The sequence below is a fragment of the Strigops habroptila genome, chromosome 2 (assembly GCF_004027225.2).
Source record: "Strigops habroptila isolate Jane chromosome 2, bStrHab1.2.pri, whole genome shotgun sequence".
Lineage (NCBI taxonomy): Eukaryota > Metazoa > Chordata > Aves > Psittaciformes > Psittacidae > Strigops > Strigops habroptila.
Genome location: NC_044278.2, coordinates 112,834,496 through 112,906,584, shown reverse-complemented (window position 1 = coordinate 112,906,584; position 72,089 = coordinate 112,834,496). Strand labels below are relative to the sequence as shown.

Here is a 72,089-nt window from a genome sequence, read left to right as displayed (position 1 = left end):
GTAAGTAGTCTTCCTCAGATGAAGTAAGACGTCTTCCTCGCTATGTCCTTTTTACCTTTTAGGGTCCTGGATAAATCCCAACAATTGTGTTTGCGCCAGTATTCTTCTCTCTCTCCTTGACTGGTTCTTAGTATACAACTCTGTTTCTTAACACAATCAAAAGTTCTACTTGATAATCTTTAAAGTACTGTTCCTTCCAAACCACTACCTTATAGGGATATCGCTTGAATAGTCTCATAAATCTATGTCCATATCCTAGGTACTAGGTCTCCCTGACATAAAACACAAATCAACCAAATCAGTAAGGCTGGCTGCTATATATGTATGTATTAATTAAAACTTGATTAAACTTCTGTTAATCAAACGTTATGATTTCTAACAAAGTCATAATTAATTAAAGTTAGTTTCACCTGGGTATCATCCAACATAGCTGGAGGCACAAATCTTACCAAAGAGGTGTCCCTGTTCTGGGGAGGAGAGAGGAGCAAACTCATTGACTTGTCTGCAATGTGGGGTCATATTCTCATCCTCCCTGATGGAGGAGTTAAAATGCCCAATTTATACTTTTAGAGAAGTAGAGGTGAAACTGTAGTAAAATTACTGACTGCCACCACAGGTGGTGGTGGGGGTAGCCACTTTCTCACTGTGGTGCATTTTGATGTGCAAATGAAAGATAACGAGAGTCCTGATTAGGCACCAGCTAGGAGCTGCATCCGTGGGACCCAAGGGCAGAGCAGAACCGTGGCACATTAGCATCACTCCCTCTTCCACCTCGCTGATGCAGGCCATCTGGCCTTGATCACCCGTATCAGGATCTTGCAGCTCGTTACTCCCTTCAGCACATCTTTCGAGGCCTCAGGCCTCGTTCTCACACATGTGAAACAATTTTGTTTCACAAACTGCTACAGCTCAGGCCTCATTCCCACAATATGTATCATCCAAATCCTGTATTTTATGAAGTCATGAATCTTAGTTGAAGTTCTATCAGTATCTGCTTTCCCCACAATGTGTAATTATTAGCACTTTCCCTGGGACTTGAGTCACTTTTGTGTAGAATATGTGCTGTAAAGATGAGCACTAGAAAAAGTTTTAATTAGATTTAAAAATAGCAAAATACTAAAGGAGTAACTATCTGAATTTCAGAAGACTGTCCTGATAAAACAGCCTGGAGTGCATGATTTTGAAAGCAAATTATTTATAAGACAGTTTTATTCCTATTATCAGTTTTATTATCTACGTTAACTTCTGTGTGGCCAATTGCTGGTTCTTACATGAAAAAATTACAGTGAAGCAAATACTATACATAAATTATATGTGAAAATACCTGCTCAGTCTGTTTGCTTCTCATTGGGGTTTTTTGGCTTTTTTTTCTATTCTTTACATGAAAAGCTCCATTTATTTTAGGCGTAAGTTAGAGTTTTGTCATGGAAAATGATAACTGAAGTTTTCAGGAATTTTATTAAATAACACACAATGAGAAATTCTACCCTCAAACATTTTGAAAACAAAGGTTTGAAGCCTGTGGAGCAAATCTACAAAATGAATTGAAACTGTTACACATTTGCCACATAGGTTACAAAAATTATTTTAGATTTTACAGTATATTTTTATGCTTAAAATATTCAGATTTTGTGCCCTTTCACACGTGCAGATGCCTCAGTTTTCATTAACCCAAGATGTTAAGCTTCAAAGGATGCATAAAATCTCCACCAAAGTGACTTTTCTACATTGAAAATGTTACTTTCAAGGACAGCAGTCTGATGTCTTCAGAATTCTAACAAATATTATACATCCCCTTCAGAAATTCCAGCTCTGTGGTTCCCCATGATGCAATACAGTCTCCAGTCTTACAGGATGATGAAGATTCAGACCTTGAAACTGGTATACTGGAAACAAGTTATTGGCCCAGAAAAGAGTGTTAATCATCTTGCAGTCAAACGGATTAAAAGAAAAATGTAGGGAGAAATCATTTATCTGCAAGGACAAACAGAACACCATTTTCAAATGGCATTGTACACCATGAACTGCAAGGGTGAAACTGCTGAACATGCAATAACCAGAGATCTTCAGAAAGAAGGCGTGTTGTAAGAGGGTGGGCTTCTAGAGCACTCAGAACATGCTATTGGGTAGAAGTAGATTAAAATAAATGTGTACTTCAGAGTAATGACAAAGTTTGCTGAACATCTTATTTCAATAAGGAAACTGCTATTAAGCATGGAGACTTACCAAAAATTGCAGTGCTTATTAAACTTGCCAGCCCACACAAGCCTCCTTGTCTCATACAGTCATCTGATGTTTTAAATACCCCTTGGACTGCCTACTCTGTTGTTCTCCTGGGTCTCACAGCCTTGTTGGGAGGGAGTTTTTAAAGTTTGATTATCAGATGTATTAAAAAGCTGAACAGTCTTTTATTGCCTGATGGGAAGGATGACTGCCATCAACTTCAGACTTAAAATTCTTCCATCAGATGTTCAAATTACAGACTTCTTGTGTCCGTCACCATGGGGATAGAGCCTGTGTTACAAAAGAGTTCATGTAACAAGATTTCCTGTGAGACTGTTAAACCTCTGTCTGTAATTACAACTCTGTTAAATTAAATAGGTGAAATGGTAAGTTTTAACCAGGAGCAAAATTTTTGCCCCAGGAAGGAGCAATCAGTTAGGGGTAGTCAGCTTCATATTAGAGGAGCTTACTTAGCAAGAGACCTCATGTATCATGGATTTGTCTTTACATCCTTTTGATTAACTTATAAGAGACAAAACCAAAACAAATAAAAAATGCAAACAAATAAATGAAAAACAAACCAAAGCCAACCCAACAGAACCAGAACAGTTTGGCCAATGAACTATGTCATTTTCATATGTAGCATATGTGGAATTATAGTACTGTCTGCTCTGATCCTGGTGGCTGCTCTAAGCAGGAAGATTTTCAAGCCTGTCTCATGCTCCTCACTGGTGTCAGCGCAGCATCTCACAGGCCTGCAGGGATGTTAGGGGCCCCGAGTAAATCACTTAAAGGGCCTAAGAAGTAGCCAGCAATCCTCATTCCCTATGGGAGAAGTGCTGAAGAGCTGTGGCAAGCTAATTATCACTTGAAGTTGGGTAGCCCAGTAAACCCTGAAATAGGGTTCTATGGTTAGAGAAGTCTTTCATACAGTTAAGAATAAAAGCAATCAGTGTGTTCAAACAAAGCAAATAGGTCAAGAAATGGTTGGGAAGCAGTGGTTGGAGGTGTGTGTTTGGAGAACAGGCAAAAAGGAGAGGGGTGAGAAGTGGGCAAGCAACTTGTATTTATGTGATTAATTTCTTCATGCTTCCCACTGTGTGCCCTATCATCACTGAGCCTGTGCACTGCATTTCTTCATTCTCCCCCTCTACTCTCATTGGGATTCAAAGTTTTTGATCAGAACTGCCCCCTTTTATCCTGCAGATGAAACCTGTGATTTCCTCATGGGAACTAAAAGCCAGAACCAGAAACACATGTACCATCATCAGCAGGCATATCTCCCACTGACTCCCTAGTGTTGACAACCCTCCCATGTCCTTTTCCATGCTCCCTCCACACCATTTGATAATGCTGGCTTTTAACAGAATTAGACCACCTAATCTGCACAGATGGTGATGTACAGATGGGATGGTACAGCAAGCCCCAAGACTGATAAACTGTCCAGCACACATGGCTGTTCACTTTTCAGTGGTTCCCCTCTGCATAACTAAAACTCATACTTCCTATTCTCCTTCCCACCCTGTCCCTATGTTTGCCCTGGTCTGCTGCCTTTATTTTAGCTCCTGTGATCCTCTTCTCACCTCCCATTGCAATGCAATATTTTTGCATGATCTTTGGCATGTTCCCAGCCACTTAAATTAGTCCCTGTACTTATCTCATGCATTTTCCATCTTCTCCTACCATCTTTCATCACACCATTTTTAATTGGTGACTATCACTAGTTCCAGGACACATATGCACGCAAGATCCATGTGTTCAGTTTTTACTAGTTACCTGCTAAAGCCTGATCTGTGTTTCTCCCAGTCTTCACCACCTAATCTATGTCAGGCTGCAGAAACTTTGTGTTGGACTTCAGCCTTTCACTGGTTCTTCAATGATCTGCAGGCAACTCTGTCATGATCTAGCTGTTTATCAGCCACTCTCTCAAGCTTGCTATTGCTTTCACTGCACAGTAGTAATAAACAGCCTCTAGGATTTTGGTGCTTGCATGGCACCGTATTAGCCTTAAACTAAGCTAGCGGGAGACTCCCCGAAAGCAGATCAGTTTCCTTCTCCTCATTCAAACTTACAAGTCACTGTGGTCTCACTGAATTTAATTTGGGCTTCATTTGCTTCAGGTGCAATTTTCTGATGTTACCTATTTTAAAATAAGTGGTTTCATTTTTGAGCTGCAGCAACTGAAGCATATAGTAAATATGCATTGATAACACAAAAATTACCTCTTCTATTCTCCATTATTCACCTACCTACCTACCTACCTACCTGCCTGTGTTGCAGCGAATAACATATAGGCATCTTCATTATTTCAGTTCCTAAAAACATTTCTAATATTTTATCTTTCTGATCATCTATCTACATCCTCCTTTTGGGCTAGATCCTACTTAATATCAGCCAAAAGAACTGAAGTACCACAATACCCAGTGAAATTAGTAAAATTTTTAAAAAAATGAGTGGTGTTCAGTAGCACTTGAGAGTTTCCACCATAAACCATGGCCTGCTTGTCAAAACTGGTAGCCAGTCACTGCACAAGCACAGGAAAAAAGGCCAGTACCTGCCCTCTCAGGTACTAAACCTAAGGATGGGATTCATCTTCTCTAACTTTAGTTGTCTAAAAACTAAACCTCAGACTAACCTAGTAAAAGAGACACTAGCATCTTCATAGGACAGTTCATCCTATTCTAAAAGAGATGTCTAAGGAGAGATGAATCAACTGTGAGGTACCACAGGAGTCACTCTCTTTCCCATGGATAATAGATGACTAGATGACTAACCCGAATGAGGCATTCAAGACCAAGATGGGTAAAGTTAGATGAACAGTATCTCAAGAGCCTGGGCATCTGGAATTCTTATCCTTCACTGGCTATTATTTTCATAATGTTCCATCTGTGAAATCTAGTGTTTCCCATAATTCAGTATCAAGAGAGTACTCATGAAAACTCTCTGATAATCAGCTTTCTCCTGTTGGTTGAGGAACAGAGCAATACAAATTGGAGGAGCTCCTGATAAACAATGCTTCTAGCTACTTAGTTCACTCCTGAAGTGTCATATTAATAACATAGATTTTATTTTAAAATCATCATCCACTTGTTTGCTCTCTAAGCATTAGCTTTCTTTATAGCTATAGTACTCCAAAATGTAAGGGCAACCCTGCACTACAGAACAGTGACCATCAGCTTCGGTTGTTTCATGTACATGCATAGGCACAGTGACTCTTCTAGCCAGTAATAAAAGCACCTGCCACCCACTCAGGAAATAACATTTGACCAGCTTTAGATTCCCTAACAAGCAATGCAGGTTTTCTGATATTGACAGAGTTTGTTATTTCGTTTGTTTCAGAGTTTGTTTGTCAGCAAAGAAACAAAATGTTACTGCACAGTACATTCACCTAAATAATATTCGGTTCCATCTGGTTTAGTCCATTTTTTGAATATTCTGTAAAAGAACATTCTCTCCTCTGTTAAGCAAGAGGAGCAGAACTTTAACCTTAGGGCATTATAAAATATTATATAAAAGATAGATATGGACTTGTCAGGGTGAATTAAGAAGCTGCATTGAAGTTAGAAGGTTCAGCTGAGCTGATAGCCAACCCACACAGTAATGAGTCATTTTTCCCCGTCACCAATGAAAGCACATACGTGAGGCCTGTGGAAAGTGTGTCATAGACATCTAGCCAATGGGTGCAGCTCCACTTCTGGATAGAATAAAGTTACTCACTGCTCTTAGCTTCTCCTGGGACTCCAGTACCCAATGCCCACGATATCACATTGACATTTCACAAGCAGGAAGAAGTTACTTTTGTTCTGCTTGGCCAGCTCACTTATGCACAAATGTAACAGCCAGAGAAAGTAAAAAGATATGCAGGGTTGCTGCTTCCGATTGAAATGCCTCTGCTTAACACCATTACCAATTCAAGTGAGTTATTATTTAATATTTAGAGTAGAAAAATGAAACTTTGTTTAATGAGCATGCAGAGTGCAGCAGAACCTCAGGGATCTGGACATAAGCAAACACAATATGTGGTTGCCAGAATGCTTATCAACAAAAAGGACAAACCAGTGTCTTAGTCAACAAGAAAGGCTTGATTCAATTGCCCACACAGAGACATCTAACGTCATTTAGGATGTGACAGGGCACCTGGTGCAGCCACCCAAGGCTGGCACAGGACCTGTAAAAGGCCTGTAACCAGCAGCTAGTCAGACGACTTTATGGCATCTCAAATGCTACTAGCTGTTGATGTTTAGGGAGCTAAACTGATTCCTAGCGGTAAGTGGAGCCTTCTCCTATAAACCAATATATCAGTTTGCAGTGATTTATTTTCAGGCAGCTGGAAACAGAAACCAAACCCCAAATGACATGCCTCATCTGCCCCTATTAGGCCTGATCCTTCTGCCCCCACGTAGGAGTCTTGTCAAGCACAGTATTGACACATGTGCACAGAATTGGCCGTGGCATTGGCCATGCGCTACTGGCAAAGAAGTTGGAGGTCAAAGGTAATCCCAGCTGTCCCTAGACACCTGTGTGGAAATAACTGAATGATTTTAAGCATCAAAGTTCTTATTATAACCAGTGAATGAACTAATTGTAATAATAATAATAATCACTGAATGAACAGTACAGTGAATGTAGGCTACAGAAGAATTTAGTGATGTCTGCAGCAGGGTGAGCTTCACTGCTCTCTGAGCTTCTTGGATTGCCATGGGAGCTCAGACTCATAACTTATCTCTAGACGTGTACATTTAGATCTCTGCCTCTGGGCCTGCGTCCTACTTAATTTCTGTGTTGCACTTCCCCAAGTACAAATGAGGATAGTAATAGTTGCCCTTAATCAGTGGCACTGTAGGAAACATTCATTAGCACATCAGAAGTATTGCTGTAGTGGTACCATGAGCACAGCCCAATGAGCAGCTGAAGAACATAATTAATCTAAGCACCTTGCATTCAATAAGTTCACTGTTGAAGAGCGCTCATAGGATGAGATTCCTACAAATATCTGTAATATACCGGAGTCACTGGAACCCATTTCTTGGGATGGGATGGGACTGGGGATAGATCACACCCAGTCTTCTAATTCCAATTTCCCATTTCCTGAAATCACTAGGCCTTGGCCAGCTGACTTGTGGAAGTGTGCACAGTCACACCCCGCTATCCTAACCCACTACTATTACTTGTCATCAGCTGGATAACACTTCCCATGCAAACACAGCATGCAGCTGGAGAAAATTTTTCCAGGTTTTTGTAGGTGTGAAGTATAATTCGGGGTTTTTTCTTCATTCAGAACACTATTTAATAAGATTCTTTGCTGAAAGATTATCTACTTTTATCATAACATCATGGTCCAGTCCCTTAAATTAAAGGAGGAAATAGGACAAGAAAATTTGATATAATGGGAAGATTAAATACTTTCCTTCCTAATTGCACTTCCATCATCTTCTGCTGCAAGACATTTGTCGTTTCCTCATATTGTTAAAATGACATGACAATTTTCTTAGCCTGGTTCTCAGACAATCTACTTTTGATATTTTTTAGCTTTTTTCCTGCCTGGCTATGACAAGAAAGAGAAAGAGAGAAAAACCACCACAGGAAGACTCATACACCCTGAAAATTGTTTTTTCATTCAATGGAGACAAAACTTTCACATTCATGGTCATAGAATGATTTGGGTTAGAAGGAACCTTTAAAAGTCATCTAGTCCAACCCCCCTGCAATGAGCACGCTGGGACATTTTCAACTAGACCAGATTGCTCAAAGCCCTGTCCAGCCTGACCTTGGATGTTTCTAAGGATGGGGCATCTACCACTTCTCTGGGCAACCTGTGCCAGTGTCACACCATCCTCGTGAAAAATTTCTTTCTTATGTCTAGTCTGAATCTACCTTTTTTAGCTTAAGATTGTTGTTCCTTGTCCTATTGCAACAGGCCCTGCTAAAAAAATCTGTCCCCATCTATCTTATAAGCCCCTTTTAGGCACTGGAAGCTGCTCTAAGGTCTCCCCGGAGCCTTCTCTTCTCCATACTGAACAAGCCCAGCTCTCTCAGCATGAGGTGCTTCAGCCCTCGAAGCATCTCTGTGGCCTCTTCTGGACTCGCTCCAACAGCTCCATGTCCCTCTTGTGCTGAGATCTCCAGAGCTGGATGCAGGACTGCAGGTGGGGTGTCACCAGAACAGAGTAGAGGAGCAGAATCACCTGCCTTCCCTGCAAGGTTCATGTTACAAGGTCTGAGCGTCCAGACACACACGAAGATAGATCCATGTATTATCTAGTCAGACTGCAATCATATGGCTTCATATAGACTACATGGTATTTTTAGATTTAAGCTTGGAAGGAGACAGCTGACTTGCAGTAGTAATGTTGAAATTAGCAGAAATTTTAATTGGAAAAGGGTCCTCTTTGGAAGGAAGAAGAGAACACAGTCAAATGGAGAATGAACTGGTTTGAGAATAGGGAGATCTGGAATCTCTCCCTAACTCCTTTATAGTTATAAGCAGAGAGTTTTGTTGTCTGTGGTCAGCAGAAAACCCAGAGACCGTGGACATGACCCAACACTGCTTCTATCTGAAAGGAATAATGACCCAGTGCTTCAAGCATTAAAATAAGAATAAACTTCTTAGGAATAAGGTATAACCATGCTAACTAATATTTAATACTGTGTAATAGCTTCGGCATCCCGATTCTGGATCTGATCCTGAATCATGCTCTAGAAGTGCCTCGATACTGACTACGGAGGGAAAGCAGGGCGACTAACTCAGATATGAATGCCTGCAATGCAGACGCTTAGAGGTGGTCAGATGAATCCTGCCTAGGACCAGGAAGAATTTGCAATCTACGCACAGGGCAAGAAAACAACCAGGAGGGGGTATAAATATGTCATGTTCACACGGGGGGTTCCAGACAGACTTACTGAACTCAGTTAAGTGGTACTGAGGAAGACCATTAACAAAATCGTTCTTTGAAGACAAAAGGTTTTGAAGGGTGTTTGGTCACAGAGTTGACAGCATTAATCATGTTCTCACACTTACCAAAGAAACATATAAATTATGCCCTATATTTACATTACATTAGACCATACTTTGGCTGTATACACACTTTTAGACCAAATGGTAAACGTTCATCACCACTTTTTGGCTTTGTTGGCGTATCTTTTCTACATAGGCATATCAACAGAGCCATAAAGTCTGTGTTGTAGTCCAGCTATTCACTGGCATGCTCCCTTTTGAAAATGCTGTGATACTAATGAAATATAGCAAATCTAGCTGAAGAAAAAGGTTACAATGACATTTTTGTGCAAGCATTGATGATCTGCCTCTTCCAGGTTTCAGTGGGTTTTCATCTATTCTGACATTGTCTCTTTATAGTAAGTAATTGTTAATGAAGTCTGGGAGATTACTTGTAGTGTTGTGTCAGCTGACCATGTCCTGTGGCTCCGTTCCTGGCAAGACGAAATGAAATCCACAGACAGTTCTGTCCCACATACTCTGATCTCTCAAAGGACACAAATGAATCATAAGCTAATAACGCCTTGCTTTTGAACTGCCTATTGTTATAGCAATTGAATAGTAGATTTTGGATATCTTCCATCAGAACGAATATATACTGGCACCTATTTCTCTGAAACTTTTATTTCTGACAAAATAATCTCTGGTTTTAGCTACTCTTCTAGAACATGTAGTTTTACATGTAAAACTAATACATGTATTGTATGCAAGCATCCCAGACTTTAGGAAAAGTTGTTATTTTGATCATAAGAGGGCCAAACATGACTAAGCTCCTCTTTAGTCCTGGAGTTAATACCTGCACATATTAAAGCTATATCTATTTGTTTAGGAACATACACTACACTTTTTGGTGTATGCTATATCTCTGCTCTTCTTTCACTGGGCCTTATAGATGTCCTTACACTTTCTTGGAAGGAATATATACAAACAGCTTCTATTCCATAATCTGAAATTTCAGTTACATCTGGATCTGGTACCTTGCCATGTTAGAACAAATGAAAAAATGACTGCATACAGCACCAGGTGACTTTTCCAGAGCTATATATGATTTTTCTTATACAATCTCATCTCTTGGATGTGTCTTAGTGCTCAGGAAGTATTTTTGTATTGTAGAATGTCTATTCAATTTTTATTTAGCTTGGATTAGTCAGACTTGTTTTCACTCTTTTCCTTTGCAATGGAGTAGCTCATAGACCTCCATTTGTGTCATACCCCTCCAGAGTGTTATAAAAGAAGTCGCTTACCCAAAAACAAGTGGAGGGACAAAGAGAGCAAGATGTCCCAAAATAATAATGGAGGGAGGAGGAGAGCAAGAGTCAAGGACAGTATACACTTTTAAAACTTCAATCTTCTACTTTTCTTTACTTCTCCAAATAGTCAACTTTGGGAGAATGGTGTACATAGAGTCAACAAAAAGAATATACCAAATTTCATATGTAGAATATACACACATAGGTAGCTCATATAGCTTATAAAGCTTTATGTAACTTAATATTTATAGTCAACTGGGCAATGGCCACTAGCCTGAAAGTTACTTACATTTATTTCAATCTTACTGAAAATCTCATGAAAGTGTTGAATGAGCTTTTTTCTGACAGTCATTATTTTCTAATTACAGAAAGTAAAGGTAAGATGTTGTGTAAATCTCTGGTAATGTTCTTCATGCATTTTCTGCCTTCCCACAATACCTTGAAGCTGCAAAGAAGTGAATTCTGAATTACCTACAACAATTGGAGAACAGAGAAACAAGGCAGGAGTCCAGGGCAGATATTCTCCAGATGTTATCTTAACCAGCAAATACATGTACCTCAGCATTTTGCTTAAGGGCACCAGTCCACCCAGCAAATTATTTCTTACCGCTTTGATCTCCAAACTCTAATTTAAGAAGGACTTTGGGCTTGCTAAATGCGCTGCAGGTATCTCTCCCAGAGTTACCAACTGTTCCATCAACAAATACTGGAAATTAAGTGGCTCTGTCAGGATAAATTAATCATTCATTGCTGAAATCTGGCAATGTATTTTTTATTTGAGGCCTTCAACCTTTTGGTAGAACTCAATGACCTTGCAAGGCAGTGGGCAATGTGCCATACCACATACAAGGAAGTGACACAAGGCCTCATTCAACTGCTTCTGAACAAGTCACAGAAAAGAGATTCAGTAAGTAGCTATATTTTTACTGAGGAAAACTCTGGTCTATTACATATAATCTGGATGGCTGTAGAGTACGTGCTTATGCAAGAGATAAAAGGATTCACGCAACTGAATGGCTCCATAACCTCAGTATTAATTTGTAATCTGTTATTGCTTCTTAAAATACCTTACATATAGACATATTCGACATTCTTAACCTAAGTTCTTAACCTAGAGCACACAGAGCACACAGCTCACCTCAGATTGCTTCTCTCGGTGGGTTTTGCTGCAGATCCTCATTGTTTCTCCTAGTTTCTTCAGTTATTAATGGCACTTTGCATCAATTAAACTTTGCTAGAAGTCATGGTTCCATCTTTGGGTGTTCCCAACCCTTACATTTGGAACAGCTGTGAAGGAAGAAAGATCAGAGATTGCATAAAAAGCCTTTCCAGTTCCCCTCCATCCAATCCTGGATGCATTTGAATTGCAATTTGAATTGCAATTTGAACTGCAATAATGTCGTTCTCATAGCTACTGTTTTTGGAAAGTTCCCTCAAGGTGGTATCTGTGGTGTAGACCTGACTCCTTAAGACAGCATGACAGGCAATAAAATTCTCAGATATTCTCATTTGAGAAGGGGCACCTCATGATTTCCTGCTGAAAATAAACGCTATCTGGAAATTATAGAATTTCCCAGGCCAACCTGTATGTGTCTTCAGCTAAATGTTCTTATGGAGCTGTAGCTGGGTGTGCTGCTGCCTTTGTGAGTCTGTTTTACTGCTCCTATATTCTTTTCCTACTGTTTGTAGCAATTGTTCCTGTGAAGCTTGTGCTTCTCAGAATCGCTTTGAGGCTACTTCTGTATTTGCTCTCATTCTGCAGTTGCACTTTCTCCTTTGTAAAATCCCTGTTTTTCTCCCTTATTTCAGCTTTTGTTGAGGCCTATATATATACTTTTCCTTCAGGGTTGTACAGGAAAGTGATTATTACCCTTTGCTCTTCCAAAATCTTTCTGCCTGCAATCGGATATGAGACAGCAACTCTCTGACCTCTCCAAACATTTACATTTTAATTGATGTAAATATTATGGAGAAAGATTGACAGATAATCACCAATAAGTGATCTTAAAACAAACTGTGATTCATTCATCCTGACTAAGCACTGACATTACCCTTCTGCAACCTGTGCTGAGACAACAGGAAGCAGGTTTGGTGTCTGCAATTCCTGGGACTTTGCTTCCATGTCTTATCCCACAAGAAAATCTGTAAAAGCAAAGGAAGATGAGAAAAACTGCATTATGGACAAGGTTTTTAACAACCTCATTTAACTGTGAACTCAGCCCTGCAGTGACTGTTGGGTCAGACTGGATGATCTCCAGAGGTCTTCTGCAACCTAGAATATTCTGTTGAAATGGGGTTAGTTGGTGGCTGAGCTTTTAGGAAAGTGCATTAAGATCAGGTTGACACAGGTAACAGAAAAGGGCTGTAAGTAATATAATGGCTGTTTTAACCAGGCAAGATTTAATGTGACAACACTTAAATTGTTGTCAATTTAATTACCCAAATAGAACTTTAAAAGCTAACACAGTAACAAATAAATAGCATATTGTCACTCCACTTCTGTTCAGGACATCAGTAATCTAGAAGATATGTCAGAACTTTGAAATAAAGCAGCAAAAGAACTTTTTATTTCTTTTGATTTTGAGTACACAGTTACTATGAGTGGAAAAAAACCCAACCCCAAACATGGAGAAACACAAGTCCTATTTCAGTTCTTCCCGTTCTTGATAAATTTTTAGTCCATGCTCATCAATGCAATTTCTTAGTACCTTCCAAACTGAGGCAATTCTATCAGCTGAGGTGTGCAGAGTTAATTGCTTTAGAATGTGTTGTTCAGTGCTGCATGTTGGTGTCTGCTCTGTTGGAGAATATTTCGTCACAGAAATACCCCTTGCACTGGCAGCAGAAGGGGCAGCAGTGTTCCCAAAGGTCATTTGCTGTGAGGGGGGAACAGCACACAAAATAGTGTTCCCGAGCTCCCTTACATCCTGAATTATCCTACAATCCTGTGATTGCATAATGACTTTGACTGTCATCAAGCAAAAGTCTGCCTGTGGTAAGATTAACTTGACATGGGGTATTTATAGAGGACAAGTCACTACAGAAGGACAGCTTCTGTGTGTGAGCTCTCCAATTTAGCTGCGTTGGCTCATGCACTTGTACATTTGCACTGAAAAACGGTACTGTGTGGTGCTGTCCCTTTTTACAGTTTCAAACATGAGCAGCTGGGAAAGCCCATACTTAGTCATCTTTCTGGATATCTCTTTCCAGGAATTCTGCAGACTGGCCGTATGTTACCCTGCCAAAAATGGCACTGCTGTTGCCCACAGAGAGTAGAGAAACAGTGAGGGGAATGTTCTGAGAGCCAGATGCTGAACAAGATCTTGTTTAAGTAACCCAGGTATCTTCTAATCTGTGCTATCACCAAGTACATTTTTAGCCACTTGAAGTTATTTAACAAATTAAACACATACAGTTCGAGCAGGCTGTTGTGTTTTTTTCTTAACATATACATTTGTTTAAATTTCCCCAAGTAACTGAGCAATATCATGTATCTTTCACACATTAATGCATTCTCCAGTTGTAGTAACCAGTGAAGATGTAATGCATGCCTTTATTTAAGCATAACAAAATTATATGAGCGTTCAGATGAGCTATAATCTGTAAACATTGTTTTTACACGCGTAGGCCAACAATGCTTACACATAAAGAGCATACAACGCATACCACAGATCCCTTTTTTCTTAATGGGAACATTCATCTCCCTGACATGTGCTGGAAAAGATGGTCCATAAAGGCTAAAGAAATCTCTATCCTTGAAGGTTTTTCAAGATCCAACTGGAAAAAAACCCCTGAAAAAGTTAAATAACTTTGTCTGATATTTTAGCTGATATGTTTAGGCACGGGGTGGACTAGTGATCACCTGAGGTCCTTCCCCATCAGAATGATTTTGTGACTCTTTCGCTGCTGTCATTTTTTCTTGTAATCAACAAAGAACTTCAGTCTCTGTCAGACTCAGGAAGCTATGAGGTACAATTCCATGGGATAATCCAAGAGTTATATGACAGCAGAAATTCTGAAAGTTACTGAAATATACGTACCGTAGCAAAGCATCGTACTGAAAAAGAAAAATACAGAGATTGTTATGATTGCATTAGAGGTCTTTAAGGACTTGAAAACCAATACAGAATCACACCAAGTGGTGACTAGAGAGCATGACTATGGCAAGGGATAAAGAATGACATAAACGTATATAAAAATATAAAAAAAAAAAAAGGCAAAAAAACAAAACAGAAAGCTAAAAAAACCACCAAACTAGCTTCACTTAGTGGGTTATATAAAAGCAATAAGGAAAGACTCTTACAAATATGTTTGAAATACCAAAAAATGAAGGAGACCATAGGCTAGTAAAGACCTAATCTTATTTGCACAGGAAATAATGTTGTTGAGAAGGCTGAAGTATTCAGTAGCTTCTTGGGGTTTTTTTGGGGAAAAAAGCTTACTAATGATTCACGCAAACTTCAACAAGGAGAGAAGAATGTGAGCTAGAATGCAGAAAGGAATCATTAAATACTGAATTTGAGTGGGCAAGGCCTGATGGAGTTCGCAACAGATATTATACCGAGCCTGTCTTCTCTGAGCCAATTTTTCCTAAGAAGTGGAGTGAAGCAAACCCAGTACCTATGTTATATAAAGTGAAAGGACACACACATAAATAAAAGACCCACCATTTAGAAACAATTTTTGAAACATCTGGCAGTCTGAGCTGCACTTGTATAAGTTGATAATGCTTGACTTCGATGGAATCACAGAAGTAAAGAATCAGCTGAGCAGTATTACTCATAACTTGAGGTCTGATTAAAAACAACCTATGGGAAAAAACACTTTCAATTTAGCTCTTTTATAAGCCAGGCCAATTCCTTTTATATTTAGTTTGAAAGACAGTTTATGAAAAAGATGTTCACTTGTCAATTATGAAAACTGGTTAATATAATTTTCTATAGACCTGCAGGTTCAAAAAGAGGTAACAACGGCTACATTTTAGTTTAATGAGCTAATATGAAACATCTGTGCCTTAGTATACCTCAAGTTTAGAAAAGTTCTGCACCAGGTGCATTTTTTTCCCAAAGCTCACATCAATCTTTATTTTCAATTTTGTCGTTACTACATTGCTAATTTTCTCCTTTGGAGATTGTTCAAGAATATATAGAATCATAGAATAGTTAGGGTTGGAAAGGACCTTAAGATCATCTAGTTCCAACCCCCACATTTTATGCATCCTACTCGCAGCTGACTTTGCATGATTCAACATAGAACATTTCTGTTTCTTTAATGATCTCATAACTGATTAAATGCTGGGCCTGAAAGGCATCCTGCAACTTCCCTTATTAAAGTCCAGAGCACACAAGTCCTGGTTACCTTTTGGTGCTTAAGTATGCTAGTGATCTTAGTGAGTCCCCCAATCCATTGACACGTTGAGCTTCCTCAACAAATTCTTCCGTTAAATGAAAGATTTGACACAATTTAGCATGGAAAGGAGACCTAGAATAAAAAAGAGCTTGAATATGGACATTTTTATTTCAGTTTCACCTTAATTTCATTTCAGAATCAATCTTGCTGAGCGCAAAAGCCAAGTCCTAGAAAAATCAGAAGAGATTGTAAGGATATGCCATAGTTTTTGTTTATTCAAGTTATCTAGGACTGAAACATGAATACTCTAACGCTAAGCACTACAAACCAAAACCTGGTGGGCAGATCACCAGCTGGTATATGTTACAAGTCAATTAAACTGCAATAGTTTGCCAGCAGAGGATCTAGCATTCCTCCTGAGATAATAAAAATTAAGCAAGTGGAATCATCTCATAGCTCTGAGTGTCATTATGTGTTTACAGCAGCTTCTGCTGTTTTGAATGCTGAGTGCTAAATGCCTTTAAAACCTCTGCAACACTGTAGCTTTTTGTAATGCTGAAGAGTCTAGAAAAGCACACTAAGTACCAACACATAGTTCATCAGGTGTTATTTGTATGCTAGATGATAATTGCTGTTTTAGATTATGTTGGTGGATTAAATGCTAAAAGTAATCTCCTTTCATATTCCTTTGGCAAATGCCTTCCAACACTCTTTTTTGGAGAAAAATGCTAACTGTGATTAATTATAATGTAAGAAACAATGATTTTCAAATTGGCATTAAAATTAAAATATTAAAATATCTCTGAAGGTTCTATTTGGCTTATCGTTGTTCTTTATTTATGGTTTATTGCAGTTTCTGTAGTTTGAACATTTTTTTGTTTTCTGGGATATAGTAACAATAATGTTACCAAGACCTCGAAACACCTAGAAAGTCTAATTAAATCAACATTGAAAACAACTCCAGTGACTAAGTCTAGTAAATATTCAGTCAATTTCATTGATTTTAACTAATAATTTTATGCAAATATCATTAGGATATTTTAAAATATCCTAAGGGAGAACTAAGAAGAGATTTTTAACTAATTCACATAGTTCACATATACACATCTCTGTGCAGACATCCTAATTTAAAGAACTTAATTTCAAATTGAATCCTTCACAGTTTTGTCTGAACTCTGCTGTGTACTTTACCAAGCTTGGTGTATCCACATGCCATATACAAGATCAGCCAACTTCAGAAAACCATAGGATGGCCTAGAACAGTCAATGATATTTAAAGCAAGAGAAAGCAAAACTAGTAGGCATTTAGAGGTGTAATGAGATTACACTCAGACTCATTATGTGGTATAACAAGAAGCAGTGACACTCACTGTAATGAGCAGTGGTGACTGTGGTGCATGATCACACTCTTGATGACACTCTGAAGAAGAGAATGGGAAATACATGAACACACTGAACTAGTCGTGTCTCACTCATCATTAACACCTGTATGAGTCATTAGACCATGGTGAAGACATTACATGAACTTTTACTCACTATCTGCTGCTAACTGCATTGTTTAGCTGCTGTTCTGGCTATAAAACTCATTTCTACTAAAAGCTATGAAAAGAAAAATAGAAAAGAAAAACAACAGTGAGAAACATTCCTGGTTACAAGAATAAACTGCCAGTCAGACACCCTCTTCACTGCAGTACATATCTGACAGCTAAGTTAATTAGCAAGTCATCAAAGAAAATATTTTTTCACCTCCACATAGCTTGAATTCTAACTATAATTTAACTGGATGGACTTCAGTTATATTTGTGATAAACCCAGTATGTCATATGAGAGATGTTTCTCATCATCATTTCAAGGAGTAAATGTTACTGGGGCTCTAGCTTCCAAAAGCACATGGACCGTGGTGAAAATGCATATTGATTTGTGCCAGGTACATGCTGGCAAAACATTCCTGCTCTGGTCAATCATCCTGGACATACTGCATTATTTCTGGGCATTTGGCATTCTAAAGGATTTTTGCATTGTGGGAGAGGAATAGTGTGGACCAGACGGCATGTGGTATCTTGTGTGTTTAACACAAGTTTCATGGTTGACCTCAGTTACAGAGGATGGGATTTGATTTGATGACCTCAGTCCTGTGTTCCTGTACATACAAGAACCCATGCATATGTACTCAGCAATGTCTGGACAATGGCCATAATCTTTATTAAAACTTCTTATCTAAGGTACATCAGCAAAATCCCTAATAAACTCTGGAGAGACTTGAGAAGTACAAACAGGCCTCTGCATGAACATGCCTGAATGCAAGAGCATGTGCCATCAGTCTGCCAAAGATACGCTAAGGTTGAGACTGTGGCTGTGGTCTCGCCAGGATTTAACCCCAGCCAGCAACTAAGTACCACACAGCTGCTCGCTCTCCCCCTGCCCTCACTCCAGTGAGATAGGGAGGAGAATCAGAAAGAGGTGAAACCTGCAGGCTGAGATAAGAACAGTTTAATAATTGAAATAAAGTAAAACAATAATAATAATAATAAAAATAATAATAGGGAAACGAGGGAGAAGAATAAAACCAAAGAAAAAAGCACGTAAGTGATGCACAATACAATTGGTCACCACCTTCTGACCGAAGCCCAGCTAGACTCGAGCAGCGATCGGTCCCTTCCAGGTAACTCCACCCAGTTTATATACTGGGCATGACGTGCTGTGGTATGGAATACTCCTTTGGCTAGTTTGGGTCAGGTGTCCTGGCTCTGCTTCCTCCCGGCTTTCCGTGCCCCTCCTCACTGGCAGAGCATGAGAGACTGAAAAGTTCTTGATCAGGGTAAGCATTACTTAGCAACAACTAAAACATTGGTGTGTTATCACTGTTGATCTCATACTAAATCCAAAACATAGCACTGCACCAGCTACTAGGAAGAAAATTAACTCTACCCCAGCCAAAACCAGAACAGGTCTTTAAAATGGGAAAGAGCTGAACCATGCAGAGTTGTGTTGCTGTTTTCTTTAATAGAAAAAAATATGTGGAGAATGATATTTGTCACATGCTCTATTATGCGTGGGGGGGGGGGGGGAAGTGCTGTTTATACTGAAACAAGATAAGTCTGGTGTAATACTTTTCCAGAAAGAAACTGCAATAAGAAAGAAGTAAAAAAATGCCTCCTTGGTGGTGGCTGTTGTGCCCTCAGATTACAGAAGAGCTGCAGCTAGAGCACTGGGCCAAGCTAGCAAAGGTAGATGCATTTATTTCACACACAGCACATGTTTACTTCCCTGCTCAGCTCGGCCAAATGCTGCCTTAGTCACCTCTGCTACTTCATGCTTGCCTTATCTAACTTGAATTTAATCTTTGCAGTCACACAGTTTGCAATAATCTCTTAGCACTCTCTGAGCCGTACTCATCTTGCCTAACTTTAGAGCTAGTAGGATTAGGCTTCCTTTAAAGAGAGAAACTGATTTTTCAAGTGTGCATGTCAATCTAGGCAAAATGTTCTTCACCCTGTATTTCTGCCCTATCAGAGACTGGCTATTCTGGGCTTCATTTCTAGTACCTGCACAGCAGTTTGAAAGCAGTTAGATACAAATCATTGATTTTAGCAAGATCTGGTATGAAATCATTATCAAAAAGCCATCCTACTTCACAGTTCTTCCTCTTATCTGCTTCTTTGAAGGTCTGTGCTGTGGCCAGGATATCTCTTCTTGCACCCAGCCGGAGCAAGCAATCGGGGATCACGAGCAGACCATCAAGGATCTAATGTACCTCAACTATTGATGTCTGTGGTGAAAGCACTCTTGAGATATGGTTCACTTGTGTTGGGCAATACGGTCTAGTGTGAGGCGTCGCTGCCCATGGCTGTGGGTCTGGAACTAGATGATCTTAAGGTCCTTTCCAACCCAAACCATTCTGTGATTCTATGATTCTGTGTTAAATATCTGTTTCAGCAAAAAGAGGAATTTCACTAAAGAAGTGCCTACTTCAGTCATTTACAGTTAATGGGAATGTGAACATGTAGTTCAACAATAGCTGAAAATACCACTCTCAATCAGATGAATCAGCCCTAAGTTTCTCTGACACATTGTTTTCAATGCAGAAGACACCTGCTATGCTAAAGAATGAACTTATACAATTGTAGATAAATGGAATTTCACAGTTCTCTTAAGCGTTATCCTAGTTTCATTACATTTATCCATACTGCCCTCAAGAAAAGGGGCAATAAAAGCTATGAAAATACATAATAGAAAATTGTGACAATTTTTACTTTGGCCTTTCATAGTGAGATTGTGTATTGCATACCAGATTCCTTTAGAATTTTAATTTCTAACAGGAGAAACTATGTTTCACGTCTTAAACAACACTAAACACTGTCAGTGCTCAACAGACCCAATGTAATATTGATAGACTTTGCAAGACAATGGGACAGCAAAGAAATTGCAGTCTTGTTTGGAATAGTACTGGAGTGACTGTAATCAGCATAGAAATAATAGAGCAAACAAATCTGCTTCTTTCAGCCTTTTAGCATCAGCAGAATTACAATGAGCAAGACAACTTCTGCAAGTATTCATAAATACTCCATGTCATCTTGCAGATATTCTGAAAGAACAGCTACTCAAGGCATCAAAGAATTAGCATGAGCAAGAGTGAATTAAGAGAAATCTCTTCTGGCTTGGTCTCTGAGTACAGCCTGCCACCAGTTACCTGTGCTTAGGTTAAAGCAGAGGGAAAATAAAGAAGAATGCAATGAAACTGAAGAATCATTCTGCTCCTCAGCTTAACTATGAGTCTATAAACTTATCCGTCAGGGAAGAGATTACTCCTGCTGACCTCAGATTTTCTGGTCATCCAATCTGGATGCATGGGCATTCAGGCATGTTGACAGTGGTAGATTAATTTTGGGACATACAGACTCGTTAGTCTGTTGTAAATTTTCACTGAGATCACAAGGCCTCATCTTCACAGATAATAAAGCAGTCTTCCTAGCATTTCTCGCTCTATTACTAAAGAAATAATCCAAGCAAAATTGTCCTCTGGAAAATGTGTTGATACATCCATTTGAAGAGCAAAATGGAAAAAAAAACCACCCCCACTTTGTTTTAAACACGTTATTTCCTTTAGCAGCATAAATTATTTCATGAATTCATTGATAAAATTATTTGGTTGGTGGAGAAACTGAGTTCTGCGGTGCATAAAGATACACTACAATCTTTTCTTTAAATGAGTAACTTGGACTTTTTTTTTAATATAAAGATATTTTAAATGATGATACACTCCTCTGCCCTTTACAACTGTTCTTAATGCAGTCTACTAATGAAATAAAATCTACTCATACGCATACGCACACTTATAGACACAGAGACCACCTTTAATTCTGGAGGAAGTTTTCCTTTGAATATATCGGACACAAGATTTCATAAACCTTGGCAATTCTCCAGACAATAACTGCATCCTTTCTGCAAATGAGATCCACACACCTGACTCAAAGGGATGTCCGTCTTCCTCATGTAAATCGAAGTTTGAGCTAATTGGTATTTTATCCATTAGATTTACTTGTACATCATATTTCACACTTCTGAAGATTCTTCTGGCATGGACCTGCTCCCCACTGAACATCAGAAGTGTTTTTCTAACACAGTCTTCCATCCTTACAGACTATTTCACAACACTGTAAACTTCATGCCTTAATTATCTTTTCCAGCATCTGCTCTTCTAATATTACCAAAACCAGCTAACTTTGTTAGAGAGCCTGTCCCTTCCTCTTTGCTCTTAGATCCCTTCTTTTCTCAATAAACCCAGGCATCTTTTGTCACATAAACTTCCTTGATTGCAATATTTCATCCCTACTGGCAATTACAGGCAGGCATGAGGGGTAGGTGTGGGTGGTGATTTGGCAGCAGTATCATTTCCAATTAAAGGACCCTGAAATGGCTTTGTAGTCCTTCCTGCCTTCACAGGCACACACATTGCCATCAAGTGCAGCCCTAAATATAATGTCAACATCTCCAACAGTTTCCTCTCCTGTTCCTCCACCTTTATCCCTTCCTACACAGGCTGCCTTCTGCTGTAAACTGCAAATGGAACAAAATGAGAAAATTACAATGCAGAAGAGAGTACTAGTGATGTTAAAATATTTCCATTTTCAGTTGGAATTGACGTGCCACCCTGCACTCTGCATTTCCGTTCATTGTCCATTCACAGTTTAATGCACGTTCTGCTCCATATCAGACCCCACGTTTCGAACAGCATCACAGTCACTCTCTTTAACATCAGCATTGACAGGCACATGAATAATTAATTGCATATTTTGCAGGCCTGTCCATGGGAGGACATGAATGAGTTATGACTTTCTTTGATTTATACTCAAGAGCCTCCACAAACTCTGCTTTAGGGTGCAAACTTGACTTGTTCCTAGAACGTGGATCTCTGGTAGCAAACCTTAAGCCTCTTTCTGAGCTTGGTTTGCCTCTCCTAATCTAGAGTTCTCATTATCTCCACACAGAAATCTGTGTCCAACCTCCAGTTGAAAGCTTTTCTCAAAATATGAACTCAATTTTCTTTATTGAAATAAACCAGATTTCTGCTTCCTGTCTCCTCCGATCATAGTGAATGTGGAGAACAACTGCTCATTGTCTATTTTACAGTGTTACAAGCAGAATTCTGCCTTCACATTTTCTCTCATGTTTTCTTTTCTTGACTAACATATTCAATTTGTTTAGACCTTCTTCTCATGTCATGTTGTCTAATCCTTTGATTATTCTTGGACAGAGCTGTGAGAGCAATCAGAATTCGTCTACATTTTACTTAAAATAGGATGCTTAGACTGTACACAGTATTTCAGTAAGGCTTAGCTTAGCTAAGTGCTTAATAGACTGAAAAAAAATCCATCTTACCACTTCCTCTTCTGTTAATACAGAACACAACTTGCTTTTTGGAAAAAAACATTGCACTGTGTCTCAATTTCTCTCGTATGTTTGTTTGTTTCCGACCTACTAAACCCCTAAATCTTTTTTCTCTAGGTCTTCAGCTGAGTTACTATTTTTATACTTGTGTGTTTGATCTCCTCTTCCTAATGTTCGTTCTCCACAACCGCCTCTATTGAATTTAATCTTGGTGATTTTAAATTTTGCTCCATGCAGTCTGCTGGTATCTCCTCACCTACAGAAATTCTTGCAGGCAACTTTTAATGGTTAAGTTCTTTAATGACTTCAGAGTGAATTTCAGTAGTTCTGAACAAATTGAATCTAGCTTACCTAAATGGCTTTAATGCCTCCTTGCTCTATGTTGCTCTGCACCTCTACATTGTCATTAAAATTAAGTACCTGATGATAGTTGACATCACTTTTTTGCGTTGACTCAAATGAAACACTGTGTACCTCAGCCATTCCTGCAGTATCAGTCATGTGCACCTCTCCACTGTTCCTTTATTTTCACTGCTTCTGTGGTGAAAATACTGAATGAAGGTAGAAAGCAAATGCTCAGGTTGACCTTCCATTTTAAAATTAGATCTAGCTTTGTTATCACAATGAGACCTCAGCCATCTAAAACACATCTCCAACATGATTAAAATGTAATCATTTTACATTTTAAAATGTAAAAGGTCAGACAAGAAAATATCTAATAAATCACTTTCTAACTCTGCAGAATTGTTCCCCCCATGGTTTTGAGATGACAGAATACTTACTGGGCAAATGATCTTCCTTTTCTAATTAAGCTGCTGTGTTTCTGGTGGGCTAATGAAGAGAGACCCACATGCAGCTCTCCTGGATTGAAAGCAAAATTCTAATGAAACATCTTTTTCTTCTTTTTGCAGATTTTGAGTTTGTTGCTGGCTATCAGAGACATCTTTTGGAACCTGGAAAACCTAGGAGAAATGTGGAACAGCATGCAAATGTCACGTTATATGTTTGGGGGTTTATGCTTATTGCTGTCCTGGTTCTGCAATGCACTAACTGTGGGTGCATTTTTGTACTTGAAAAATTTTCATCAGAGGGAAAGTAGCCATGAGCTGGAATGACAAAGCCAAGAATTATTTCTGAGAGGCTTAAAGATAAATATATGAGAGCCTCATAGCATCACAAGATAATTCATGGTGAAAGGGATCTCAAGAAGTCTCTAGCCCAACCTTCTGTTCACAGCAGGGTCAGCTGCAAGATCAGACCTTAGTAGTCAGACCTTTATGCCATTGACTCTTGAAAACTTCCACAAAACCCCATGCTTGGACTCCACAACATCTCTGGACAACGTATTGCAGTGCAGTTTTTTGAAACACTTAAAGCTGTAGTGTGTAGTTTGAGGAAGTCTGCAAAACTATATTAAACAGTAGAGTTTATGGACCTGCTGTATGTTGCAATGCTGGGAACTCAAGAGAAAGTCTGAGGTGTTCTCTGAGCTAAAGATCTGTCATCCACAACTGTAGGATATTCTTACTGTCACTCTAATGGAATCTGTACACTATCTTCAAAAAGCTTAACAAGTCCAGTAACTCTGGTAATGATGTACCTAACTTTATGGTTGACTAAAAGCCTTCAGAGTCCATCCTCCTAACCATTTTGTTGAAAGGAAAAGAAGTTTTAGCAGAAATATTTTTCTTCTGATCCATCTACTGAGTCACTGGGACACAGAAATATGGCACCTCTTCATTTTTCTCTGATAGTCTTATTTTCAGCTCATCCATTGGAAGCACTTAATGGATTTGGTATAATGGCATTTGAAAAGGTAATAAAGGTCAAAACTCTGTATATCCTACCATTATGTTACCAAAATAAGTCTTGCTGCTTCTAGAGTAATCAGAAAGTAAAACATTAAAGTTTTAGCATGCAATAAGGCAGGTGAGACTTATTAGCATGGTCAAAAATGAAGCTAAAACATTTCTGGTGATGGTTCAAGCCCATTAGGGATACTATAGTATCATTCAATAATTAATAGCACTTTAACCAGCGTCTGTCTGCAGTAGGCTGTGAAACTGATGGAGGAATTAATGTACTTTCAGCCATCCATGAAAACATATAGATTTAATATGATAAAACTCCCTTGCCTTGTGATCAGACACAAACCTCACTTTCTCCTATCAGTTATGCCACTGAAGTCTCACAACACCTCTTCAGATTTGTATTCCACTGAAATACAATTTAATCTAAAATGAACCTTCCTTTGCCATTTGTGAGCATGCTGCATAAATATTAATGTGTGAAAGCATTCCGTTTATCATCGGTTGCACTCCACAACACACATCCCCTCTGGCAGCCCACTGCTGACCTCACTGACAGGGAAGAAGCAGGTCAGAAACCAGCTAAAGACAGAAACAGCACTTTGCTCACATTTACATCACTTCTCTGAGATCGGATGGTAACTCCTCTTTGCACACCTTCTGTCACTGAGCTGGCCATTGCTGTTGCGATGTATTTTTCAAAGCAAAACTAAAGTCCAAGTGGAAGACTGAAAGAGCAAATGCACGTAACAACATGTAACTAGATAGGCTTATTTCTTTTCTCTGTGTCAGTTTTAAACATAGTGCCACCACAGCATGTTCCAAATTGCTTCCTAAATTCTTCATTTGACATTCTGCTTTCAGTCACATCCTCTGTGTCAGCAAAACAAAGTCTGGCAGTATTTAATTTCTTATCGTTTGAGTTAATAATCATACTGAGTTAAAAAACAATTCTGAACCAAGTATACCTCTGCAAGTATACCTCCAGGCATTTTGTCCAGTTAATCAATTCCAGTCTATGCATGAATAGTTAACATTTACCATATATATAACTTTGTCCTCTGATATGATTTTGTCCTTTGAGCTAGGAGAATGCCAGAAGAAAAGCGTGATTAGTACTGCACCACAGATGAAAAAGTAGTTGGCGATTCTTTTGAACCCTTCTGAAACTGACACATTAAAATCCTAAACTAGATGCATAATTTTAACATTAAGTAAAAGAAGAGTCTAGTGCAGTGAATGATTTAATACCCATAAAACACACCTTACCTCAAAGACTTTAATAGACAAAGCATGGAATGAAGACCGTCACAAGAGCACTACACCACTTCAGGTACTTACAATCATGTTTCTCTCTTAAACACTCTTACAATAACCGAAGTGGTGATTAGAATTCATGTTGACTGTCACTGAAGAGAGATACATGGCTTTAAATGCATTTTACTGCCAAACAGCAGCTATACCCAGGTTGGTAGATAATTCAGTGGACCTGCTTGTGTTATTCAGGCAAGGCAATGGATCTAGAAAGGAAGTTCCAGTTTACACCATGATCTACTGTTCTGTCTCCCACCACTGAGAGACATGATCCAACTTGCATTGCCACCAAACGGCACCTTACCCTCAGCCACTGTTGGCTCACTGGTACTCCTGTTAGTTATTAAAGTGAAAGGGCCAGATTGCTGCCTCTGAATCATAGGTAACAGTGAAAAAACAAATCCAGCTAAGCACATGATGTGGTTCATGTGATGGTGGTTATCAGAAAATTACCTATTCTAATCAAGCAATCACCAAGTCTGACTAGCTTTTTAGTCCCATGAGTCCATTGTATTTCAGCTCCAGTTCCAGTCCTTATTTCCCTGGCATTCAAGTGTATACAACACCAGGTAGTTTAGACGGAAGCACCCTAAGGACAGGACCACTGTAACCTAAGGTTCCTATGGAAATGGGTCTGAAGATCATCAGGCCTTCTATTAACACATCTGTCCTTCTGTTAGCTCCTCCCAACAACTTTTAAACTTCTGTTAAATTCCATCAGGTTTAAGTCATGGTCTCAAGCTTTGAGGTTATTCTAAAGGTTTTGTGAAAATCAGGAGCTGGCTAGAAGAAAAAGAGACAGACTTCCACCCCTTTGGGAAAAAGGCAGCTGTAACTCCATGTCTTGTGCATGTTGTGTCTGCCACCTGACTGATCTCAAGTGATACCTCATGTCTGAGCTGATACTGTGACAGAGCTCAAGACAGCACAGTTCATACTATCTTTGGGACAACACTGGTGGTGAAGAAAGAAACTTGAGCCCTTCCTTTATAAAAAGAAGTTGTATTTAATTTGCTAACTTGTTTGATTCACTAAACCCAATTATACCTTGGTTCCAAATTTCAGCTCATGTTGAACTCGTGATTAACCCTGTGAAGTAGACCATCTGTTACGGCTGGTATTGGCAGAGAACTACAGGCTGTTTTCTATACAGCTTAGGCCACCCAGGACAGATTTGCATTGATTTAAACAAAAGACAATAAGCTGCACAGCAAAATTAAATATATTTTAAATTATTAACTAACTCAATTCTCTCTCAAGAAGTACAGAACAGTTTCCTTTGTCTCATTTTAATGTGACAAAGGAGACAAAGAAAGTAAGTTAGTTAGCCCCAGTGCGGTGGCAAATCCATGGGACAATCACCACTGGGACTTCAGAACCTCCAGATTGCCAGTGCAGCACTCCCTCCCCAGCCCATCTTGGCCTTCTGGCTGTGACAAAACTAGCAGCTGCTTGTGGAAACAAGCTGAAGGACAGAGGCAACAGCTATACGAATGCTACATGAACAAGGGATTGTGGCAGCTCCCTTTAATAGCATAAACCAATTATTTTCTGCTGGCTCTGTTTTGCATCTTCAAAATGACCATTATGGAATTAGCCTTTCACACCCGAAAAATGTAAGTTCAAATGTTAGTCTGGGTCATGAATGAAAATGAGCTTCTTCCATTCCAGCCTTGCACTTACTTACATGTTGGAAAAGCATGACACAAATTGGCAGAACAGTCCCAGCAGTAGAATAGCAGCAGTAGCTTGTATGAAAGTGTACACAGAAAGTGTGTGTGTATGTATATTAAACAAATATATATTAAACAAAGTACATATAGACATATATCTGCTTAGGCTAAAGAATAGGGAAGGTGGAATAGGTGAGCATGTTTAGAGATAGGCTGGCTTTGAGTTGTTGACACTGAATCTGAATCAGGAGATAGAGGTTTAGTTTTAACCCAGCTACAACCCCTTGGAGTAATCTTCATGAAGTGAGAGTCCCTTTTAATCATCTAACATTGAAGTATCTGCTGTAAGGTAGTCATCAAAGCCCCTCTTCAGTTTCAGCAGAAAGACATGCACAAGCTTATCTACTCCACTTACCTTCTACACCTATCCAGTGATGACAGTACAATAAATGTACACAGCCCTTTGGAAGCAGATACCTCTCTCTTAGGCTGAGATGTATCCAACCAAAATCCCTTCCTGCTACCCATCTTTCTTTGCCCGATCTAGTTAGACTGAAGTTTCAAAACCAGATGACTCTCAGCAAAAGGATCCTGTCATGTACCATGAAAATTCAATGTGACTGAAACACCAAAAAATTGTTGAGAATAGGATGATGGATCTCATTTTATGGGCAATTGCTGGCAGGAAAAAATGGTTGGAAAACTGTGGGCAAAATAACCCTTCCCTCACTAAGTCTTTGATGTTTACCTAAAACATATTAACAGTGCATGAGAAAGAATGAAAACTAGACCACAAAATATTACTAAGTTAATCTTCTGTTCCTACAAAAAAGACATACTCTTCTTGATTAAAGGTGGTAGATACAACTTTTCTGTACAGGCTCACGACAGCAGTGGACAGCCAAATGGGCTTTCGTTTGAACAGTGGTTAGGCTCAAATTGACTCAAAAATATAGAGAGCTATTTTTAAAATAAATCAAAATCGGATAGGAATGGAAGTGGTATGGAAGTCCAAACTCCAGCCTCTGCCATGGTGCACACTGTGAAAACAGTCACCTCACCCTGAGACAGTTAAAAGCAGGAACATGATTTAGAGACTCTGCATTTTAGCTCTTTGTCATGAAATTGTGCTTTGCCCTTGTAGAAATACATGCTCCTTTTAGCAATGTGTGCTGACATACAAACATAGAAGAGACAGGATTTCTTCTTCTGATCTACTATAACACCCTCAAATTCAAGAGATTTCACCAACAGGAACCTCTGTCCCGAAATGTCATTCAAGCTTATGAAAAGTTTTGACCTGTGACCAATTAAAGATAAGTCCCTTCAAAAAATCAAATCAACAAAATACAGAAAACAAAGCATGTGAATGTATCTGTAGGAAGCAGCCATTTGTCTTCAGAATGAAAATTAAATAAGAGGAAAATAAAGGCAAACAAGAGTGTACAGCCACCTGCAGCAAAGTGATGAATGGAATATTTGATTATTCCACCATCCAGGAAATTCCTGGTCTTATCCTGCATTACAAATATAGAAAACATAGATTGCTTTCAAAAAGAAACATAGAAGAATTACTTTTCCTAGAAACAGAATAAAATTTCCCCAAACTTAAATATATAAAGGTCTTAACAATCCAACTGTGAAGAATATAGCCATTTTTGAGGCAGAGTGCTTTCTGCAACGAGTTATTTCATATCAACCGTCACAAGCAATAGGCTTAAACATGCTTTTTATGTTCAAAGAGAATTCACTTAATTTGAAATAAGGTTATTAAAAAGCTGAATAAGAACATCCACAGATTATTTAATGCAGTTTAATCAATCATTTTAAAAAGCAAATAAGATTAACATTTATAACTTATCTTTTAGTAGATAACTCTAAATAATAATTCAGACCTATGTTACTGATATATGAATGAAGAGTGGGAATTCAGATGAGATGAAGACCCTGCTCTTTACAGGTTGCTGAGGCATAAGCCTACCATTCTGATTCCTACCTACTTGTTTTCCCATTGACAAATGCAAGTGCAGCCACAGAACACAGGCTGTTGTTCCAAAGCCAGCAACACTTACTGTATTTCACATTTTGTAGCAGGCTCACATTTCAGGCCAAATTCAGGCCATAGCTTTCTAATTTTTGTCTAAATCACTTGGCACACTTTTGGGAGGTATAAACCAAAATGAGTGATGATACATAACAATTGTGTGTGGCAGGGATAATATATGGTGTTCCATTTGTGTGGATGAACTGCAAACTTGGAAAACGCCAGGAACAAAGGCTAACTTCAAAAGTCAAATTCGTTCTCATGGACAGTTTAAGCTTTTGACAAACAGTTAAAGATAATAAATCCTGTAGTAATAACAGACAGCAGTACATTCCTCCTAAAAGCGCTTATACAGACTCTGGAAAGATGCCCAGAGTGCTTGAGGCATGAAAATAAATTATAATATCTGTAATTTTTCCATAATAAGGCAATAGGACTAGAGTAGTGCATAGACAATGGGCAGTGGGGATACCAACTTTCTGAAAAGGAAAACTGGAGCAGAGGTAGATAAAGGGAGACATGGTAACGCAAACACTCTGCTTAAAGGTAGATTATTATTCACCAGCAAAAAAATCCTCCTTTGCACTGATGAATACAGAAAATAGGCATTTCCTTGGATAAACTTCCTTTTAAATTTCTGGGGAAAGAAAAAGAAAAATCAAGTAACTTTTGCTTTCATGAAGAATGAGCCTATTCTGTCAAGTGTGCAACTACTACTTTCCTGTGGCAGAACTGCCATACTATTGGCAGGAGTTTATTAACTATTATGGTAACTATGTATATTAACTATTCAGAAGTGACAATTCTGAGAAATTCTTCTTTGGTTCAAGCCATGAAGGAGTGAGAACTCCATCTGCAGCTTGAAAAGGATCATGATGTGTTGTGGGTTAAGCCCAGCCGGTAGCTCAGAACCACGCAGCCGCTCACTCACTCCCCTTCTTTTTTTCCCCCCAGCTCCCAGAGGGATGGGGAGGAGAATCGGAAGAATGTAACTCCCATGGGTTGAGATAAGAACAGTCCAGTAACTGAGGTATAACACAAACCCACTACTGCTACCATCAAGAATAATAATGATAAGGGGAATAACAAGCGAAGAGGATACAATTGCTCACCACCCTCCAACTGATACCCAGCCCAACCTGAGCAGTGATCTGAGCCTTCTGGGTGACTCCCCTGAGTTTATATACTGGGCATGACGTGCTGTGGTATGGAATACCCCTTTGGCTAGTTTGGGTCAGGTGTCCTGGCTCTGCTTCCTCCCAGTTTCCCATGCCCCTCCTCAATGGCAGAGCATGAGGCTGAAAAAGCCTTGATGGGGCTAAACACCACTTAGCAACAACTAAAAACATCGGTGTGTTATCAGCATTGTTCTCAGACTAAAGTCGAAAACACAGCACTGCACCAGCTTCTAAGAAGGAGAAAAAAGACTGCTATAGCTGAACCCAGGACATGATGCCTTACATATTGCCTACATTAATCAAAAGCATCTGAGGTATGATAATTTTTTTTTAAGGAGTGTAAATAATACTGGTGCAAAAAACCACATACACACTTTTATGTTCTTTCCAACCAGGACTACTTCAGTACATCTAAAATTGACTAGGAATACATTTAAATTGAGCCACAATAAACTATTTCTAATTTGGAAAATGAAGTACATAAATAATTTGTAGTATTTTGATTACACCAGTGCACAATCATGTAGAGGTCTCTAAGAAGCCATGTGCTATAATAAACTATTTACTGCTAGAAAGGACAGAAACTTGCCCATTTTTATAAATTAACTCAACAAGGCAGGCTATTTCAAGATTTAATTCTTGGATAACCATGTGGCATACTTTTGTCTGTGTTGAACAGCCACAAAGAGGGAGAATACAGGTACACAGCAACTTCTTTTGCAGGTGTAGCTCCTGCATCGCTCTCAGAAGTGGGGGCAAAACCTGGAAGCAGGACAATGATCCCACTGTGGCCTGGCTGGCCTGAAACAACGCAAAGCAGGACACAAAACCCTTCAGAGCTTTGTCTGTAGCCCTAATTGTCAGCATGGGCTAAGTGAACCCACAGTTATACTGCCAGCAGCACCTGGGAACTATGGAAGGCAGGCTGGAAGCCAGGCACGGAGATGCGCAGGGTCCGTCCTTTGTCACATGCACATGATTTATTTAATGAGAACGAGCACATGGCATCTGCCACTTTGGGATCCCAAATGAAGCTGTATGCTTCCAACTTAATTCCAGAGCAAAGTCTATCGATGCTCCTGCAGCTGGAAAGGAGAAACCTCTGAAACACACATGTTTTCAAAGCTGACACCTATTTGAAGCATGTCCTGTCTGTGACTTTTCCCAGTTATCTCCCTGCAGGTGTTGTCTTTAGTCTTGATATGACAGAACGCTTTGTTCAACCGTGAAGCACAAGGTCACGGCAAGGGAAGCGTGAAACCTTTAAACCTTTTGGGTCTACCGCGCAGACTAAAGGTAGGAATGAATCAGAAGAACCCATTTGGACACCCAGAGAGTCTGGAGGCTGTAAGGGAGGGCCCGGCGGCGGGAAGCTACAAGAAGCAGCACTGAAAGAGAGGGGTCCCGCCCGGCCTTTCGCCGGTCCCCGCGGCTCTCCCGCCGGGGATCCCCCAGCACAGCGGTCTCCGCTGCCCATGGTCCGTGCCCCGGCGCCTCCCTCTCCGGCCGGGCTCCCCCCTCACGGCGCCCAGGGGGCGGAGCCGGCGGGGCCGGGGGCTGTTAAAAGCCTTCCCGCCTCGCCGTGCGCCCAGTCAGCGCGGTGGCCGCGCCTCGGCGGGAGCGGGAACCGGCGATGCTGGAGAATGGCTCCCTGAGGAACTGCTGCGACCCGGGCGGGAGAGCCCACTTCGGCTTGGCGGAGCGGGAGGAGGAGGAGGCGGCGGCGGGAGCCCCGCGGCCCGCCTGGGTGGTGACGGCGCTCTCCAGCGTGCTGATCTTCACCACCGTGGTGGACATCTTGGGCAACCTGCTGGTCATCGTCTCCGTCTTCAAGAACCGCAAGCTTCGGAACGCAGGTAAGGAAGGGCTTGAGCTCCGGCACCCGAGCGGTAACGAGCGTCCTGGGTCCCTCTTCAGGAGGGGGGCTCGGCCAGAGAGTGCCCCGCTGCGGATGCGGACACTGTGGCAGCCCTTCCTAGCACGCTGCCCCTCTGCCCTGCCCCAACCCTGAACGGGGAGTGCAGGTCGTTAATGGCTCTTAACGAGCCACCGGGAGTCTCTATGGAGCTACTGATGGGGGGAATCGGTGCTGTCCGGTTAAAGTACCGGAGACAAAGAGCGTGCTCGGAACGGTCGGAGGAAGAAAGAAGGAACTTTAAAACTTACTTAAGGTACTTCTGAAGATGCTGTGATTGTGTGGGAAAGTGGCGCAGCCCACTCTTCGTCGGAGTTTACAGTAGGCTTTCACGAAATTGCCTTTATCCCGCCTCCTCACCAAATATCCTTGAATTAAAACGCAGCAAATAAAGTGGGGTGTTTCTTTTGAACCGTGTCTTTAGTTTTTCTTTGTGTGCTATAATGTGGCCCTGCGGTTTTTATTTGCTAAACTTACTTGCTTTCCCTTCTCATCTTTGCTGGGCTGGTTACACGTGTCCCAAGCTACAAAACTCTGTAGGCAGCACCACCGTTTCGGCTTTGCTTCCCGACCAGCCTGTGCTCCGGTTCCCCGCTGTCCCGCCGCATGCGGTGCTCTCCCCCCCCGCCCCGCTGATGCAGCTGGCTCCTACCTGATGCGCGGAGCTCGGCGGGTCCTGCCCGCGTCCCTGCGCTTGGCTGGTGCTGGGTATCTCTGCAGTGTAATGTGCTACCCCCGAAATGATGGTGTATCTACTAAGGTTCTCATAGCACCAAGCAGTTCCCGAAGCTGCTGCTGCTTCGTGTCCTGAATGCCATCGTTTCGCGATGCGCACGCAGGTCGGGGTAACAAACTTTGCTGAGAGATGAGAGTAGTCTGATGCACAACGTCCCCTTCGCTTGGAGCCAGCGGGTCCGCATCGTACCGGCCCAGCTCCACACCCGAAGGCAGCGGGCTGCTCCCTCCCCGAAGGATAGGGGGGAGAACTTGTTTTTTCAGGGTGATTCTTGTTTTTTTGGGTTGGGGTTTTGTGTGTGTGTGCGTGTGTCTCTTCCCGAGCGCTATCGTGTTTCCCGCGCAGTGGCTGGCTCCAGCTCACTGGCAGTCAGCAGAAGGCACTCGTTCGCCCTTGCTTTAAATTAAATCATACTTAGGAACAGAAGCGGTTTATAGAGGGATGGGACTTCCTCTCCCTAGTTCTTACATGCCTCGCTGCACGCCAGGGATGCCGGCGGGTCCCATATCCGTGGGGCTGAGCGATCGTACCCCACAGAGCAGCGCCGAAGCTTACAGGCGGCTGCAAACGGGATTTGAGGAGAAACGGGGAGGGAGCGGTGCGGAGCACGGTCCTTTGGCTTGTGCCTGGGCTGCGCATTCCAGGGACCAAGCCTCTACCGAGAGCAGCAGAGCCCTACCCGGGTCAGTAAAACCTTTCCCGGTCCGAGTTGGGGAAGGCGGCACACCCGGGAGCCGGAGCCCTCCGCTCCGCCGAGCACAGCGGGATGTGGGGGACCCCCGTTCCTTGGGACCCATGTGAGTTACCAAACCTCCCCAGCTCCCTCCTGGAGAAGGCGGGTTCCCGGGGGGATTCGCTCCTGGGCTCCGGATGCTGGAGACCGAGGCCGGTCGGAGGCACCAAATTCCACCCGGAGGGAGGCAAGAGTGTTTTATCTGACCGTTTCCTTGGTTCAAACGGCAGCAGAAGGGAGAGTTTGGACTGGAAGAGTGATGCCTCAAAGTGTAAGTTTCAAGATGCCAATCGAAGTGCTCTGTGGCGTCCTAAGGCTGTTGAAATAAGACATGGTGGTCTTGCCTAATTCAAATACCTACTATTTGATCTCCTGCTAGGAACATCCTTAATGTGTTGTCACTGACCCTAGGATCTCTTCATCTTTGATAAGGACCGTGAAGAACTGCAAGGAGTTCTTTCCGGATAATCTTCATAAACTTAAGTACTTTTTAAATTGCTAGTTCTTCATTTTGCATCAGGGAGAGATGGCTTTTGGGGATGAAGCTGAAATGATAGTTTGGTAAACGTCCACAGAAGTCTTTACATAAGAAAATTTCATAAAAAGGGAGCAGAGTGGAAGAGGAATGCAAATTGATGTGGGTGGAGTGAGGGAGGGAATGAGGAGGCGGTGGGAAGCCAAGGTAGCATTTGGGAGCCCTTAGCCTCTGATAAGAATAAAGAGGAGGGACAAACAGGTGGACTTACAGGGATTCCTTTCTGAGCAAACCAGAAACAACATGTTCGTACTCACACGGGGAGTGGATGTGGTAGAAAGTGAAATAGTGAGGAACAATGGCATGAAAGGAGTTAGACTTGTAATAAGGGGTGTCAGAGAGGAACAAGATGAAGCTACTGGAATGGTTCTGACAAGGTCTAGGTGACCAAAGGAAAAAAGAAGAGCTATAGCACCATGAACACTCAGTTCTTTTTGAAGAAGCTAATGAGAGATTTTCTTGGATGAGAGTTTGGGACTTTAAATAAGCCACAGGTGTACAAGGAATAAATTAAGCAGCTCTGCCCACTTCTCTAGTACAAACAGTAATTTTCCTTTCAGAAAGCAAAACAGGGCTTTAGCATGTTTCCAGGATTTATCAACACTATTCTGAGCTAAGCTTTACAGGGAAATCTGATAATTGCAAACAATGTAATTATGCATCACTCTGCTTAAAATTAAAGCACGATCAAAAGCAAATCTATTTTAATGCTGTTATATAATGAGAGGCACAAGAACGAAGTGGAATAAAATAGCCCATTAGCCTTTATGCTGGTAACTATTAAGCCCAGCAGAAGAGAAATGGAGAATTGGTAGGATTAGTGCTTTTAGAGATCGCTCATTCACTCCTTAAACAGTGGGAATTCTGCCAACTTTCCAATGGAAGGATTGTTTCATAGTGTACAGAAGCCTCTTTCCCATGTCTAAATTTGTTTTTGGAGGGGGAGGGGAAAATTTGTGAAGGTTCTTCCAAGTAATGCATAGCCTAATTGGTATGAATCAACATGCTTGTCCTCTTGCACAACTGCACTCAGTCTTTCTGTGAGAGGCTGAGCTTTTTCTGATCTCTAAAAGTGATTCAATTTACAGAAATTAACGCTTTTATAATTTCTATTTTGGGAGGTGAGTAACTTTGTCCAGCACACTACAAAATTAAATACAACTTTGTGCATGGAAATGATAAAATAATTTAGCCCATCTTTCTATTTGAAATGCCAAATGTGGTCTGAATTTTTAAAAGCAATTATTGATTTTGGGTGTCTTCAAATGAGCATGCCTGGTTGAAGGCAGCTTTTAAAGTGCTAAACTTTTGAAGTGCTAAAGTTTACATGTGCTCAACAACCACTGCTGGATGATCAAGTATCCTGACAGTGCATCAAGTCAATTAAAACCACTAGATGCTTTTAAGATTTTCAGGATACATTTGTATAGCCATATCTATAAGCATAACATTATGGGCTGGGGTAAGAACTGGGTAGGAAGCACTTCAGAGGTGGGAACTGGCAAGGCATCTCCCACAAGTGGGAGATAAAGCAAACCATTTGTATTTCATTTGCCTTAAAGCCAGCATAAAATCAGGCAAAAGGTGAAGCACGTTAACTCAGTATCATTTTAAAGACCAATGAGGACTTGAGACCCTTTTGGCAAAAGGCTTAATATTAACCTTTGTGCACTGTTGCCTTCTGAAGGCGTGGCGACCTGATTCAGGAACGGCACGGCAACCAACCCCAGGCCGCTCGGGCCATTAGCTCACAGACACCAATGTGGTGGATGGCAAATGGCGTTTATTGTTAAGTAACATAGCATTATATAGCTTGGGTTTTACAACGTCACTTCCGTCCTCTTACATCATCAGCTAAGCTAAACGCTATTTGCTATCAAAAATATCAGTAGAGAGGCTCTCTCTTTCCGTACAGCGCGATATCTTCTGGCCGCCAGACCCTAACTTCCTACAGTGCACTGCCAAAGAATGCAGAAAGTGATCTTTTTAGTTTTAGATCAACACTTTTCACTCTATCCACTATCTTCCTTTATAACAGCTAACACGGAAGGATGAGACCCTGATTTCCATTGGCAATGTGCTGTTGCAACACAAAATAAATAAAAATTCCTGGTTTTGGTTGTTTTCTTTTTTACCTGCAAGAACATGGATGTGTTTTCATGTTTACTTCTGTCTAATGTGTGTGTAGCTATAGAGATGGACAATACTTCTCCTATGTACATCTATACAACATAAAACATTCCTCCACATAGAATTGTACCAAAGGATTTGTCTGTCTCCTAAATAAACATGTTTGGCAATATAACAAAGTCTAGTAGTCTTTTTCCATGCTATTTCCCTTCCCATAGCCTTTACTCCACGTCTCTGTAATATAACTGAGGGTGTGTCTTCTCCATTGTTATACTCTGTTTTCAGTTACTCTTCATCTCCTTAGCCACATCGGTTCTCTTTCTCTCCTTTATTCCTCCCCTATTGTTATTGCTGTCCACTGGGGCAGAGGACAGCTGTCTCCGGGGTGGAATTCATCTCTTAGTAGACCACAGTGGAGATACCTGTTCCTGAGGTTCTTCCCTTGGGCTTCTTTTGTAATCAATAGGCAAAAAAAAGCGTTTTCAGGGAGTAGTTAATCTAACTTATTTTGACATTTATGTTAGGATTACATGATTCAACCCATAAAAGTGTTTTCACTAAAAACAAGTTGAATCAAGAGGGACTATATCATGTAGTCACCTACGTTTAGGTGAGAAGAAATCAATGTGTGAAGTCAGAAGTCATCATGTAATTCTTCTAGTAACGTGTCAACTTGCATTTTTAAATGTACATATTTTCCTCCTCACTGCCTGTCCTCCAAGTGATCATATTGATCCAAATAAGACTGAGAGAAAAAGAAAAATCATTACTGATACAGCAGAAATGTTCAATATGCTTCGTAGGTCTGGAAACCACTCAGTGAAATTGTCTTTTAATATCAGCAATGATGATGACAAGAGTATATTCTGATGAGCAGAGCGTGAGATCCCACTCTTGTGGTTTCAGCTTTTGTACTCCTGACTTCTTGAACCCTGGGTCTGTGGAATTCTTAGCCCCAGGACTGTGTATGTTTGGCCTTCATGTTCTCTCTCATGTTCAGGTTTGAGCCTTGAAGCTGCTTAGTATTAAGAAATGCATGGGAACATTACTTCAAAGTTCACAGAAGTTCATTGAACTTCACTTTAAGCTCTCCTATACTTTTCTAATAATAATGTGGTTCAAACGTTTTATTTATTTGAATTTCATACTTCTTAGTTGCTAATTTGTAGTGGATATTTTTATTCGTAGATCTATAATTGTCATTTAACGTGGATGGATCATTTAGCTATCTGGTGAGAACTCTTGTGCTATATTAATGGAGAATCAACACGTATTTATCTCTCAACCTTTGTTTTCCCATAGTGAACAAGCCAAATGCTTTTAGTTCCCTCTAATTAACAAGGCTCTTCATTTCCCTGACTGTTTAGGCCTTTCAGTTGAATCCCAGTTGAATTGTCACAGCTGAATTAATCTGTGTTGAACAAGAGAAAACTGAACTGTTCATAGTAATGCAGGTAAAGTACAACAATACCTTCAAGAAAAATAATATGAATATTCAATTCTGTTCTGCCCTTCCCTGGATGGACAAAATAGACTTGTTATGCGTTGGAGCCACATTTTCCTTTAATGAGATAGCATCATGTGGATGACTTCTCTTGATGCAGTCACTTGCTCATGCAGCTCTTCTTTTTCTTTTGTCTTTTCAGACCACGCAATTATTATTCCTTCAGTACCTGACCTCACCCCTCATGCTGTTATACCCTATACACCTTCTGCTCTTTTAGTCCTCAAGGAAAAAAAGACCTTGACATTTCCCCATATCAGTGTGGGCTCTCAACTTTGTATTATCACAAAATTTCATTAGTTCTCTTTGTATTTTGTGATATAATACTTCTGAACCAGACAGAATTAGTTCAACAGAGGTTATCTCCCTCTAGTCCAAAAATTTTCTTTCATCACCATCCAGACAATGGTAGCAACAGACTGTGTGTGGTATCCTAGCATATGTGCCTCCAAGGCTAGATCAATTTAAAGCAACCTCCCAGCTACAGAAAGTCCAAGTCCAGCTTCTATTTAATAAAGATTATCAGATTACTTGGTACAGGCACTTTGTATAAGCTTACATTGAATTTTATTCCATTTGTCTTTACCTGCATCTTTAATTTTTTTCCTTCAAAATTTTTTTCTGTGGCCTTGCCTACAACTAAGATGAGATTAAGAAGCCAGATTTCTCGATTCATTCTTCCTTTGCAGCTGATTCACCACCTTAAATACAACTCGAAGCACATACTCTATGGTAGGCAAATTAATCTTCCAGAGGTGGCAACATTGTTTTAGTTTTGTCATTACTCCCTGACTAATTGTTTTTCTGATTTATTGCTAGCACCATTCATGCAAAAAGAAACAGCAGTTGTGCCAACACCATAGCAAGAGTGAAGGAATGGCTAGTAAAGTGTGAGAGCACCACAACTGCAGGTGAGTTATGGCAAAACTGTGCATGTAGAAGCCAAGCTCTGTGCCACAGCTTGAGAGAAGTCAGCACTTCCCTACTGGCAGTGAGGACCAGAAAACACATTCAGCTCCTTTTTACAGGTCCTTTTGCTTTATTGTAGGTATGTCAATTCCTCACCTGCCAGCCTGCTTTGTCCCCAGTATTATTGTCCTTATTAAAAGCTATAGCAAAATTTTTCTTCAGAGCAGCAACCATTTTAATCTGATTTTCAGATTGTCCCTTCCCCAGTAACTCCTCATTCCTTGTTTGTTTTGTTCAACTAATTTTAGATGTCTTTGCAAAGCCGGTGAAGTTTAGGAGTTTTGTCAGTTCCCTCTTTATCCATTTTTGCTTTTTCTACCAGTTTTCTTTTGTGGACGTATCTCTTCCAGTTCCTTCTAGCCTCATTTCTTGCCACTGGTATCCCTGCCAAGACAACTTTTTCTCTTGTTAGATCAGGAACTTTTTCCTATTTTTTTTCCCCTCTTTGGATGCAAGTTCCAGAGAATATTTTTCTATCTTTAGTATGAAGAAACGCCAAGCTGCCTCCTCATTTAAGTCCCTAAGGTCCTCAATACAGTCACTTAACTTTCCTAATTAGCTTCTTTTATTTATCAAAATGTTCAAAACCTCTTCTTAGTTATGTCTGGTTTGTTTATTCTTCCATTTAATTTAAACAAAATAGTCTCATCTGCTTTCAATCCAACCTTATATTCTATAACAGTCTCTTCAGGAATGTCTTTGTTCTTTTCAAAACAAAGGCCAGGGTATGTTGACAAATATAGACTCTGTATTGAGAAATCTACTGGGTATATGTCCAGAACTCAAGAACTCAACAGCCATTTTATGTATGTTTATTATCTTCTTTGCATGTAAGGAGCTGCAATGTCCCATCATTAAATAGTTTCCATTAGTACTTCCCTGCTAAAACAAAGGTGATATCTTACTGCAGGTTTCTTGCATGCTTCCCTAAACATAACATTGTCTTTAAACTCTTCCCTCAGAGTAAATTTGGCTTTTACCAGATTATGAGGATATCATATTTTTTTTTTTTTTTTTTGTGAAGATTATACACCTTTCAGCTAATATTTATCTTCTCTGATCATTGGTGCAATTCCATTCTAATAGAATTATTTCCATAGAGTTTGATTTTGATTTCTCACTGGTTTCAGATTCCCTATTTTGTTGCATTAGGTTCGTGGTGGTCTTTTATTGACTACTGCTTTTTTTTATTACTACTCCAGTTGAACTCCTCAGTCTTTGAGCTCTTATTTTCTATATTTGCTGTCATCACCTTCCTGAAGCCAAAATTCCCCCTGCCCTTGGTGTTAAATGAAGAAATGTAATGATTCCTCCACAAGCTCTTTTCCCATCTCTCACTTTCAAGCTCTTTTTATTCATTCTGCCAGCTTGGATCGCAAGCTGGTATCCCATATGCTTAGGTGAAGTCTGTCCGTGAAGATATGAAGCTCTTCTCAGAGAATATCTCCAAATGATCAATATTCCAAGTCTTCTACATAACTTCTAGAATTATTCAGTCATGTGCCCATGACTCATCTCATACTTCGAATTACACTTATCTTCTTGTAGAGGAAACAGAGTAAGTTCATCACCAATTCTATCCTCTTTTCTGTGTGACTTGGTTCAAACCAAGTAACCAGCCAAGAAAATAAATCTTCAAAGTTACTTATAGAACAACTCTAAACTTTGCTAACCTGTCAGTAATTCCAAAAGTAAAAAAGTGAAAAGCCACTATTGTTCATTTGCAAGTTAGGAAAATTATTTCAACAAAGGAAGTATCCTTCAGCAAAAGGAAGTAAACCTTACAAGTAAATTTGGAAAAAGTGAAAATCAGAGACCTAACAATGTTCTAGATGAGAAGAAATCCAAAGAATACAGAATTTTGAAACATTCTGGAAGTAGCAAGTTGGTAAGGAAATTATCAGCCTAATGGGATTTAAAGAATCATTTAGGAGTACTGAAACATGAAGGAAAATAAAATAACTTCTGTATCAGTCTCTATCACAGGGGATCCTGGGGAGATAGTTTTTCAAAAGTAATAGGAGACAGCTTTATATGACACTGTATATAAGATAACAGAGAGTGTTAGAGAAGATGATAGGCTAAACTATCTTTTTTTTTTTCAGCATCTAGAGAATTATGACATGAGACCAAGGAGATGTTCAGCGTAATCTGGAGATGGAGAATGATAAAATAGAGATCACTTTCTCAAACACTAAGTAAACTGTGGAAATCAGGAATTTGGTAAATTTAAAGAACTGCTGGCTCTTCTGTGAATATTTAGAGTGTTCACAGTAATAATGGTTAATGCTGCCAAAAACTGGAGAAAGTATGGAATGTATTAGTGGCAGCTGTAAAACAAATTCTAGTAACTAAGGATTAGGGTAAAGTGGTAATCTGAGGCGGGTTATTCTACAGCTATAGGGTAATTTGTATCCTCCTTTGAAGCACCTGGCAATACCATATTGAATGATAGCTCTAAATTTTAATTTTCTTCTGTCCTTTAAAAGAAGTGATCAGTATATTGACAAGCAAAACGGAACTATGTCACCAAGATCAACTCCAAGAACCTTTTATTTTAGAGTATAATGTTAAATTGGTAAATGGAGCTATAGGTGTGCTTACCTTGAGAGGAAATAGAATGATAAGCATTTAGTGGGACTGGAGAAGTATAAAGGTTTCCTTGAACCTGTAATGGAAGAATCCAAGGGTATATTTACATTGTGTATTTCATTCGGCACAAGTCCACATCTACCCAAAAGGAAACCAAAGGATGATGTTAGAGTGATGCTTTGCCTGCAACACCATACCCAGGCTCTTCATAGGTCCAAGTCTAACACAGTCACATAGCTTCTTTTTTTTTCAGCTCAGAGTATGAATAAGTTTCCTTTCACCTCCCTGAAATAACCAATGCAAACATACCCCCAGACACAGGAAATTAGAAGGACCTCTTAGGAGCTGTAGCATGGCAATTCTAATGTTTCTTAGCAGCATTCCCTTTGCTGCCAGCTCTCTCCTGGACTCTGGACTGGCATTCATTTTGCAAGACTCACTGATTGCATGAGGACTAACTTGTCTGCAGGAAAGTTCTGTTCTTGAGTGGACCAGCAATTCAAGGATTCACAGTCAGCCAAAGAGCTAAGAGACTGGATCTACTCACAGGACTGCTCATTTTCAAAGACTATTTTTTAAAACTATTCTTAGCAGATATATATTCACCAGATGGCTTGAACCGTTCTATTGAGGATGTTATAGGAGACTACATTCATCTCATTGAATCAGTGATAACCTGTTATTTGCCTCTACGAGTAAATTCTACTCCCATTTGAATCTATTCTGAGTGCCAGTATCTTCACTTATGCTCCAGATTTTAGCTTCTCAGAAGTTATCCCGCACAAGCACATATTGGTACCTTGGCATAGACTGTCAAGCACATTGCCGTGTTCCCAGGAATATATATGAAAACAGAAATGTTATCCTGACCTGACAAAACAAAACCATTTTTTTTCCCTTTCCTGAAAGGAAGAAATGCTCTGGTAGTTTTCATCTACCTAGAAATCAATCTGAGTGGTTGTTCTAGTTTTTAAAGTCCCACCTTGATATGGGCATGAAACAGATTTCCTGACAGCAAAAGCTAACAGAAATGTGTCGAAATTGCTCTGGGTGCAACTTCATTGCCCTTCTTAACATCAGTAAGTGCTTTGGAATGTTCTGGTTTATTTTTGGTCTCAATACTGATAAGGACTGAGCTATATCACAGAGCCAGCATTTTCCTGACATTTCAGCTTCATATGGGTCAGCCATGTATTGACATGACAACAGATAACAAAGCCTAAACACATTCATCATATGACTAGGATCTTGATTGCTCTGATTTTTTAAAAATTAAATATTAATTATAGAGGTATTTGATTACACAGTTTAATAAATGCTGCTTAAATTATGTCTGAAGATAAAACATAACCCTTCTTGCACAGTTACCAATTATTCAGCTGCTTTTTATGGACTTGGCTCATTTTCAATGGATAAATACCTCTATGAAGATTATAATGTAACATGGCACTTCCACAAACATTGTCATCTTTCTGCTATAGAACATCTGTTCGTCTGTTGGTTTAGCTTGCCATATTTGCACAATGAGGGCAATAATTGTTGTCAGAAAATATCAAAAACTGCCACTAGAGCTAGCAATCTGACTAACAGGAAAAATATCTGCTCAATGCATCAACCTTGTAAACATAATTATGTTAACTAATTGTAAGTTGGAGCTACCATCAAATTGTAAAATATATCACTGCAAAAAAGACAGGGACCTATAAATGGCATACTCATGTCTCTAAGATTTGCTCAAATCCTGCCTGAAATTGTCAATGTCCTCTCATTCTAAAGCCAGTACAACTTTTCCAACTACCACAGTATACACAGCATTTCATTTCAGTTCAAATAGGGAAAAGGACCTGATGTCAGATGGCTTATCACCTATGAATATGTGTAATCCAATCAATATAAGTATTTTTATTTTCTACTTTTCATTCAAGTAATCTACTTACTGAATATTATCTGCACAGTTTAAAACAAAAACATCTGTTCAAGCTACTCATGCTGTGCAGATATCCCACCCATGGTGGAGTTCGTCAGTGTTATAGTCTTTAGGATGTTTTAAGGATATACTTAGAAGTAGACAACTCTATTCAGCTTTTCTACTGACAAGTAGAAGGATGTTATATTAAAACTGCTTCAAAACAAGCAAAGACATGCAGGTGGTGTACTGACTACATGCCAACTGGGAGCTATCCCATCCCTCCTTTCTGTGAAGTACAGCTTATGGTTCTTAAGACTCCTGGGAATCTATGTTCAAAAGACCAAGCATTCAAGCCAACTCATTTGACATCAGGTGCTGCTCACTGGAATGCACAGGGTGTAATTTTTGGATTGTTACAGAGGAAGTTTCACACAGCACCTTGGGTGGAATTTCCATCTTCACTCAGACAAACCTTCTGGTTTGCAAATGCAAAACAACATGCAACTTTAACACACCTTTGTATTTCCTTCCATGTTGTCCTTTAAAAATAGGTGTTCACTCCTTTTAGCCTCTCACATAAAATTCATCTGTTTCCTTATTATGTTAGTAAACTACCCAGTAACTGCTACTGCTCTGCTCTGAAGGGAAGCCATTCATTGCTGAGGGCATTTTTAGCCTCATACATTGAGACTGTTGACAGTTCTGAATTCAGGCATAAGGACTGCATCCTTCATGTATCCAAGAGCTGCCAAGAGTGGTGGGTGTTACCCATCGTACTGAATACAGAGATAGGCAGGAAGAGTCAGCACACCATTACTTCTACATAAGCATGAAATGAAAACAACAGATTTCCCAAAGTGTTCACAAACCAAGGAACTTCTGGGCATCAAGCTGTTCAGAAACAGCCCCCACTTTACACCTATGTGCAAAACTGCTGAATTCCATTACCTACAGAGTTTGAATTCACAAAAACCAGATGTGGATAGCTTTACACTAGGAATGCTTGTATACATTCTGAAGCAGAGATGACCTTTCCTGAAGCTTTCCTACAGGAACCAGCTAACTACACTATTAAAATGTAGCTAACTACCAGATAAAACTGGTAACTTCACTAGTAGCTACACTAAACAAGGTAACTAACAAGGTAACTAACTGGTAACGATACTAAAACCAGCTAACTACACTATTCAAAGCTTCACCAAAGCTGATCATGCATTCTCTTCTGAGTAAAATTCTATGGTCTTTCAGATCCTCAGTGCTTCATTCATGAAATATAAATGAAAATCATCTGCAAAGGAAAGACTTGGAGATATGTACCATAAGAGATGTAGTAAGAGAGAAGCAGCTATGTATTCCTTCTTTTACCCCCACACACTGCCAGTGCCACTGAAGCAAAATGAACTTATTTGAAGAGCTGAAATGCCTTCCACAGTATTTCCAGAAATTTCATGTATAATTTATTTTCAAGACAGGATCATAAGCCTGTGGATAGCCTCAGCCTATGTGAATATGTGACAAATTTCCAATTAGTGTCTTATTCTTGGCTATTGCTTTTTGGATTAATTGTATCATAACCTAAGCAAAGTTTGACTTAATTACTGGTTGGAAGACAAGCAGTCAAAAAAATTGCAGGCTGCTATAAGAAGGTACTACTTCTGATTCATTAATAAGGTAATGAATAGTTGATGGAGTAACTAATCCTGGAAACCATTTTCAAAAACATGAAAGACAGGAAGGTGATAGTAGTAGGTAGTAATCAGCATGGGTTTACAGATGGAAAATCATGCCTAAGTAACGAGATAGCCTGCTACAATGACATGATTAACATCACAGGAGAGCACTGGATGTTGTTTACTTTGACTTTACTAAAGCTTTTGATACTATCTCCCATAACGTCCTCATGACAAAGTAGGGATAAGATAAGCAGGGAGTGAGGTAGATTGAAAACTAGCTGAATAACTTGGCCTGGGGACTTATGATCAGTGGTGCAAAGTCCAGTAGGAGGGCAAGCCAGTAGTGGTCTGCCTCAGAGGTCAATACTGGGACCAATACTGTTTTACCTTTTCATTAATGACACAGATGATGCAGCAGAGTGTACCGTCAGCAAGTTCACAGAAGATACAAAACTGAGCGGCTAATGCATCAGAAGGTCATGTTGCCATTCAAAGGGACAGGGCCAGGCTGGAGAAATGGTCTGACAGGAACCTCATGAAGTTCAACAAAGGGAAGTGTGAAGTCCTGTACCTGGGGATGAACAAGTCGAGGCATTAATACATGCTGGGGGGACACGCAGCTGGAAAGCTGCTTGCCAGAAAAGGACTTGGGGGTCCTGGTAGACAAGCAGCTGATCGTGTGCTAACAATGTGACCTTGCAGTGAAGCAGCCTAGCAGCCTCCTCAAAAATGAACTAATTTGAGATCCTGTAATTATGCCTTTATTTAGATAATCTCAAAACAATGTAATCCTCTTTAGTCACTCTTATGAAACACCTGGTAGGCTAGGACCATGGAGATTGTAAAACGTGCTACATGGTCAGCTTCCTGGTTAAATATGAAGCAAGAATATCTGGGCTGCTTATGGAGAGCAAACAAAATAGTGAAGTACCTGACCTTCCAGCAGAACATTCTCATGTAATATATACAAAAGTGACTTCCATTTGATCCTGATTTAGTAAAACTGACATTGGTTTGACCCAGTTTGCTGGTGTATTCATGCACTAAAAGAGATGCGACTTGGTACTTCATGCAGATGGAAGTCACCCACTGCTCTTTCTGGATCACAGGCTACCAGATTTCTCCTTCGGGTTGCAGCTAGTACTTCCACAAGCAGTTATTCTGAACAGCTCGTTGCAGATCACAGTTCTCAAAGATCATCAAAGTAGCATGTGGAAAAGGATTCCGCAACCTGGGTAAGGGTAAGCTGAAGCTAGTATTTGAGTATCTGGATGAGGAGGAAAGTTCTGGCCTTGCTAAAGCAAGTTAGTTACCAAAATTGTTTTTGCTAGGATCTGATGCCTCTTCCCTCTTTTTGTGCAGTCCTCACCACACTCCAACCTCTGCCCCCCAGATCTGTAAATGTTTGTCCGTCCAGACTCTCTCTTTGGCTGAGACCATTATGTCCACTCAGTGACTGTTCAGATTCTGCAGCCACAAGGAACCTGAAGACACAAACAAAAATAAAACAAAGCCCCACCTACTCTAATCTGCACTAGGACTTGCTCTTCTGACCAAGAAACTCTGTTTTACTGGTAATGACCACATCTTTTCTCTACGTACATAGTAACAGGTACAGTCTTAGATACCCTCTGCTGTTTAGTAGATCAAGTAGAGCCCTCATCTATTGCAAAATCAACAGCATCTTCCCCCTATTCCCTAATAAATATCTTGTATACCCATTTCTTACTAGAACAGGTCACCCAGAGAGCCTGTTGAGTCTCCAGGGCTGGAGACAGTCAAAACTTGTCTGGACATGGCCCTGAAAGCCTGCTGTAGTTGACTCCTCTTTGAACGAACAGGAGGGTTGGACTAGATGACCTCTAGAGACAAATTCCAATTTAAAGGATTCTGTGGTTATATTGGTTATGTCTGTGTCTACCACCCTTCATTTAACTATCTCACCATGATTATGGTCCCAGGCATGAAACAGTAACTACACAATTTAGAGTCTAATTTCAGTGCTGGACATCACACGACATCACAGTGCTGGACTCACGGCTCCAGCCAGAACGAAGTTTTTGTCTAGTCATTTTGAAAGGCTCTTACTGGCTCTCAGAAAATACCTTAATTCAGGAAATGATCATTACACACTGTCTGTAGTGAGCTGAAACACAAACCAGCCAATGCTTCAGAAGAAAATATACAATTGCTTTCTATAAAAGCATTTTATTTACTTATCTGTTTACATGCTGTTTACAAACCTGTGAGTTTCATTATAAGATGAATCATGTCAGTGTACTTTGCTTTAAGACCTTGTTTCCAAAAGAAGCAGATGGCACAGACTGACAACAGCTTCTGAAGACATTTATCTTCCTATGCATGTACAGTGATGAGGCCTTCCAAAAGCTCAGAACAAAAAGAGTAAGACTCTTCCTCACTGAAAGGTTATAATGGCCATTTTCATCAAGTATCCTCTGTTTTCTTCCTTGGTGAAAGAGAAAACAAGAGAAGGGAAAAGAACATCATAATGAAGGGACTCCAGAGAATGTTAGAAGCATTGAGAACTTGTCAACATAAGTGTTCCCCATATTAGATGTTCCCATATACTATATTTACTGCAGTGCATCAGATGCAATTTTAGAGAACTCCAAGACTGTCTTAGGATCCCCCACTGTGTCTGGGAGTTGAACATAGGAACCCCTAAGAGCACACAGCAGCAATAAAGAGCTTAGATTTGATTTCTTTTTGCAGCTGTAACTAGCTTGCATGTACGTGCTTTGCATGTATTTGTTTCTGGTTGTGTAGCTGTCACATGCTGAGACTCCTTCATCTGGAGCCCCAGAGAGCAGTTGAGTAAATCACTGTGGAAAACACGACTTGCATGTCTTCATTTCCATAACAGGAGATCCCAACATTTGTACTGCTCAAAATGCTCTGTTCTGTTTAACTGCCTTGTTCTGTACAGGGCAAAGCTACAAGATGTATCTTGTCGTAGCTAATCAGATCTCTTGGCTAACTGGCACTGAGTATGTCCCATAGTCTGCAATAGTCCCAATTTTATTCACTTGATATATCTGCTGGATATTTTTAATATCTTCTGTAATATCTTATGCCTTATATTTCAAAATAGAATTCTTTTATGTTCTGGGGTTTGTTGTTTGCTTTTGGATATTTTAGGTTTGGGGATTTTTTTTAGCTAATTTTTTGTGGTGTAAGATTTTTTATTAGTTTTAATTCAACTAATCTCCTGGTGAATATTAAAACAAAACCAAAACAAACCAAAAAGCTTAACAAAACATGTTTTTTTATTGGCAGTAGATTATTTTTATTCTTCAATTTCCTGTCCTGATTTCTAAAAGAAAGCAGAAGATAAGTTATTCTAAGGGTCTGAACGTTGTTTTATTGCTCTAAGAGAGGAAAAAAACCAACATAATTTCCTTTGACACAAATTGGGGCTAAAGACAGTAGCAAAGATGAAGGTAGTAGAAGGTAATAGTGATAGTAATAGAAGATGAGCTAGCCTTTCACACAATATAAATTAATATCTGTCAGGACACAGTAAAGTTTTGTCCAGAGTTTTAAGCAGTGAACTGTCCTTACTTTGTTTGCTTCCACATTCCAGTCTTTTATAGTTGATCTGAACCAAGTTTTCAGAGATCAAAATAAACCCAACCAAGTTGGTGGTTTTTTGTTGTTACAGTTGGGGGTTTGGTTTGTTGGTTTGTTTTTCTTTTTTTCTTTTTTTAACAAAATAACATTCTGCAAAATGCTACATATTTTACTTTTTTTTTCTATGCAATGTAATTCAGTGTTGGGAGATCGAAAAAGAAATATGTTGTTAGCAGTAATAGGTTGCCTAGCTATTTATAAGATCTGATTAGATTGAACCTGTTCTGTTTTGCAGCTTTTCATATTAGCCCCTTTATCTGCAGTAAATGAGTTTCCATAGTTGCAGTTGCTCATGTAGGTTTCCTATTCTTTCTTGGTTGAAGCAATCAACAGCTGTGATTACTTCAAGTGAAGAAAATTAAGCTGATATGCACTGACAGATACAGGAAACCCAACTTCTTTCATGAATTAGTGAAAAAAAGGTGTCTTTTTGTTGTTATGTAGTGATTGTGCTTAGCAACTGGAGTTTTGTATCATCTGGGCCGTCACTGATGCCCATAGTGGTAAGCACTCAGACTAAATGTCTTAGCTTCATTCCCTGCATGAAAAGCAATAGCTGTCTTTCTTAATAGAGATGTTCTCTGAACATGAGGGGCCTTTTGCCATCCTAGGCTACCCTGATTTCAGTGTGAAGACACTGGTGTAAGAGAACTTCACCCATGTGCCTGCTGCAAAATGCAGCTCAGTTGGACATACAGAACAAGGTTATTGCCCTCTTAAACATTTTATCAACAAAATTGGTCTGGCTGTGTAGAGGAGATGTTGGCAAGGAGAATGTCACATCATACCACTCAGATCACCACAACAGGGGAGCCCAAGATGGAGCTGTGCTTCCAAATGGTGCTACTAAAGCCTACTGTCCTCATCACGAAAACAGTTGTATTGGTAGGGACCAAGGGCTTCGCTAGCCTCATACTCTTTAATTGTAGATGTAGGCAGGCACTTGGGAAAAAACTGAGAACAGAGCAACCCTGTGTGATATTTCTACATCCTCTTGATTTGTGATTCCTTCCAACTCAGAGTATTTCCTGAACTTAGTGTGTCTCTTTAGTAACCTTCAACTGATTTCTCTTTCAAGTACTTTTCCAGCCTTCCCTTGAAAACACGTAAAATTTCTTGTATCTGCAAGATCTGCTAAGGAGTTCTACAGATTTACTACCTACCACAGCAACCACCCCCTTTTGTTTGCTTTGCATTTGACTGGCTTCACTTAATAGCTCTGTCATCTCTTTTATTGTCTCCATCCCTCGCTATCAGAATGACACTATGGTGTCATTTTGGAGCAGTGAGCTGGGCACTCATTTTTCCCAGTGTGCCTAACAGAGGTGGTACTATCTAATAGAGAAGAGCAAGGCTCACGAACCTGGAGTGTTCTTCCTCCTCTGTACCTTGGGAGAGTCCCTGCACCCATCTATCTCAGTTTCCCACCTATTAAATAATTTCTTTTTTGTTTTTATTTTGAAACAAACTGATGAAGAGCACTCTACAATATAAGTGACAACCTGTGTGTTCTGGTTCTAGGGTGAAATGCTTGAACATAACCTAGAAAGAGACAAGCACGCTAACCCCAGAAGAGCAGGGCTGGTGAGTAGGGCACTCTCTTGGGACCACGGGAGACAAAAGATCAAGTCCTTTATCCAAGATAGGCTCTTCTACCATGGAAGTGTCCAAATCACAAGGTGGTGGTGAATTCTCTGGAAGAGCCTGTCTTGCCTCTTTTGCTTCCCCTTTTCTCTCTGAAAACACCCAGTACCAGGAAAGTTCCTTTAATCTCAGAAGGTATCAGAAGCCTAGAAAAGTATTTAGAACCCCATTAAACGTACTATCCGATTAGTGATCAGGCTTTTGCTCTGGAAAAACCAACCACTTGCATCTGCTTTCCTCCCTGCGAGACGGTGTGATGTATTGTCTCAGTTGTGGCTTGTGCACTAGGTGGCAATAGAGAGTCACCACTGTACCCTCTCGCACCAGAGGTAGCCACAGGAAAGCAAAATTACAAACCTAGGGATTACAAATCTCAAGCCTTTACCAAGTTTTTAACAGTACAGCACTAACAATACTTTTTTGCACCTGAAGCCTAGTATAAAACTCATGGCAGGAAACTCACAGCAAGCACTGGGGCTCCCATATTTAACCAGAGAAGCCTGAGCACATACTAAAACCGGAGGCTTTGCTCACTGGATTATATTCATACCTAGCTGCCAAGCATGATCTCAAAACCACAGTAATCATAATAAGTCCAACTTCGGTGCCTCTTTTCAGCAAGACTGTGTTGACAACTGTGAGCTACAGCTTATAAGCCTAAAATTCAACTCGTGTAACCAATTCAGCACCAATACAGTCCCAGTCTTAGCAGTTTGCAAGTCACTAAGCCACAATCTCAAGGTACTTTTTGCATGTTGAGCTTCTATCCCTGTGAATCTTTCATTCTTTGCATTATAGCGCAGCTTGGAAAAGGGATGTACACAGCACCCTCCAGTAAGCTACCCCACAGTGGGGTGTTTGCATTGCTTCATCTCAAAATGAAAAGTTCCTCTTCTCATCTTCTACATAAAAGCATAGTGCTTTCATCCAGAAGGTGGATGACTAAGGTTTAAACCGTATTTAGTCTGGATTCCACACTTCTCTGTGGAAACACAGGCATCTAACTTTCACAGTGTCTAGGCCTGGATTTCTTCTGAACAGAAAGCTTTCCCAAAGCTTTCTGGTAGCTGCACAATACAAGGATGAATACTGCTCTGCATATAGTACAGTCCTGAAAGGCAAAGGATTCCAGGAAGGCTGAACTTTCTTCCAGAAGGAATCTGTTAAGACACAGGAGCAGGCTGACCCCATGAGCCAGAAGACATGCCAGTGGGGTAGAAGACAAGCCTGGCTGAACAGAGAAACTTGGCTGGAACTCAGGAAAGAAAAAGGACCTTTGGAAGAAGGAGCAGGCAACTCAGGAGGACTACAAGGATGTTTTGAGCATATGCAAGGAGAAAAGTACAAGGGCCGAGGCCCAACTAGAACTTAATCTGGCTACTGCTGTAAAAGACAATAAAAAAAATGTTTCTATAAATACATTACCAATAAAAGGAGGGCTAAGGAGAATCTCCATCCTTTATTGGATGCAGGGGAAACATAGTGGCAAAGGATGAGGAAAAGACTGTGGTACTTGATACCTTCTTTGCCTTAGTCTTTAATAGTAAGACCAGTTGTTCTCCAAGTACTCAGCCCCTGGGCTGGAAGACAGAGACAGTGAACAGAATGAACCTCCATAGTCCATGGGGAAATGGTCAGTAACCTGCTATACCACTTAAACACAAAGCTATGGGACCAGATGGGATGCACCCGAGAGTGCTGAGGGAGCTGGTGGAAGTGCTCACCAAGCCACTTTCCATGATTGATCAGCAGTCCTGGCTAACTGGGGAGGTCCAAGTTGGCTGGAAGTTGGTAAATGTGGCACCCATCTACAAGAAGGGCTGGAAGGAGGATCGAGGGAACTACAGGCCTGTCAGCCGGACCTCAGCGCCAGGGAAGGTTATGGAGCAGATTATCTTCAGTGCCATTATATGGCCCATACAGGACAATCAGGTGATCAGATCCAGGCAGCACGGGTTTATGGAAGGCAGGTCCTGCTTGACTAATGCTATCTCCTTCTATGACAAGGTGACACACTTAGTGGATGAGGGAAAGGCTGTGGATGCTGTCTACCCAGACTTTAATAAAGCCTTTAACACTATTTCCCACAGCATTCTCCTGGAGAAACTGGCTGCCTATGGCTTGGATGGGTGCACTCTTCACTGGGTAAAAAACTGGCTGGATGACTGTGAGAGTGGTGGAGAATGGAGTTAAATCCAGTTGGTGGCCAGTTACAAGTGGTGTTCCCCAGGGCTCAGTACTGGGGCCAGTTCTGTTTAATATCTTTATCAATGATCTGCATGAGGGGATCAAGGGCACCCTCAGTAAGTTTGCAGATGACACCAAGTTCGGTAGGAGTGTTGATCTGCTGGAGGGTAGGAAAGCTCTGCAGAGGGATTTGGAGGCTGAGGAAACCAGATCCCTCTGATGGAACAGGGGTTGTTTAGCCTGCAGAAAAGGAGGCTCAGGGGAGACCTTATCACTATGTACTGTTACCTGAAAGGATGTTGTAGTGAGGTGGGTGCCAGTCTTTTCTCCCAAGTACCAAGTAATAGAACAAGGAGAAACAGCCTCAAGTTGCACCAGGGGAAGTTTAAATTGGAGATTAGGAAAAATTCCTTCCCTGAAAGGGTTGTTCAGCATTGGAACAGGCTGCTCAGGGAAGTGGTGGAATCACCATCCCTGGAGGTATTTAAAAGATGAGTAGTTGTAGCACTTAGGGACATGGTTTAGTGTTGGACTTGGCGGTGTTAGGTTAACAGTTGGATGCAACGATCTTAAAGGTCCTTTCCAACATAAGTGACTCTATGATTCTACTCCCAGTGATTGTAGAGAATTTTCCTTATACGTATCGTAGGATAATTATACACACCAAATATTTAAAGAGTTTCGTAGAACATACATTTCCTAAAAAGAAATAACCTAAACGTTCCATAGATCGGAGACCAGCCTTGATTCATTGTCTGTTGTATATTTCACTAATGTCTAAAATACTGCAGTTCTGGTGAAAACATATTGCCTGTCTCTTTCCATTACATCAGCTTCTGCAGTATATCACACTAATATCTGAAATCATGAAACATAACTACAAAAGAGCATATCACCACTTTTAAATTGTCATATTCAAAGAAAACACAAACCCATCTGGCGCTTGTTTGAAGCATTACGTTAAACCTTCTGTTAGTAACACACTGTTGAACATTATAATAGATTATCATGCCTTGGTAACCCAGATTACCCTAGGTCTTGGCTGTTATCACAGGGAATTCAAATGTCAATGTGTGAAAGACTCAATTCTCTGCTCCAGCTGCTGCTAGTGTCTATTTCCAGTGGCTTCATTCCTGCTGAAATGAATGGAGTTTCATTTGAATTGGGCTAGCAGGTTATAGTTTTTCTGATGGATTGTGGCAAAAAAAAAGAGTTGACACAGGTGATTTTAAACAGCTTTAAAAGTTACCTATTTAAACAAAAAATCAAGAACTACAAGAGCTTAAATACTGTAAAAAAATACCAATCAAAGAAGTCAAAACTGAGACAAAAATTAGTATTGTGGAAGTAAGAAGCATCAGCCTTTCTCCAGGAGCAGCTTATGTCTTCCTGTGTGCCATTTGAGCCATATTCACTGACCTACTCTAGAAAGAGAAACAAAAACCTGACCAGTCCTTAGTTCTGCCTGCTTGCCTGGTGCCAGCAACTTCCATACCAAGCCTAGTGTCAGGATCTAGGTTATCTTTATTAGAGAGAGGTGATGTCACACCTGAGGGAGGTTTTGTATGCAAGTGGCATATCACTTGCAGAACTTTGGAATTATGATCGAAACAGTAAACCTTTTATTTTTCTTTCTTTAATGATTTGCAGGAAAGAACTTAAAGATTAGACTCGCCTTGTGTATTTTGTGAACATTTAAAAAACTAGAACAAAAAAGCATTTTGTATATTTAGTGTTTATATAAAAGTACCTTACAGAATGGATGACACCATGCATCCCTGAAGTGATATCTTGTGTCTTTGACTATAAGGCTGCCTAAAAACTAAGCCCAGATTTTGTCTTTATACCTCAAACACAACAAGAAAACTATCAGAAGCCTTCCAGAACTCTCTTTCTTAAATTCTTTTTGAGTACAGGGTCTACAGGAGTCTGATGGAGGAATAAAAAAGGGGACTGAAGTGTGAGCTAGCACTAGAGAAATGTTTAGCGTGTATGGACAGTCTGTCAGTCTAACTTCTTGAGGATGTCTATTACTGTGAACTGTGCTGAGGAATTATTGCCTTCATTTTACAGACTCACAGAACACTTAATTCATTAAAGTCAAGATTGTGCTCCTCTTCCTTTCGTACAGATATCTACAGGTAGTTGTCAGAATGATACCATAGAAAACTCTGGTTCTTATAATTCTGAGTCAGTATAAAAGGGTATTTAGCCACAAACAGTACTGATTTTTAGAGGGTTTTTAAGCCTTAAACCTAAAGAAAGAGCTTTACCATTTATATTCCAAAGAAGTAAGAAATCTGCAAGAGTAACTCCTTAAGGTTTCCATTAAGGTTAGGATATGGAAATGGAAAAATAAAATAACGATCCTGAGTCATCAATCCTTGCTATTTAGAAATATCTACCAACACATTATAGTGGAGGAGGGGGCAGATAAGAATGCAACAGTCTGCAAAATAGGCTGAGTAGAAACAATTTTCCCGTCTTGAAGCTAGGCCTTTGTATGATAAAGAAAGCAAGAGTAATGGATGAAGAAGTGTACACACGGACAAACATGACTATAGCCAGGGGGAAATACAGCTAAGAGAGTGATGTCTATGTGCAATGTGTTACTTGTTAAACAAATGTGTAATAACAGAACACCATCTGATAAAAAATAAAGCACCATTATATGTAATTAATCATTTTAGCCAGTTTGAAACCAAAGAAAGAAGCAAAATATTTAAAATACAGTTGGTGATTGCAATTGCTTCTGGGTTTGGCAGAGATGTTAGAAGTCAATTGTTGTTTCAGAAGGCAGACTCTTCGCCCTTAAAAGTGCTGAATTTACCAAAAAATATTGTTCTGTGATTAAAATCCTACAATACTATGTCATATCAAAATTACATGAAATGTAAAATGTGTGAAAGCTCCCTTTTTTCTGTTAACTGAGGAAACCAAACCAATATGCAAGAATGTTTCATGAAATAACAATCTAGTTCTGTTGCATCCAAAGTCAATATCAGGACTTTCTTTTTCAAGCATCCAACTATCAATGTCTAAAACAGTGCAGTCGTGCATCTTTTTGAAGCCCTAGCTAAATATCCTGCTTTTAGTAGCTACTACTTGTAATTAACGGGTCTTTTCATTCCAGTAAGAAAATTTATTTCTTATAAATGAATATAATCTTCAGTCTGATGAAACTGAAATCTAGGAACAAAGTCCATCAGGTATAGTACGCAAATAATGATGGTAATTCCAACTAGATGAGCATTCTGTAGTTTCTATTTTGTCAAAATAGAAAAAGTTACCTCTTTGGTTATCTCATGTATATAATTATAGCCACTCCAAATGCCGTGTCCTAGACGTATCTAGGAACACTTTCTCAATGCACTTAAAAGACATCAAAGACCTTTTATTTCTTAAAATGTTATTTATGTATTTTATATGAATTAGAAAAGTTTCTCTCTACTTTTGTAGATTATTCATTGCAGTAATATAATATTAAACTTTATTCTGCAGTCAGCTGCATAGAAAGAAAAAAACATTTGACCTTACTTTGCAGTGCACAATATAAACATGCAACCCTGTAAAAAGCCATAAAAGTTACAAATCACTTGAGGCCTTTATAGATATTTCACCATTCTTCTTCTGTTGCAAAGTGGTATATTATGATTTTGACAAGTTCATTGCTAACTGTCCTGATTCATTGCAGCTGGAATTTTCAAGAAGTACTAAATTACAGTCAAAATTTTGAAATTCTTTTGCCAAATTCATTTTACAGTAAATTTCCAAACAAGATTGAAAGAGCTGAGTGTTCCCCTCAATTGTCTTCCTAGTTTTTCTATCTTTTGTCACAGATAGATAGTAAAACTAGTAGATATTTGCTTTGCTCTAGATTATGTTTAGCCATAGTTGACTGCTATCTTGAAGTGCAAAGCCTTAAACTGGAGATGCTTTTCTAATGCCTTAGAAATCCTGAGTAAAAAATACTTTATGTGGGTTTGCGTTTGACAATTACGTTTACTTTTTTATGACAGCATGCCATTCCTGAGCTGTATTCAGTATAGTGCATATAAAGCCAGCAGGAAATATCTCTTCGTGCAGCTCTAACAACATACTCAAATAGACCCTCTCAACCCTAAAACAGGGAGTGACTGTGGCTTGGGAAAGCACAAAACCCAGCATAATACTATTGGCTTACATCCTACTTCTAAGACAAATAGCATGGAACTGCCTTACATCCAGTACCATGTCAGTGAACTGTAGCTATGAAAACACTTGTGTGACCTTTAAAGTATAAAAAGAGTGCGGGAGAGGCTGCTAAATATATAACAAGGAACTGTCTAAAACAAGCTGTACGCAACTCTTGAGATGAGCCAAGTTTCTGTATCTACAGATGGATAATCCCACTTTCTGTGAGGTTCACTAGCTGTTGTGCAAATACTGATGACCATGGTCTTCCCCTAAAGTGAATGGAAGAAGGTGAGCTCTCCATTCCTTAATTCAGGTTAAGCAAGCTACAGATGCAAAGCAGGTGAGGCCAACAGTATACAGGTGAACTTGGGTCATTTTTATGAGGAGTTAAATCATACATGGTTGGTTGTTTTATGGCTACCAGCTAATGATATCTTTATCCGCAGCATTATTTTTGTACTTAAGATTAAATGGAGAACTGCTTTCCTAGATGAGAACTAGAAAGCTCAAAATACGTGGAACTTAGGATCTAACTGCTCTTTTCAGAAAATAACAATGTTCCACACATGATTTTAAATGCTACTTGGGTATTTCACACATCTGTTGATGCCGTGAAGGACTTCAAGCAAAAAAAACGAGTAAGCAAACCAGAAATGTGTTTTACGCTAACTAAATGCTAAGAATCTAGAGTTTGTACTTCTATTTTCTGTCTCCTGGGAAGATCCGAGCGAATGATTTCACATTTAATGTTTCAGGAATATAGTTTACAATCCTACTATTTTATTAAAGTATAGTTAGGTACAATATCCAGAAATAGCAAACTGATGAAAAGGACACCGTTTAAAGACAGACAGTAAGTTTCGACCATACCACTAAAGTTTCTTTAAGTGTTGTCAGCAGCAAAGGATCTAAAGGCTCCTGCCATGAATTCAAATACTTCCTCTTGCATAAATACATTTTTCCTTTGAATAATTAGATATGCCTTTCTACAGAGGGTGGTGAAGGCAATTCACCCTTCCTTAGTCAATCAAATGGGAAAATAACTGCAATATGGGTAGGCCATTCCTAGAGAAAATATCTATACTACAGACTACTGTGTAGCAACTTCGAATATATATAAAACAACACATTCTTGTAATCCCTATAGACTTAATCTTTGTATATCCTTCCCCTTGATACCTGTCAAGCCTGTTAGCATTCCAGTGATAGGTTATAATGGCATAATGGCTTGCCTACCTGGTACAATTTAGACTTGTTTTCTTTTCCCCTTATTCAATCCAGCTGTGCAGTTAGCTACACTGAAGCATATCAACACATGCTTATGCAATGGCTTGCTGGTGGTTATGTTTATTAAAGATTGAAATAGAAAAGTAGGCTATAATTAGGCCATCGACAGATTTGAAACATCATGTTGCTGCAGACATTTATGGGGTGTTCTAAGCTGAATTGTAAAACTACTTTCCATACAGACCTATTAGTTCTATATACCTGCTGCTTGCTGACATCATCAATAATTTAGTATTGCAGCTATCTATCTGAAATTAAACATCACATTTTCTTCTTGTTCACAACTATGCTTGCTTTCAGACTTATGTCTCTATTTTTCTTTTCCTCAGGTAATGCATTTGTGGTGAGCCTAGCTTTGGCTGATCTGGTGGTGGCCTTGTATCCATACCCACTGGTGCTCTTAGCTATTTTCCACAATGGATGGACGTTGGGTGAAATTCACTGTAAAGTGAGTGGCTTTGTGATGGGACTGAGTGTAATAGGCTCTATTTTCAACATCACTGCAATTGCAATAAACCGATATTGCTATATATGTCATAGTTTTGCCTATGACAAAGTGTACAGCTGTTGGAACACGATGCTGTACGTCTCCTTAGTCTGGGTATTAACAATAATTGCAACTGTGCCAAATTTTTTTGTTGGCTCTTTAAAATACGACCCACGCATCTATTCATGTACATTTGTTCAGACTGCAAGCTCCTACTATACAATAGCTGTTGTGGTAATACACTTCATTGTCCCTATCACCATTGTGAGCTTCTGCTACCTTCGAATTTGGGTTTTAGTGCTTCAAGTTAGAAGACGAGTCAAGTCAGAAACAAAGCCAAGGCTGAAGCCAAGTGACTTCAGAAACTTTCTTACCATGTTTGTGGTTTTTGTGATTTTTGCCTTTTGCTGGGCACCTCTAAATTTCATCGGACTGGCTGTAGCCATTAATCCTATGGAAATGGCACCAAAAGTTCCTGAATGGTTATTCATTATAAGCTACTTCATGGCCTACTTCAACAGCTGCCTTAATGCAATAATATATGGACTTCTTAACCAGAATTTTCGGAATGAATACAAAAGAATTTTAATGTCACTGTGGATGCCAAGACCTTTCTTCCAGGACACATCCAGAGGAGGAACTGATGGTCACAAGAGCAAACCTTCTCCTGCTTTAAGCAACAATGACCATGTGAAAACTGATACCTTGTAAGCATGTAGTAGTCAATGCAAGAGTTTGTCATGGAGAAACCCAAGAATACAGTGGTAATGTTCTAGTCATTCTTGCTAACTTTTGGGGGCTTTCCATTTAGATGGCACTTTGTGGTTGGAATACCGCCTTCTTGATAAAGCACATTGCTCTGAACTCATGATTTCTACAAGATATCAATTGAAAATGTAAATCAGAATTAAAGGAGCAGGTGAACACAAGCTGTTTGAGTTCTGAGAGCTGACTTCTACTCCAAGACATATGAATGAGGCATTTTTTTACTTCAGTGGGACTTTTGCATTCTTTATACAACATCAGGTACTTGTCTATGGGTACAGCAGCTCATCAAGGCTATGGAGTGATATTTTCCGCCCTGCTGTGTCTGAACAAAGAGGATGAAGCAGATGATAGTCTGTTCTCCACATACAAGCTAAATATCACATTTCTGTGCATGTACTGGTGGCAGTAGCAGTATAATTGAATCAAACTTGTAAATTGGAGAGCATATTTGTGTAAAAGCAAATATTAACATTAGATCCTTTTCTCACAGGTTTTTCATACTTACATACATTGAGATTGGGAATACAGTGTATTTACTTTGTTCATCTTTTGTGGTCGATTTTATGGTAATACAAATGGTTGATTTCTTACACTCGTACTTTATACAATATTCCTCCTTTAGAGAGGATTGAATTCTCATTGTGCTCCATTTATTTACCTAAATATATACATCCAATGTCATTTAACGCACTTTAGCACACTTCACACATTTGCAACAGGCTGGAAATTATGGCATATGACCTGTAATTATCTGAAATGGCAACTGGTCACCAGGAGGGATATCCTATATTATCTTAAATCACGCTAGACCAAAAGAAGGCGGCCTTTTGACTATAATGGTAATTGAGATACTCGCTTTGCATGTCTACATCTAATCTTGAATAAAATCTGCTGTTGGTGTTTAATCTAAGATAACCTTCAAGGTTCCCTAGAATGGACGTATGTTTCCTTCCATCTGTGATGATAAACATACATCCAAGGATAAAATGATTTGCTTTGTGGAGGTGCTGGTCTCCTTTCATAGGCTTTAGAAGGAGTTTTGATTACTAGTTCAAACATCTCATTTTGGATAGCTAGACAGGGATTTACCTTGCCTAATTGGGAATGTCTCCAGTGTGGGTGTTTGCACACAATGTATTTTCTAAAGTCTCATTCTAGCCCATGGCATTCTAGGAAATGGTTAATTTTAGTTTGAAACAGGCGTATTCTCCTCCCCATCCCACTGGGGCAGGGCTGAGGGGAAATCAGTGCTTAGTTGCTGGATGGGCTTAAACTACAGCAATGATTTCCCATTTTCTTTTCAAACTCAGCTCAAATTCAAAGCAGATTTCTTCTTTTTCAGGTAACACATCGTAATAGTAAGCATACAGAGCAGATTCCAATTTGGGCTATACCCCACAGCATCGCAGTAATTTACACAGTGTGGTTTGTATTATCTCTAAATCAGATTAGGGATCTGTGTGTAAATACACAGTCAGTGAAGTTATTTTAGCATTATACCTGAAATGCACATTATTATTACTAGTGCTGTTCATGGGAAAGGAGATGGGCTTCTGGTAAATCCATGTCAGGTACTAAAATAGGAAAAAGAGGAATTCAGGTTGATATCACATTCCAGTTCAGGTTTCCTGACCTGGCTATTATGGAAAGTATTTCTGTAGTACTGTTAATTTGTTCAGCCAATATACTGCTCCTGAAGTCAGAAAGATTTATGAAACATCACCCTTGTGTTGTTACACTTATAGAAAAACAAAGAACCACAGTATTCTTAATGTTTTATTTGCTTGCCAAAAGTCTATGTAAAGTACAGCAAAGTAACAAATGTGATAATTCTTCTAGCTTCTTTCTCGTTCTTCAGATAATTTCTAATAAGCTCTGAAGTTCGGTACCCTAGGACTCATAGAGTATTAGCCTGATGAAAGCTGAATAGGGATAAGAAAAAGATGGGACAAATTTAACCTGGTGGTAGATAACAAAAGTATCGTAGCTAAAAGTAGCAATCATTAATACGTAGGTTCTACTTGGAACCTACCCACTAATAGGTGATATGGTTATAACATGATTTGAAAGTATGTTCAGGAATGACATATCAGCTCTATGCAGATTTATATATCTTTGAGGAAATAATTATTTCCATTATATAAAAGTATTTATACCAGCATATCAGATACAGAGACCTTAAGAAGGAGGAGGAGGAAAATCAGGCAAATCTAAGGCCTTGGAACAAAATCTGTTGCCAGAAAATTTGGAGTGTTTTCAAGCATTTAAAGTTAGCTGTTATTTTCTGTTTATCAAAAGAAATAAGTCTACTCTAGAATTGTTCTTACAATAGAGCCCTGATTAAAAAAAACCCAATAAACAACTTAAGAACACATTTAGATAATAATAATTACTATTATTTCCCAATTGTATTTTTAAAGAACTGCCCAAGCCTGGGAATTTTCCAATGAATAAACAGCTATGGAAGATTATATATATTTCTTAATATGTATATAACACAATTTTGGTCATCTGAAGAATTTCTTGCATTTAAAGGTATTTACAGATTTAATGGAAAATGTGGAAGACTATTTTCAGTCATCTATCCATATGCTGCTACTTTAACTGGATCCTGCACACCTGATCTATAATAATAATAATAATAAATATTTTCACTCAAGTTATAATGAGCATACAATCAGACTGCTGTGGGTGTCAGTTGTAGAACACTTAACTGATTCCTGTTCATCGTCTTGGTAGTAATACCTCCAGCTCTAGTGAGAAACAAAATGACTAAAAACATTTTATTAAAACTCTGTTTTTGTAAATATTTTTGTGGCATAATTTTACTCTGGGGTAAGAACTGCATTAAATGTATTGTCAAAAAGAGTATACTCTGAATTTAACATCTGAAGTTGGAGATGGAAACCACAAAGAATGTGACCTGCTGTGTGTCCTACTGGACCTGGTCACAGAGGTGGAACTGTCACATTCATTAATTGTAGAAACTTTTGTACTCACCCTGAGAGCTTTAGTCCTTGGGGATAGTTGGGAATGTCCTAGGGAATATAGTTGGTGTCCTCTTACAGAACAAGTTAATGTCACGTCATTACACAGGCAAAACTCCAAACAGTTCAATGGCCGCACAATGAAACTTGAAAGGGCTGTATAAAGAATCATTCTTTGGAAGAACAAAGAAGAGCTACTGTCAGCAGTAACAGCATTTTAAAAATCATATTTTATGTCTGAAATACAAACCAACTCATTTTACTCATTTGTCAACTTACTGAGGTTTCTTTTCACCTACAGTCATGTGATAAAACCAGCTAAAAGCATAACAACTGATATTATAAGCAGTGATAAGTGAGGTCTGTTGTTGCCAGCTGTGTTTTTTAATTGCAAAATAATGAACAGTGAGGTTTTGTCCTTAGGTGAAAAACCTCATTGCAAACCATTTGTTTGCATGTATTTAATGTAAATATAACAGTTTCAGAGTGTAAGTGCTAGTGATGCCAACGCTTTTCAAATAGTAAACCCTAATTCAGTCTTTAACCAACTGCAGCCTTTTTGTCATGCTTTAATTGCTATGTCACTGGAATCAATGCAAATTTTGTGTTCTTAGGGCTAGATTCCTGCAAGGGTTAATTAGTCTTAGTCTAGAGATTTAGACCGTAGCACAGCAGGAAATAGGAATATCAAACAACACTGCATCATTAAACATAATGCATCAAAATGCTTCTTTTTTCCCCCCTTTGCCTTGAAGTGGCACTAATGTTAACTTGGCTGTCATTGCAACACCATGAAAGCCTGTTCTGCTGCTAAATTTCAAGCTGATATTTAGTATTTAAGAGAATGTTATATAATTAGCAGACACAAACTACAAAAAGTTACTGCTATAATTGTTCTGGATGCACTTGGGCTGCAGGTTGCAATGCTCAGCTTCAGCTGGAAATGCAAAAAGTATATACAATGGCTCTAACAAGCCTTTCTGCTGTATATCATAAATTTTTATGGCATTCAAGTCATCTGTATTAAAGCACATTCTGCATACGGAGATTTTTTGCCTGGTTTTATTGTGTGGAGAGCAATTAAAAAGAAAAACAAAACCAAAACCCAACGTGACAGTGTCCCATATATGGATACCATCTTTCAAATTCATTATACACAAGGAACTAGAAGGCCTCAAGTACCGTTTCCTTCGGGAAAACTATACAGGTCTTGGAGTTTTATGCTCCAGCTCATTCTCTGGCTATAGTTCAAAAAGATAACACTCGCTTGTTGAACAGCTCATGCCATCATCTTAACCTTTCCTATGCAAAAAAGAAATTGCATGGATTGAACTGAAACCTATGAATCAAAAATTAGGTTATTTGAAAGAATTTGATGCGCTACTGATGTATTTAGTTCTGTGTCCTTCCTACTCTATCCCAGAGGACCAAGGCTTTGTTACAAGAAGGTTTTCATCCCATGTTCTTTGCAGCCTGAGGATTCTCCCTCATGTGCTCATTTTCATGGAACTAGGAAAGGATTTTACAGTAAATTTGAATGTGACAAGTGTTAGAAACAATCAGAATAAAATGGGAGTATTTTGTTTCCTTTTTTTCCCCTAGATGATATTTCTTACAAGTAGTTTGAATGAGATGCCTTATCGTTCAGTAATACAAAGCTAATACATGCAGTATTTTTCTTGGTTCCACAGAAAACTCAAAGTAGAGAGTATTGGTCTGATGTCTTACAAGTATTAGTATTCCCAGCTTAGACAAGGCCTCCTCATGACCAAAAAAAGGACAAGAAGCCAGCACTTCTGATGGCTTTCAGTTCTGGCTTCCTAGATTTACTCCACTGAGGTCCTGGGCTCTGCTCCCACCCAAACCCTAAGACCACTCCATAACCTCAGCATTTATGGGCCATGCTGAAGCAGCTGAAGAGAGGATGGTGGCTCCACAATGTCAGGTTCCTTGTTCCTCATGATTCAAAGGAACCTGAGCCTTTTTGAGATCTATAATTCCCACTGGTCCTGTATGGCCCATACATGTGGGTGAAGGAAGACTGCAGAGCTGCTGTAGAGTTTGGTATGGTGGCAGCATACACATAAGGATAGCTAATAAACATCAGCTACACATATATGTGGACATATAATACCATACATAAACATACAAGCTCTTTTGCTATGTCAGAAAAGATTCAGCAGAGTGGGATTAAACTGTTATTTATCCAGTTGCAAAACCACTATGAGTCTTTAGGAGGGGTGCAATCAAGAAATGAAGACATAGTAGCTGTGTTGGAAGGTCTGATCTTACATCTTCAATTTGACCCATAAAGTGCGAAAATCTTGCTTGAAATTTCCTATTCCACCCTATAATCTTATTTTCTCAAATTTAGGATAAAATGATCACTTACATTGGCAGAAATGGGATAAAGGCATGAACAGTTCTGTAACACAAACGACTTTTTACCCAATTTTATCTCTCTTTTTTACCCTCTCTTTTGGAGGATATGCACAATCTTCTCTCTCTAGGCCATAAGTAGTTAACACATTCTTTGGTTCCAAGTGGCTGACAGTTCACTTGTCTGTTGTATTTAAGCAGTGTCTTCGTAGTGTTAATTGGACAAATTGTAACACAGCCTTTAAAAAGGAAGAAAACTTGTTTTTTAAATTGTCTTAAAAGAAAACACTTGGAAAGCAGCAGTTTTATCATCTCATATTTATTGCATGCCTTATTTTGCCTTTACACATGCTGATAAACCTCCTCACCTGCAGTGTGAAGTACCAGGAAAAGAAGCAGGCACTCAAGTGGAAAGCAGGATAAAATGCTATTTGTAATATTCATCTTTCTTCTCTGCTTTATGACAGCGATAAGGGCTGAATCATTTCCTATGGTTCTTCAGAGACATTAGCTGCTGGAAGGATAATAGCTATCTCTTCATGCAAACACAAATGCGTTTGACTGAGGTCGCCTGAGTGTTGTATTAGGTTCTTTTGAAAGAAGGAGTAAACTAAACCTAAGAGACCTTTTTCAGATACCCTCATTCCAGATAATCATTGCATAGCTTGTTATGGAGCCCCTGTGATTCTTCATCATAGCTCTTTTCATTTATATTTACTGGATTGGCATAGGCTGCAAGATTTACCTTATGATTTTCAAAAGCCCAGGATTCTCTCTTTGAAGAAGCAACTGGCCTTTGTAAAAAAATCACATCCTCAGCTTTGAATTTTAGCAGAAGTCTATGATTTTCACACTTTATTTAAATGTTAATGTTATTTTCTAAATTTCAGACTTCTAAACTGCTGCACTATTTCCAGACTTCACAATGAAGGTTTTCACTTTAAAATGACGTTTCCTCTAGGTTATACAGAAAGGATTCTCTGTAGTTACACAGAGAAAAAGACAAGGGTTTTAGCAGACAAAAATATACCCGTGGTCATAGCTGAGTTGTTCACTGATTAGCTACACTAAAGTAGAGAAAGGCACTTGGAAAAGACCATTTAAATCCCCCATGCAGCCACAAAACACGCTAGAAGCCTCATCCCATGTGCATGAGTAGCAGCAATCTATAGGTAGAATTGATGTATTTACACAAGATATACATGCACAGTTTCTAGACCCAGTTAGGACCAAGCTGCCAATGGTAATAGTGATGCTGCCTTTTGGTGTAGGAGCCTCCACATTACAGATTTCATTGTTCAGTAGGGTAGCAATATCATACATGGCTACTACACAGCATCTCTTCTGCCACAAGTATATGTTCTAAGTCCATAAAAGGCAAGTAAAACCATCCTAGGATTTCATGTCATGGTAAAACAGGAAGGAGGTCTCTCGACCAGAGCGGAATCAAGTAAAAATCTTCAGGAGCTCAAAGACAATATGAAAAAGGATCAGCTGCCAATTCTGTCCATTATTTACTATTTCCTTCAATCAGTGCATCTACAAAGTTTCAACTCTCTTTTCCTGGAGCAGAAAGAAACAACAGGAGATGATAGAATATCTACCTATTCTATGCATTTCTCCCTATATTCAGGGGCCAGCTACAAGGACACGGTGGTTATGCTTACTACATATACTTCGTCCAAAAGACTAGATTCTGAGGCATCCATGAGCTAAAACAATATAGTTTTAGATTTGCCTGATTCCTGCATATAAGGCAGCCATGCTAATGTCTTTTTGCTAGTGGATTAAGCCACCAAGCTTAATCCACTAGCATATTAACCCACCAAGCACACACAAGTATATGGGGTCCTACAGATTTCTTAATGGCACCTCTTAGTTGCCACAGGGCCATGTTTGTAAGCTGCATGATAATTTTCTAGACTCAAGTCCTCAAGATACGGAGAGTAGGCTCACTGGTTTTAGCTTGATTTCACCAATGCTCCTTCCCTTTAACAGTTTCTTAGTGTACTGCATATGAAATACCAGGTACGGTCTTTCTCCACTGATGAGTAAAAACTGCAGGCAAATAAATCTAGAATCATGTTCAGATAATAAGCGAACAATAAGAAGATCATACTTATTCCCTTTTTTCATCCTAATTTTCAGGTTTTGAACTCATAGACACATACACTCATTTTTAATCTTAAACTGAGGGTACTTCACAGGCTAAATGATATATCAATTTCATGAAGGTGACCGGGTTTCCTTTCAGATTAAGGTACTATATACAGGAGGCAATGAGGCTGTGTTTAAGGCATGTATGACAAATAACCTGTGGGAAATGTGTAGACTTCTGGACAAACCCTAGGACATTTCTGATCATTTGAAATGCCTTTGCATAGGTTGGTCAGTTGGAAAACAAGGAGTTAGCAGCAAATTTTGGTGGGCAAGAAGGACTGATGGACAGGCAGCAAGACCCCTCCTAGAGCTGCTTGTTTCCTTTAATCAAAACCAGCAACAAAACCAAAACAAAAACTCATCAAACTCATGCATTACTTGCACAGGAGTAATAAGGAGGTGTAGTCATTATAAGCAGAATTACAGAACCCTGTGGAAGGTAATTAAATGTTTTCTGACATACTGTGCAGTTGTAATTGAGGTCTGCTGGGGCAAAAAGTCTTTGAGCAATTATTATTTACTCATTAATTCAGAAAGGTCCTTTTTATTTACAGCCATTTGGGCTTAACTAACTACATAGAATATTTCTAGTATCTGAAGTCTGTTCACTATTTGTTTGGAAACAAATACGACACATCCACAGTAGGTAAGTTAAAACCCTGTATTATGTCACCAGGATGGGGGCTAGAGCCTGTTACACAGCATTTAGAGACACTCCCACACAGATCTGAATCATACTGTGTGCGAAGAGGTGGACAGCTCTCCCTGTTGCCTCTCCCTGAGTGACTCAGAGGGGCTGCTTAACCCCAGAATGTGGAGGATTTTCTGCAGGGAACCTAGCAAGGAAGCAAACTAAATCAGGTAGGCAGCTGACATGCAAAAATCAATGGAAATGTTTAGGATTTTAAAGCTTTGCAACATCAATAATGCAAGAATTACTTTCAATAATTAGAAACATTAGTGTAGCTTTGCAACATCAATAATGAAAGACTGCCACCAAAGAAAACCTCACATTTATACCGCTGCATTGTAGTGGGCTGTGGAGATTTGGAAAGTGATGGGTAACTCTACAGGCCATGTACCAATTAGTTTTGAATGTGGTATATACATCCCTCAAAACTAAGGGTCTGTTTGAAACAGTGTTTTCAACTTTCTCTGTATTTCTACATCACCACTTTCCTTGGGTAAAGCAGTTCAGGTAATGAGTAGTTTGTCAGCTTCATTTCACACAAACATCTTTAGTTCAAGCACCTATCCGTACAGCAACTACTTTTAATAAGTGAATGACTGAAAGCGATTAAATAAATAAACGTCACTAAAATCAAAAAACCATAATTGAAACTAATTGACAATAATAATTATGTCTAATGTCATTTAAAGCAGGTCTTTTTCTTACAAAAAATCGTCAAACCTCTAAAATGTTTTCCAACAAAATCATGGACCCCTACAAAACCAATTAAGCTAACTGAGAACTGGCTTGCTTTTGCAGACCATTTAGAAGTCTGTAGTCTCAAGTGATGCAGAGATCTCAGGCTGAAAAATCACATCCAGAAGAGAAACAATTCCCAAGGCTGAGAAACATAACACAGTCTAAAAACTTAATAAATTCAATTCAGATGTCAGTGGTGGATAGAGCTGAACTGTGGAGGACTTGACACATAATTCAATAAAATGTCAGCTCTCCAAGGAAGAAAAAGAATGGTTCCCAAAATAACCAAGGGAAATACCTCCACTCTTATCAAGAAGGGAACTGTCTTAAAGGTAGACATAAGGTTTATATCGCTCATGTTCTCCATTTAAATTATCTGTTAGGTTACATTAAATCCCAACAGTGACTCAGTCCTGACTTTTCAGTTGTTTGTAGATCAAAGTTAATTCGAAACCTTGCTGTGCATTCAATAGTAGGTTCTTTCCCCCAAAGGTATATGTATTGTGTGTATCCAAAGTACCATACAATTAGTGTCACACATCCTATCTGTAGCTGACTGATGAAAATGTTTCTGTCTGTGGCCTATGCCCAACCACTGATCACTTTTCTTCACATCCATTGGCATAACTGTCCATGTAATTGCTTCCTAGCAGAATTCATTTGATAAAATTAGGGCTACAAGAGATCTACTTTAAACTGTTAATGAGAAGGTAGATCATGTCCTAATTAATAGGATTAGACAGCAGTTCCACCAGCACTTATGCTTGCAGATCAAAGGTTCAGAGTCAGAATCAGTAGAATGAGGCAAGTGAAGCTCTATAAACCTCTGGACACACCTGACCTCCAACGGCAGACAACATGGGAGAATCTTTCTTTGTATATAGGTAATTAATGTTTTATGAAATCACACAGGACAATCTGCTTTTAGTCTTCTTCAGGAGTAAGAACTTGAAGGAGGGGAACTGGAGTTTGGAATCACAGCAAGAAGAACCAATATCCTTCCAGATGCCTTCCAGGCAGACTGGAATGCTTGGGCTTGGTGGCAACCTGTCCTCCAACCAGGTGCCTGAGGGTGGGAAGTGCAGAAGCAGGTGAACATAAAAGATTCTACTCTGCTCTTCCCACTTGGAGCACTGTGTGCAGTTCTGGTGTCCTCAACATAAGAAGGACATGGAGCTGTTGGAGCAAGTCCAGAGGAGACCACGAGGATGATCGGGGAGGGGGAGCACCTCCCATATGAAGACAGGCTGTTCAGCCTGGAGAAGAGAAGCTGTGTGGAGACCCATAGCAGCCTTCCAAGGAGGCCTACAGCCAGTGGACAACTCCTCTTCCTCCAGCTGCAGCAAGTTTAAAAATCTGATTGTAAATGCATAGCAGGCTGACTATCCTGAAGTGGTCAAATCATGTAGCAAACTGTGAAGAAAACTTAATAACCTTCATTCCTTTAAGTACATATATTAAAGATCTTTTCTGGTTGTATAAGCTCACTCTGTAGAAGTTTCACTCTGTGGTAGCTCTTTGCCTAATAACTATGGAGAAAGAATTGTTCTTCTCTACCTTGCACGTTTATTCCTCAGTAATGGCATTGTGCTGAAAAGGCAAATCTATAAAATACTGTAGCCACTTTTAAAAACTAAGGGAAGTAAGCAGTTTATGAAAGTCAGATAGAAAAAAAGACTTGAACAGAGGAGTCCTGATTCCTTTGTACAGGAGGAAGCATCCGCAGTGCTTCCAGATTAGCCGAGGCCACACTGCAAGTGTTGTACACTTACAGAACTGCACAGCCTTTCCTTTTTAATTAACTCACAACTTGTGCTGCTCAGAGGCCAGTGACTGGAACCCTGCTGTGCTCAGGCACAGCACCATCCGACCTGCAAAACTCACGCCTAAAGGCTGACAGCAGGTGGAAGAAAACCAAGATTATAATCCTCCTGTCATAAAAGGGAACCAAGGTTCGGGAAAAAGCAAGCATTTTGCTTGAGGTGGCACGAAGTTGCAAACCTATGAAATGATCATGGGTTACTGAAGCTGTAACCCAGCTGAGAGCTGGTTTCACCCCCCCCTTGTCAAAGGGAATCTAAACTTTGAAAAACAAATCCCAGTGATTTAATTAGGTCCCTTGTTACTGATTAATATGAAATAGTTGTAACACTTGATATAACAGTACAAACTGTACCTATGTTGAAATAGCAGATATCACATACTGGTTCTTGGCATCATCAGAAATATGGAGGCACATCCGTACTTTAGTCAAGGTATAGGCCACAGAATTCCCATACAGATAACAGAAACAGCATTGCACTAGATACTGCAGGCACTGGGATTTCAAGGCCTGCATTTATCCTTAAACAAATCAAGAGTTTGATAAACAAAACAAACCATCAAGAAAAAAATCCCAGCAAATACCTAACGTGTGCAAATAGCAGCCTCTTTTGAACTCCGTGTTGCAAGCACTGTATGGGTACCACCACCTGACAGAGCTATTTCACACCTAAACAGGCATATATATCTCCACAGATATACCTTTAGACTGCTCTGCATGCCAAAGCTATGCTGGTAAGGATACCTTATTCTTTCCTGTTTATGCTGTTTCAGTTTGAATAAATAACCAAACTCTCAGCACAACAGCCGAAGAAGTTCCTTTCATAATACTGGTTAAATAAATCACCTCTGAGGCGAGAAACAGATTCACCTCCTCAGGCCAACAGCTTCCTGGTCTTTTTTTTTATTTCAAATCTAAAAAGAGCATCTGAAATATCTGTCACGATCACACTAACAAGTGGAGAGTCTGCCAATTGCTGACACCAGGACGTCACCGTGTTATGTAGATGGAGTTATGGTAAGGTTTACAGCTTGGTCACAGATTTCCTGTATTTGATGTATGAGTTTGAGCTCAATTGCTAGATACGAAATTCATAAGGGAGCACTTAAATCCATACGAGAGCAATCCAAAATGACATCACTCATTAGACCACATTTAGATTCTACATCTAGTTTTGGCCCCACTGATGCAAGAAATAAACTTAAATAATCAATAAACCGGAGCAAGCTCAGCATAGGGCCATGAAGGTGACGAGGGCTGGAGCACTTGACCTGAAAGAAGAAGCTGGGGGAGCTGGGCTTGTTCAGCCTAGAGGTGAGACAGCTTCAGGTGGACCTAATAGCTGCACTCCAGTTTCTACAAGCTGTATATCTGACATCTCTTTCATCAAGATCGAAAGTGATATTATTTCAACAAAATTAGGGGGACACTATGCTACTCGAGATAGGCAATTGTTCTACTATATTCTTTGTAGTCTCTGCCTAAAAGTGTTCAGCGCACAGAAATTCACTGTTGGATTATAAACACTTAAGACACAGAACTAAAAGACTAAAAATAAATCTAAATCTAAAAAAAAAAAATAAACGAATATTTGTATTCTGCTCATTTCTTCCTGCAGGCAAGTGTTAAATCAGTATCTTCATTAGCTGTAATATGTCACTTGCTCTTACTTCCATTCAAAACAATTGCTTAATT

The 72,089-nt window shown here is 39.6% G+C and overlaps 1 protein-coding gene across 2 annotated transcripts; it reads left to right on the top strand.

Annotated features, from left to right (window-relative positions):
- Nucleotides 1-32,342: 32,342 nt before the first annotated feature.
- Nucleotides 32,343-61,967, top strand: MTNR1B (melatonin receptor 1B). 2 transcript variants are annotated; one of them, XM_030477119.1, is made up of 2 exons: nucleotides 32,343-32,577; nucleotides 58,692-61,967. In XM_030477119.1, the coding sequence occupies exons 1-2, from the start codon at nucleotides 32,355-32,357 to the stop codon at nucleotides 59,558-59,560; spliced, it is 1,092 nt and encodes a 363-aa protein (XP_030332979.1). In that variant the 5' UTR covers nucleotides 32,343-32,354; the 3' UTR covers nucleotides 59,561-61,967. The 2 variants fall into 2 exon arrangements, with proteins under 2 accessions (XP_030332979.1, XP_030332980.1); XM_030477120.1 differs by lacking the exon at nucleotides 58,692-61,967 and adding an exon at nucleotides 39,094-39,442.
- The last annotated feature ends 10,122 nt before the right edge of the window (nucleotides 61,968-72,089 follow it).

Bases quoted from the DNA above. Each gene is read 5' to 3' on its own strand.
- MTNR1B (XM_030477119.1), top strand. From the start codon at position 32,355: ATGCTGGAGAATGGCTCCCTGAGGAACTGCTGCGACCCGGGCGGGAGA. The intron at 32,578-58,691 runs GTAAGGAAGGGC...TCTTTTCCTCAG, and splicing joins CCGCAAGCTTCGGAACGCAG to GTAATGCATTTGTGGTGAGC.